At 40.8% G+C, this 72,089-nt stretch overlaps 1 protein-coding gene and 1 long non-coding RNA gene across 3 annotated transcripts; both read left to right on the top strand.

Annotated features, from left to right (window-relative positions):
- Positions 1 to 3,872: 3,872 nt before the first annotated feature.
- On the top strand, positions 3,873 to 8,799 carry LOC137383656 (uncharacterized). The gene is made up of 3 exons (XR_010977430.1): positions 3,873 to 3,947; positions 6,996 to 7,123; positions 8,713 to 8,799. It is a non-coding gene; the product is annotated as an uncharacterized lncRNA (long non-coding RNA).
- Positions 8,800 to 29,371: 20,572 nt separating this feature from the next.
- Positions 29,372 to 62,323, top strand: narfl (nuclear prelamin A recognition factor-like). 2 transcript variants are annotated; one of them, XM_068055761.1, is made up of 11 exons: positions 29,372 to 29,479; positions 34,449 to 34,544; positions 34,990 to 35,133; positions 39,461 to 39,593; positions 42,107 to 42,241; positions 44,377 to 44,495; positions 45,763 to 45,892; positions 46,949 to 47,021; positions 56,383 to 56,520; positions 59,519 to 59,676; positions 60,914 to 62,323. In XM_068055761.1, the coding sequence occupies exons 1-11, from the start codon at positions 29,414 to 29,416 to the stop codon at positions 61,153 to 61,155; spliced, it is 1,434 nt and encodes a 477-aa protein (XP_067911862.1). In that variant the 5' UTR covers positions 29,372 to 29,413; the 3' UTR covers positions 61,156 to 62,323. The 2 variants fall into 2 exon arrangements, with proteins under 2 accessions (XP_067911862.1, XP_067911864.1); XM_068055763.1 differs by lacking the exon at positions 29,372 to 29,479 and adding an exon at positions 33,354 to 33,490.
- The last annotated feature ends 9,766 nt before the right edge of the window (positions 62,324 to 72,089 follow it).

Genomic DNA, 72,089 nt, shown 5'->3' with positions numbered 1-72,089 from the left:
GTGAAAACATCAATCAGTCCACTAAAACACTGTTGCTGGTAGCATTCTTCATTCCAAGAATGGTGGTAGTAATCCAATGAATTTACCTGCAAAGCAAATTTATGTTGCACTGAGCATCATTTTAAGTGAATATATTTTGTACATTTGGGGAACTCAAATTGGAGACAAGAGGGATCTTGCACCCCAAGGCTTTAGTGTACGCTGTTATCTTCTGAGTTATGCTGTCAATTTTGCATCAATGTACACCGAACACCACTTTGAATAAAGCAAAAGTAGTTTAAATGGAGTCTTAGCATTTGAATCCAGTTTATATTATATCTAATGCTTGGTAAAATAATGAGTTTCAGAACCAACACTCTTCATTAAACATTTGCCCAGCTTATAGAGTCTACCATATATAGTGCTTCATAGGCAACTGCTATCTAGATTTTCTGTTCTGTATTGATTTTTTTCTATTTTTCAATTATGAATTTTTATCGTTCAAGGATGAGAAAATATTTCATAGAGGTGTTTAAAATCATGAATGGCTTTAATATACTAAATAGAGAAAGACTATTTCCTCTGGTTGGGGAGTGAATGATGAAAGGTCATCAATCTGAAATTGTCATTGAGAGCAGTTTGGAGAAATTTCTTTATGCAGAAAGTTTGTTAAAGCTTAGAATGGTAGAGTAATTGAGGTTGAAATGCTCTCATTCTTTAGAGAAGAATAGACAAATATTTAAAGCAGAGGATTATATCAAACTAAGGTGAAAAAGCAGAACAATAAGGTTAGTTTTGGATTGCTGTAGCAGAGGGCCGTCCGCTTATGATAGGCCAAATAGCTTGATCCTGTGCTATAAACGTATATAGTTCTAAGACCAGCATAGGCTCCCAGTAGAAATTAACTATTTTTGTATAATTTGATGGTGTTTTGCTATTAACGACATGTCCACAAAAATTAAAATAAATTCATATCGAGTATCAGTAATAGTAACAATTATGCTATTTTATCTTGTTACTTTACCCAGTGGGCATTCCAGATCTAAGTTGGAATCAAAAGAACTGAGAAATGGGGTGAATCTTGGCTCCATCAGGGACAGCGGGTTTGGTAATGAGCTGAATTTTACTGGCCCCGGGTTGCAGCGCAGAGCCGGTAATATTTTGCGGGGAGAGGCCCGCCTCAACCCCCGACGTCGAGAAGAGCCCCCTGCATATTACCAGTGGCAGGGGGACCTCGGTGCAGACCCCCACCCTACCCCTTCATCTGCATAATCAAATGAACCTAAATGAGATGCAAATAAACTTAGTGACAGGCGTCGGACATCCCACACCGATTTTACTTACTCCGAACATAGCTCACGTGCCTTCGGAACTCTGTGTGGAGTTCCGAGGCGGGAACGTGGTGGGGAGGGGGGAGGAATAAAATTTTCAGGGCGGGAGGGGTGGTGGGAGCAGGGAAAACATTTTTCATTGGCTGTGGGGATGGTAGGAAGGGATTGAAGGGCAAAGAGTGCAAAGTTTGGGATTTGAAGGTCGGGACGTCAAGAATGGTTTTTGGGGGTGCAGAGGGAAATAAATTAATTGTGTGATCATGGGGGGGGGGGTGGGAGGGGTGGTGTGGAAGTGGTGTTTTTATGTGAAATGTACTGTCTTTATTAAAAATTAAAGTCCTGGTCCCTTTAAAAATTAAACTTTCTGCTAAAGGCTTAAAGCCCTTTAAAAATGGCACCGACATCTGTGCGTTGGACACCATTGCCGGAGATGCCCCCCCTCTATGTCATCAGGGGCGACCACTCCGCCTCCACTGTTTAAATGATCCCCCGTCGAGTTGAAAGCGCGCCGACGAGGAGCGTGGCGCACGATTAAAATTCAGCCCAGTAAGTGTGGTGCTTTCTACACTGCAGACCAATCTCACTGTGATTTCACCCAAATATAACAGATCTATGTGACCTTGGCTGTAAGAATTGTGTAATATTGAGGGGTGTAATCGAGGAGAAGAGTTGAATTGATACAGCACCTTATCATGTTACTCAGAAACATCCCAGGGAATTTCACAGTTAATGAATTAGGGATCGAGAATGCTTGGCAGTCAAATTACCAATATGCTTTCAATGTTAGTTTATTTTCTGTTTTCCAGAACCTTATACTGCTGGATCCATTGATCATAATTTGTGATATTTAGATCAGTTAAATATATTGAGATGTATTACCCTAATATTTTTCTAAATGGATTCCTTTGCAGAGTAATCTGCTGACAGGTCTAACCAGTGATCACTTAACCTCGATATTTAATTGCTTTACAACGGCAAAGGCTCTGAATAAGCCAGATGAAACTGCACTGGGTGTATTCATTCAGAAGCTTGACAAAATCATCTTGAATGAGGCACTAGACAAATTCAACAACAAGGTAAATAATAATTAAACTTTAAATGAAAAACAACATACAAAAAAGAAATGATAACTTCTCATACAAAATTAGAAATATTTGCATTTATACAGTATATAATTGTTAGACACATATAGTGAATTGTTTTAAGTGCAGTTTGCAGTTACTGTAACCAGAGGCAGCATTTTTATTGACATCCTATGACGAAAGTGTGTTTTATAGTTTGCTGATAGCTTTGTGACTACAGTAGGTAGTTTTACTACTTCAAAGATCACTGTTTTAATATTAATGTTCCCACCAACATACTTACAATCGGGGAAGTGGATAGTACAGATAGAGCTTACAATTCATTATCTCTAAGATCTAAATTCAAATCTAATCCAAGCTGTAAACATTCTTTGTGAAACTGATTTTGGCATTCTTAATCTAATTCTCAGTGGGTACAGATATTCCGCTCAAAGTTGCTATTTATTTGACATAAATTAGTAATATCAGCCAAACAGGCTATTGGGTTTGCTCCTACAAGAAATTGAAATGCTCTTTTAATACAGTAGGGGATGCTGCTTTGAGATTCGTGTTAAGTCACTTCAAGATCAGATGAGAGGGAGCCTTAATTCTGCAACTGATCATAACTGATGTGGTAATGTTAACAGAGTGTCAATATTGAAGTACTTGTAATATAAGGGCCTGAAAAGGTTAATGCTGGAGACAGTGAGAGTAACCGCTGTAGTGATGATATAATAGTCACATGGTAACAGGCTTTGGAAGAAAAGAGTAGCAGCACAAAGGATGCTAGCTAGAGAGGCTTGTGGAGAGTGTAAATAGAGATGTGTAAACAATAATAGGGGCGGCACAGTGGCGCAGTGGTTAGCATCGCAGCCTCACAGCTCCAGCGACCCAGGTTCAATTCTGGATACTGCCTGTGTGGAGTTTGCAAGTTCTCCTTGTGACCGCGTGGGTTTCTGCCGGATGCTCCGGTTTCCTCCCACAGCCAAAGACTTGCAGGTTGATAGGTAAGTTGGCCATTGTAAATTGCCCCTAGTGTAGCTAGGTGGCAGGGGAATTGAGGGGATGTGGTAGGAATATGGGATTAATGTAGGATTAGTGTAAATGGGTGGTTGATGGTCAGCACAGACTCGGTGGGCCGAAGGGCCTGTTTCAGTGCTGTATCTCTAAATAAAATAAATAAAAGAATTATTAGTTGACCTTATCCAGACTGCAAGACTTTATCAACAACGCCCCAGCTATGCTACAACAATAACAGACAGCAGTACTCTCCAGCACCAACAGCCCTAAACTTAGTAAGAAACTAAACACTACAAAAACGTAAATTAAAAGGTGAAAGTTGCTGAAGTTCATGGCACCTGAATTTCACCTTGATGTAAGATGAAAGCTGGCTTACTGCCTCTGTAGCCATTCTCTTAACATTCTGTTCTTCCAACATTCAGAGCAAAGCCATCATCTTGAGATACTTGACCACATCTGGAATGTTAAGTGCCACTGCATTGAATGTTATTGGCGGAAGGGTGTTGTGTCTTCTTGATGAAAGCCAACTCCAGACAATCAGTCCCACTGATATCAGGTAAGTGTTCCTTCTCTGAAGAAAAAAATCCAGGATTCTGAGAGCCAATTACCTGTCCTCTGTGTTTAAAATGATTACATTGTATGTGTGCATCACACTTCAAACAGTATAAAAGAAATCATTTTACATTGGTTTCTTTTAACCTGGGAGCTGGAAATTTGCAAGCACTGCCTAATCTGCAAAGTTCCCTTGGCAACAAAAATTGACCTCGAATTGACATTGGGATCTTCAATTTACTGCAGTTAGACTTTGTTGTCTATTTCAACACAGCTGTGTTGTAGCCACAGAATAATGCAATGGGCGTAATGGCTTAGTAAAAACAAAGTCTCAGATGCAGTCATATATAAATAACGTTATTCTATTAACAGATTCAGCAACTTATTGTAGATTCATCTGCATGCACTTCTGTTCTAAACTTCTAAGTCGACATTTATAATTGTTTCTTCGGAGTTGTCTTACTGTAATTACATCCTCCCGCCACTGGTGATGCTTTACCACCTGATTTTTGCCCCTCTGTCTGCAGAGCGCTGAATCTCCCTTGTTTGAACCAACAACCAGTTCCTCTGCTTCCCAAATTGTCCTTCGTTTTTTTTTCTCTATCTAACAAATAATCGTAGAAAACCAAAGTAATATGTAAAAATAATGGCAGAATGTACAACTTGGAAATAGGAACTAAATTAGCTCTGAGTGCCTTGGTCCAATCTACAGACTGTGGAAAGAGAATTTTTTTCGATGATGATTGCTTTTGATTCAGTTCAAACAAATCTGACCGTTTGGAAGCGTAATGCATGTATTTCATTTAAAAGCTTGATGAACTTTGAACATTTTATGAGGCAATTTCTGTTTCTTTAAGGAAAGTTATGTTTAGTGTTACGAGCAGGTAGTTAATTTTTGAAACTATTTTTAACAACCTGTCCATAAGCAGATTGTGATTTTAATTTTTCCCTTTTTCTCAACAAAAAAAGAGGAAAATTCTGATGGCGTATTTCTCCACTCCCTCAGTTGGTGAGCCCTGACGTTTAAAGGACTGCAACAACATTGTTGTTAAAGTTAAAACAAAGAAGTAGGGTTTATTAACACACACTGTTAAACTCAGGAGGGGGTTAACTTCACAACGCACGCTCACAAACATACAAAGAAAGGTAGAGACACTTAAAGGGCATGGACATTTACCAAGTAGAAAAATGGCTTAATTACAAACTGACAGGGGGGGGTTCCAGTTGAGACTAGAGTCCGTTTTTTAACTAACATAAAGTCCCAAGCTTGAATTAACTGACTGGAAATGATGAGTGCAGTAGGAGTCGTAGGAAATCTCTTCTCTTAAACTTTCCTCTCATGCACTTTCAGAGATGAGCTGAGACAGCTTAGTTTCTGATTTTACCCTTTTTGACGAGAGAAAAACTGGCAGAGAGCAGAGAGATTTTCTTGCAGCTTTGCAGACTGTGGCTTTCCTTCTTCTTGCAGGCAGGCCCCGGAGATAGTGAGATGCAGCTTCAAGGCAGCTGTTTTTTTGTATGAGCTGTTCTCTAACTGAAACTGTTTCAAAAGCAAATAGGCTAAAAAAGGGTGGCTTCTAGGTCATGTGACTAGACCCCTTCAAGTAGCTGTCCCACCTCCTGTTGGTGAAGTGATCTCCCCCCTCCATTTTAAACAAGTTGAACACAGAAGTAAATCAACGTAAACATGCTGGGTATAATGGCAGCTGACAATAACACCCAAGTGCACAAAGATATTATAATTTACAGTTGATTTTCATCCATTCGTGACATTAGTAAAGACTGAATAATTCTACAAACTTGCTAATATTGTATTGTGGGGCATCCGAGGATTCCATAGCGGAAAACTGCGCACCTCCAGCCCATAATTTGATGGGCCATAATTTTAACAAACAGAACATTTGTGCTTAAATACTTGACTTGGGGAGGCAGGGTCATTTGAAACCACAGGAGGTGGTTGTCGTTGCCCTTTTGCGAGTTATCCCAGGCCCAGGTAAGGGTCCCATGCTCAGGGTTACAAGCCATGGCCAGTGGTGGAATCGGTGAATTTTTGGTGCTGATGGCAGAAGAGCTAGAACCATGAGAGACAATGGCTGCTTACAGGCAGAGGATCCTTCCGGAAGAGGATTTGTGTTTCCTTTAAAACACACATGAGGAAGGCAACAGGAAACCACCTCATGTACTTTTCCTTGGTGATATTGCTGATTTCTCATGGAAGTTTAAAAAATGGGAGATTCTTATGAGGAACTGAAGAGGAAAGTGCAGGACCGTGAGGAGTGGAGAAATGAGCAAAGGACCTGCCCTTAGGCAGATTACCACTACTGCTTAACGATAAGAACATAAAGATAGGAACCAATTGACAATGGACAAAGTGACAGTGGGGGTGCATAATATGTGGGAACACGGGATGTGGGGGAGGGGTTGATGGTTTGAAAAAGACTAACGGCAGTTTGGGGCCTATTTTCCTGGCCCCCTCCCCCACAGGAGCGTTAGACCCTGCTGCCTCCAATTGTGCCAAATTCCAGCAACCTCCAGTGCTGCAAAGCTACTGGTCAAGTTTTGTTGGACCTCAGGTTCTCCCTCCTCAAGCTTCTCCTAGCCTGCACCCACAAACCTCTACTCCACATTCCCAGTGTTCCCTCGTCCTATAACTATTAATAGTCTCAGACCTTATGAACTCTCCCCCTAATGCCTCTTGTTCTCAGAATCCCTCTCCTGGTGATCCAAAATCTTAAACCTGTGTTAATCTCCCTCTTCAGTGTTCCTAGAAACCCGAGAGCCCCCTCCCAGTGCTTCCAGGCTGTAGATGCCGACCTCAAGGTATTACTAAATCCTGAGAATCCATCCCAGCACTACGATGGCCATTCCCAATGCTGATAAATTAGTGGGCCAGTAATACTACACAACTGGTACTTATGTTCTCATGAAAACTCTGACGCTGAATAATGCTTTGCGAAATTGACTAGTAGAATGTAATACTGCATTAGTAAAACTTAACATTCTATGAGTAACATAATATAACTCACTGACTATTGTAACCATTTTCCTACAGCAATGCAACCCCGTTGGATATTTCCTCATGCTCTCAATCAAAGAAAAACTTAATATACAACAAAGCAAAAAGTGTAATTGAAAATAGTGATTCAGTCACTTACTACAACCAGATGAAGACATACCTTGGTAAGTAATACTGAGACTGCAGTAAATCACAATAAATTGTTTTAAATTCTGGACTTATTTTCTGCACTAAATTATACAAATTTCAGACACTGATTTAAAAAAATTGGAGAATGTAATTTTTTCCCACAATTAGTAGAAAACTAATAATCTGTCAAGTATTTTTGAAATGTGCAATTAATCTGAAAATACTATGGAGTGAAAGAGACATTCAGCCAGTTTTTATTGAGAAGCTGACCCTCGCACCCAATACTTATCTAATTGTACAGATAGAGTTATTGCAGTGAAGTAAGGAATAATAGTTACTTGATGCTGACTTAATCTTGACACTCTATTGATAATAAACACTAAGAGTGAAACTCAAAAATTCTGATATGAGATTGAACTACTGCTTCCAAATCACTTATAGGCAATTGTTTTTTTTCAATTTTGCACATGGGTTTATTTGAACTTCAGACCTATTTCTTATTAACACTAAATAGGACCTTTCAGCACAAGTGGCAATATGCTTTGTATTAGTGTGAGAAGAGAATCACTCACTGAAGCTTATTGTGTACAGAAAGTTCTGTACATTTTAATGTAATTGTACAGGAGGTACAGTGCCATTACTTTTAAACAAGTGATATGACCGAGGCGGAAGGAGTGCATTTTTTTTTTAGTTCCACTTCTCCCCAGGTCCCAACATGTATTTAAATTTTTTCTCAGTTACCAATATGGTCAATCATAGACTCTATTTTTATCCCAGAATAAAATATACCAACCAGGCTTCTTTAATAAACAACAAAATTATCAGTTTATTATAAACTAAGTCTTAACCAGTAATGATGCAAACATTAACACACTTTTTGCAATATAAAAGTTCTCTTTTTACCTTAGCCCTCACACACGCACAATTACATACACTCGGTTAACCAAAAAAAGATATATTCTTTAGAGTTCTATTACAAAAAAAAGACAAAAAGATGACTTTGGCAAAATACTTGCTAATTCTTGAAGAAAGAAGAGAAGATATGGAAAGATGTTAGATGTCCTTTATTATGGTTTGGCGTCCCAAATATGCGTGGATGGCTGTCACTGGGATCTTCCTAGAACAGTTCTTGTCTGGTGATGTTGAAGATCAGTTTGGGCAGACTTTCCAGGGGAAAATACAGCAGCGATTTCTCTATTTCTTACGCTCACTTCTAACAGCTACTCAAAGAGATGGAAAAGGCTGAGTTGGAGTTTGTCCTTGGCAGGTAGATTCTTTAACTCATTTTTACAACACTGTCCATACCCCAACTGCCTGTTCAAAGCAAAACCAAAAACATCACAGGAGTCAAGCCTCCTGAACCCTATAAATCTTGACCTGTCACTTCTCTGTAAGCATCTTCCCCAAGTCAAAAAAAAAACCCCTGTTGGGTATTTTTCTGAAAACAGGTGCCTTCCAGTAACTGTTGTTTGCAAGTCAAGTCCAAAAGACCATCTGATGACCACTTATTAATAAAACAGAAAGTTCCAACATCTAAGGAATCATTTTTCAGTTTTAAAACACAAATCCTCATAATTTAACAAAAAAAATGGAAGCACTCGTAACACAAGTTCTTTTCATCAAGGTGGTGCAACAATTGCTGATATACGGACTCTTGCTGCCAACAATTTCGACATGGACCCCAATGTATTCCTGGCACGGAATCCTGAAGAATTAAAAGTATGGAGAAATGAAAATTTATGATTAGATTAAGTGTGTGTGTGTGTGGATGTGTGTGTGAGAGAGATCAAAGGATGAAGACAGGATTGAGTTTGTCCTTATACGGTGAGGTCTTCCACAGTCAAATATCCTGCTAATACTCACTGTCTAAGCTCATATGTGAAGAATGGTTGCACAATTCAGGTTATGGAAGTCTGCAACCTCTGGATTCCACACCAAGAGCTAGCATCTTTATAAAAAATGGTGAGGGACGGAATGCAGTGGGGTGGCCTTGACTGAAATTATGACCTCTAAAAGCAGTATCTTCATTAGTTTCATCATGCCATTACTAATCATTCCATATTGGAGCAAATTTTAAAATTAGGTTCAAATTTGAACTTAGGGTTTAATAAATTGACAGCGAATATGTTTGTAGGTTGTATTTCACTGGCTGTGAGGTTGTGAAGGGCACTATATAAATGCAAGTCTTTTTACTTTTAGTTTTAATTCTTCCTTACATTTTTATTATTTTTCAGCACTTTAACTTTATATGCAGCATTAATAAGACAAGTTGCAGGGTACAAAAATTACCTATTTCCTTGAAGGTAATGCACAATTCTTTTTGTTTCAGAAACTCAGTCCAGACGAATTGAAAAATTTGCTTGGAGTCAACCTTCAAACTGTTAAAGATGCTGAAAATTCCGCATTAGTCCGAGCTTGGAATTCGCAACATACAGAAAGTGAAGTGAGGAGCCTGGGAATTGTGCTGACAGGAGGAAATCCAGACCCAGTCCCAATTACTATCTAAGGTAAGTCTATTACAAGTTAATTCTGCTCATTATCATTAGCGACGACAACAATACATTTTGAGACTTTCAAAAGCAGTTGGGTAATTGAAGGGTAAAAATTACTATCTTTTGTTTTTTGTTTTTAGAAATTGATTCATCTTCTATCAACAAGAACTGTCTCCTACGTACAATCCAATCTTTATCTATCAGCGCAATAGTCATTGTAATACGAAGGTGGCTATTGTTAGTACTGTAGTATCTGTAATACCAGTGTCAGTGAGGCATTCAATGATGTCTGTGTACAAATACATTTTACATTCAGCATACGTAAACACAGTCTGAGCATACCAAGAACAGACATTTATTGTATAGTTTAAATTGTGCAGGTAATATTTTAACTTATAAAATATATAGAATTTACTTTCCATCAGCTCTTATTCTAGAAGATGGTTAAGTGGAACCCTATTAATGATAGATTAGATTGCCAGAATATGACTTTGAAGAAAGCCAAGAACGTCATACCAAAGGACATAAATTTAAAGTAGTACAAACTGATATAAGGAAGAAGCTCTTTAATCAGAGTTTTAAATATTTTGGAATGACATACCATTTAGCCTAGTAAAGACAAAAATATTGTTCAAAATATAGCTGTATCTTATAATGGGAGAGATAGACTACTAGAGAAATGAACTACATTGAGTGAAATGCCATTTTTTTCTTGGTTTTTCTCGTTATATTTTAATATAAAAAATAAATATAGATTGAAAGACAAATATACAAAGATATTGATATAAACTGTTTACTTATTTACTGAAAAATATTTGTGACTGGTGAATTAAGTATTTTTTGATCTGGATGGGTGTAATTACTATTTTTATCAAAACAACAATGAAAAAATCTGTGTCGACTCTTACCAGTGATTAAATGGTAATTAGATAATTCAGCACAGCGGTATAAAATTTGCATTTTATTCCCTAAAATAAAATCAAAAAAATATTGAACTCCAGACTTGAACTTGTGTCGTGTTTTCTTTAAAATATTTCTCTAAATGAGTGTCTGGTTGAAAGATTGCTGTCGTGATACAATATGTACCTTGGTTGTTGTCTTGACAACCCTTACATCGCCACTGAAAAAATATATGAAATGCTTTGGAGACATTACGGAAACAAAATACAAGTAAACAGGTTTTAGTTGGTTTGTCTGTGCCTTGTATTGGAGAGAGAGAGTAATGCATTTTAATGCTTTCTACTGCATTCAATTTCATTACAAGTGCTTTGTGGGATTTGTTCATATATATATATATATATCCTGAGTGGCGTGAAACAGGGCTGTGTTCTCGCACCCACACTTTTTGGGATTTTCTTCTCCCTGCTGCTTTCACATGCGTTCAAGTCTTCTGAAGAAGGAATTTTCCTCCACACAAGATCGGGGGCAGGTTGTTCAACCTTGCCCGTCTAAGAGCGAAGTCCAAAGTACGGAAAGTCCTCATCAGGGAACTCCTCTTTGCTGACGATGCTGTTTTAACATCTCACACAGAACAGTGTCTGCAGAGTCTCATCGACAGGTTTGCGGCCGCCTGCAATGAATTTGGCCTAACCATCAGCCTCAAGAAAATGAACATCATGGGGCAGGATGTCAGAAATGCTCCATCCATCAATATTGGCGACCACGCTCTGGAAGTGGTTCAAGAGTTCACCTACCTAGGCTCAACTATCACCAGTAACCTGTCTCTAGATGCAGAAATCAACAGGCGCATGGGAAAGGCTTCCACTGCTATGTCCAGACTGGCCAAGAGAGTGTGGGAAAATGGCTCACTGACACGGAACACAAAAGTCCGAGTGTATCAAGCCTGTGTCCTCAGTACCTTGCTCTATGGCAGCGAGGCCTAGAAAAAGTATGTCAGCCAAGAGCGACGTCTCAATTCATTCCATCTTCGCTGCCTCCGGAGAATCCTTGGCATCAGGTGGCAGGACCGTATCTCCAACACAGAAGTCCTCGAGGCGGCCAACATCCCCAGCTTATACACACTACTGAGTCAGCGGCGCTTGAGATGGCTTGGCCATGTGAGCCACATGGAAGATGGCAGGATCCCCAAAGACACATTGTACAGCGAGCTCGCCACTGGTATCAGACCCACCGGCCGTCCATGTCTCCGCTTTAAAGACGTCTGCAAACGCGACATGAAGTCCTGTGACATTGATCACAAGTCATGGGAGTCAGTTGCCAGCGTTCGCCAGAGTTGGCGGGCAGCCATAAAAGCGGGGCTAAAGTGTGGCGAGTCGAAGAGACTTAGCAGTTGGCGGGAAAAAAGACAAAAGTGCAAGGGGAGAGCCAACTGTGTAACAGCCCCGACAAACAAATTTTTCTGCAGCACCTGTGGAAGTGCCTGTCACTCTAGAATTGGCCTTTATAGCCACTCCAGGCGCTGCTCCACACACCACTGACCACCTCCAGGCGCTTACCCATTGTCTCTCGAGATAAGGAGGCCAAAGATATATATATATATATATATATATATATATATATATATTTGGCAGTTTTTTTGAAGTGAACAGTTATTTAAAACTGCTTGATCACTGTCACTTTTTAAAGGTATTTGTCAACCGGTCTTTCAATCAAAGAGTCTGTCTGAAGGCCTTGAAGAGAGATAAGCCAGACATTTTTAATAGACAGAAAAAGAGTGGATATACTGAGAGGGGAACTGACAGGCAAGTGATCAGGAAGATCTTTCATTCTCATTACATTTCTCTCTGCCTACTCTAAATAGGAATGATTGCTGTAGTGTTGTGATGTTAAGCAAGTCAATGAGTCTTAAGGATAGATGCAGGCTTGATATTCAGGTTTAGCACAACACTCTTTATTACCTTAATTATTTAAACTGTATGAGCTCCACACGTTACTCAGGACCAGGTCTTGTCCATGCTGCTGTGTGTGCTCTGTCTGCAGGCCATGTGCTTAGTGTCTCCTGCATAATAAATATATATACATATATACATTGTCATGCACAGCAGAAGTGCACTGATACAACGATCATGGACTAACTCTGAAGAGTTATGAAAAATGGATTTTGTCTTTAAAAAATGAACCTTTGTTTTAAAAAATTAACAATGGCCCAAAATAGGGACCGAAGAAAAGAGAATTGGCCTTTTGTGTATTCAGACAGTCTGACAAAGACAAACGACAAAACTTCAAATCCCAAAAGGTGTTAATGGAACCCATCGTACAACTATCCTTAAAATATTCCAGAGTTGAATGTCTTCTCCTGAAACAGAGATGTGAAGTAGCCATGTCCTGGACCATTGTGCGATCACTATGGGGAAGATACCAGAGTGTCTCCTAACAGGAGGTGAGAAATAACAGCTTTATCTTTTAAAAAAAAGACATCCAGGGAGAGAGAGATAGACCCACCCAGGATAGAGCAACATCAAACAGCTTGTGTTTCCAGCAAACCAGAAAGAAAAATGCCCTGCTGAAAAAATCTGACATCTACATTATACAGCAGTGAGGGCTAGATGTAACTCACCATCTTCAACAGAACCATCAATCAAGAGAAAAATCTACAATTATCTCAGGCCTGCAGCCGTCTAGAACTTGATTCTCAAGAGCATTCAACAGGTTTATCATAACCTTTCCCCCAGTGAAAGCCACCTTCCTTTTTCTCTTCTCTGTTTCTCGTGTGTGTGTGTGTGCACAAGCAAGCGAATGCGTGAGTGGCCGTGGTTGCGACAATTTCAGAATAAGGCACACTGATCGATAAACCATTGATTTCTGTTTTTTAAAACCTACAAGAAAACCTGTCACTCTCTGTTTATTAAGTACACTTGCTGCAGCCAGGTGGAAAGTTGAACAGTAGGAACCACCCATGTCACACCACTTGGCCATAACAAAGTGGGGCCTCGAATCCAGGATCTGAACTGCCAGTTAAATGAGAGATTTGGAAAATGGGCGGAAAATTGGCCTCTAAAACTGTGGAAAAATAAACAAACAGGTTTTCTTGTACTCTTCTATTTTTTCTCTATGGCGCTAGAAACAAAAGAAATGGCCACATTTAATGCTAAGGAGTTTGTAGAGCAGGGAGAGATATCCCATGCTAAGTTAAACAAATTAAGCGCTGAAGATTTTTTTAAAAACCTAGCTACAAAGGTGGGAATCATTTTCAGACAAAAAGTGAAGAAACCTGAACTAGTGAAAAGTCTAGCCAACCATTTTAAACTTACCCATGAACCAGAAGAAGAAAGCCTAGAATCTGAGTCAGAAAAAAATAACTTTAGCCAGAATCCAGTTGCAGATGGAAAGAGAAAAATACAGTTTCAGCTTCAAAAGGAAAAAGAGGAAAGAGAGTTTCAGAAGGAAAAAAGAGGAAAGAAATAGAGAGAGGCAAAGCGAGGAAGCAGTCAGAAAGTTTGAGTTACAGAAACTGCAAATCTAAAATGAGCATGCTGTCAACCACTCAAACCTTATCTCCAATTCAGAACAAATCTTTGATGTGCTGAGACACTCAAGACGAGTCCCAAAACTTAATGAGGAGGAGGTAGAGTCATATTTTATCTCATTTGTGAAAATAGCTACCAGGATAAAATGGCTGAAAGGATCTTGGACTCTTCTTTTACAAGGCGAGTTTGTGGGCAGGGATCGTGAAGTTTTTTTCCTGTTATCAGAAGAAAGTTCCTCTGATTATGAACAAACTAAAACTGCAATTTTAAATGCATATGAACTGATACTGGAAGCATATAGACAGAAATTCTGACACACCCAGAAAAGATGGACACAGACTTGCATTGAATTCGAAAGAGTCAAATGTATGGCTTTTGATCACTGGATATGATCTCTCAAGCTAGAACCCTCATATGAAAATTTGAGAGCAGTGATGTTGCTGGAAGAGCTTAAAAAATAGCATCCCAAGTAGTATAACAACCCACATCGAAGAACAAAGAGTCACAAGAGTAAGGGAAGCAGCTAAAATGGCTGATGATTAATACACAAATCCTTAACTCTGAATAACTTTGGGTCTAGTAACTCATACAATCTAGGGAGAGATAGCAGAGGTGTAGAGGAAGCAGAAATAGACTCAATAGAAAAGGAAATAGAAAATATAGAAAAACCCAACCAGTCTCTAACTTTTAAAAGAAGAAACCCAGGTAATAAACCAGTAGGGGTCCACCCGACATGTTTCTAGTGTGGCAAATCTGGGCATGTCCAGGCCAATTGTTCGTATGCAAAGAAAATGGCAGGAGGCACTGCAGTCAAACCTGTGTCTGTGGCTTTGAAAGTGAAACGCCTGTGTTCTGATATCACGCAAGAGCACAGCACATATCAGAATTTTTTGCACAAAGGAAAAATGACTCCTCTCATGTCCCAGGTACCTGACAAGGAAATAACCATCCTCAGGGATACCAGTTATTTTCAAACTCTACTGGCAGCCAAACTGACAGAAAAGCCAGCAGTAGCATTTGTAAGATGGAGGAGTAAATGAAATGAATGCGTACAGTGGTGTGACTCTAAACTTTCTTACTGTTTCTCTTTTCCATCTTTCTGAACCCAAAAAAACAAACAACATAAAAATGAAATCCAAAGAATTTCATTGTTTTCCTTTTGGGGGAGGTGCGATGATATAATAATGATCATGGACTAACTCTGGAGAGTTATGAAAAATTGACTTTGTCTTTAAAAAAAATAAACCTATTTTAAAAAAGGAACAACAGCACAAAATGGACACCCAAGAAAACAGGATTGGCCTTTTGTGTATTCAAACTTGTCTTCACCTGAAACAAAAGAGGTCTGAAGCCATTGTGCGATCACCATGGGGAAGAAACCAGAGTGTCTCCTAACAGGAGGTGAGAATTAGCAGCTTTTCCTTAAAAGAAAGACAGCCAGAGAGACAGAGAGAGATAGACTCACCCAGGATAGAGCAACATCGAACAGCATGTGTTTCCAGCAAGCCAGAAAGCACATGCCCTGCTGGAAAAATCTGGCATCTACATTATACAGCAGTGAGAGCTAAAAGTAACCCATCATCTTCAACAGAACCTTCAATCAAGAGAGAAATCTACACTTATCTCAGGCCTGCATCCATCTAGAACTTGATTCTCAAGAGAATTCAACAGGTTTGTCATGACCTTTCCCCCCACTGAAAGCCGCCTTCCTTTTACCCTTCTGTATCTGTTTCTTTGTGTGTGTGTGTGCGTTCGCAAGCTAAAGCATAGCGTATGTGGTTGTGACAATTTCAGGATAAGGCATAGTGATCAATAAACCATTGATTTTCTCTTTTCTAATACCTACAAGAAAACCGTATGTTTAATAAAAAAACACAGAGGGGCTAGACGCTAATTCAAGTATACTTGCTGTGGTCAGGTGGGGAGTTTCAACAGTGGGAACCACCCATGTCACACCACAAGATCGTAACTATATATATATATATATATATATAGTGTATATATATAAATATATATACACACACATATGTGTTGACATCATCAGTTACATCAGTGGCCTGGTCTTTTAAAGGTAAGGGCACCACTACACAACATTACAATTGCCCTTCCTACCACCACCATCCTGGCCCCCACTCATCAAGATGGAAAGAATTTCAACCGGAGCATGAAGTATCATAGCCCAGAAACTGATAGAGCCAACACCTCTGAAACACAATGGAAATATTTATAAAATAATAAATAAAGAACAAAGATTATTTCCTTTCTAACAATCTCCCCTACCCATTTTGGTGAATGGTAAAATGAATCATTCAGTTACTGAGCACTCTCTCTAGATGGCAATCTAAGACTGGCTGGTCTTCTGCATATTCGTGTATATGTTATGATCGGGGTAAGAATGTAGGAGCAGGAGTAGGTCATTCAGCTTCTTCTGCCACACAATTAAATCATGACTAATCTGTATCTCAACTCAATTTACCTGCGCACACCCATCCTTTTCTGGCTGTTTAAAAGCAAGAGACACAAGACAAAGTTAGTTAGGTTCTGAATAAAGAATGCTGTGACCGTCAGGTAGCAGCAAGAAGTTTGGAATGCGGGATGTAATAGTTAGAAATCAAGTCAAGCTAGATGATCCATTGATGTAGGAAGCATAGCGTTATCATTTTTTATATCGCTGATTGAACCAAATGAATATGATCATAAACATAGATCTATATAGTCACTGCGATGTGAAATAAAGGCAGCAGTTTAACAATTAATATATTATTTCAACAAGTGTAAACTCGGTTTACTTTTGAACATATCGAAGAAATACATATTGTTGTGATCTCCGTGGAGACTGTAATATTAATTGTTCCTCTGGTATGTGAACTATTGCAAGACTCACAAGACTACAAGTAATATCCAAAAAAATGTGGGTTTTTATTATAACTTAACTAGAACATATTGTTACAACCGACTGCTCCAGTCAAAGCCCCCAATCAAAAATATATGATTCTGATTGTGGTGGGAGAAACACACCGTTAATTCAATCCTGTCCCTCCACAGATCGCCTAACATATTATTTTAAACTTTCCAAATTAAAGAAAGACCCAGCCAAGTTGTACTATCTATTAACCCCCGAATGAGGCTAACCAAACCAGGTGTCTTTAAATCAACAAATTAACCCTTTAATTAGAAAAACTAAATTCTTAAACACTACCAAGATAGAAACAAAATTTAAAACAGGAAAAATTAGAGTCCTTGCAGATTTACACTCCTGCCGGATGTGGAACAGTCCAAGGTTGCTTGAAGTCCTCATAGCCGTCCGATGGGGAAAAAAGGTTCTTCAACAGTAGAATAGTCCGTAGTCTAATCCAGAAGTCAAAATTGTTGCTTTCCTTCTCCAGTGATGAATTTCTACAATTAACAACTTGCAAACACTTTTTAATGAATCAATTTGGCTTTAGAATTTTTGAGGGATAAAAGATTGTCACAGTCTAACTTTCCTTCCTTCAGTTTAAATTATTAGAAATCTCTGTTTTGGCTTGGCCTTTTAGAATTTTGAGAGAGAATAATAATAACTAAACAGACTAAATTCTCTTCCTTCAGTTTAAATGGTCTGAGAGTTCTCCTTTCAGGTGCTAACACACAGCTGTCTGTCTGTTTCCTCTGAGTTAAAACTGTTTGTTTCCACTATAAGCCAGTTCAAAATTAAATTGCAACAAAGTATCTCTCGATGCTTAGTCCGAGTGGCTGTATCCAAGGCAACCAGGATGCACCCTCTATGTATGGTTGTGTCCGATGGCAACCAAAATGCACCTTCTTGGTAACTCCTGAGGCCTGCTTATTCTTAAAGCAGTACTGATCCTTTGCTGTCTTAAAGACACACCACATATTTCCCAGAGAGAAAAAAAAGACAAGATCATCACTATATATATATATATACACAGCTACTGCACAAGCACATCTACACACATCTCACTTTGTCAGACTGCACCTACAACTCTCCCTGGTCATGTGTGACGTGACATCACTTCCTCTAGTGACTTCACTTACAGCCTCTTAAGGTGGTCTCACAACATTCCCCTTCAATCCAAAGATAAAAATCTGTGTATAATATACAATAATGCAACAGTTTGGACTTACTATACATGATTAAGACAAAATGTAATTTACAAATAAGCAAGTTTAACACTCTATAAAATGTAGAGGAGATTTGCTTATTCATCCCAATCTTGTTGTCGGAAACCTCTTCCCAGATTGAGCACATCTTGATGACTCCTCTGAGGCTTTGGTGACTCAGAACTCAGGTTAAATGTTCTTCCTTTGTGCTCATAATCTCTGTACATTCATCTTCAGACTTTGTCTTTGAATGTGTCCGCAGTGTCACTGGCCTGTCACGTCGTGTTGTTGTACAGCTCTCTGAGTTGACTTCAGATCTGTCTGAGAATTGCACCATTGGGTACCTGGACCTCGTATGATCTGGGCTGGTCGTATATCCTTGCAAACCCTGCAGGATACCAAGTTCCTGATGCATGATTGAGGACTTTGTCCTTATGGCCTGCTAGCAATTGAGCTAATTCTGGTCCAGTTTGCCTGTCATACGATGCCATCATCTTCCCTTGTTTTGAAAGTAGTATATCCTTTACTATGGAAAAGCTAGGGAAATGATGACTGGGCAGGGTAGTTCTTACCTGCCTTCCAAACATCAACTCTGCAGGTGACAGTAAGTCCATGTCCAATGGAGTAGCTCAGAGATGCAGCATTGCAACCTTGAGATCTTGTCCTGGCTGCCTACATTTTAAAATTAGCAATTTGATGGTTCACACCAGGTGTTCAGTCATGCTGTTGGACTTCGGAAAATGCAGCGATGATGTCACATGACGGAGTCCCCACCTTGATACACATGTCTTGGAATGGTCTTCCTGCATATTTCAGTCCATTATCAGAGATAATTTCTTCTGGCATACCAAATAGGCTGAACAGAACACTGACTGTGTCAGCAACCACTGCACTTGACATATCTTGTAGCTGCCTGATGATCAGAAACTTGGTGAAGTAATTCGCAATGAGGAGGAAATCATCACCCTGAATGTGAAATATATCTGTGCTGATCTACGAGTTTTGTTTTTGTTAAAAAAAAATCTAAGGGATCTGTGTGCCTTTAAGATCTGTTGCTACTTTCTGTGAACATTGACTGCAGTGACTTGTGGTATTTGAAGTCCAGGCTGCAGGGAAATTTGTATTCAAGCAACCTGATGGTTTTGTGATTGTCTTGTGACTCTTATTGTTTGTGAAAAATGCTTTCAGTTTCATTTTGGCAGTGAAAGAAGAAACCAGTGGGCTGTGAGCAGCTGAAAGAGTTACTGCTGGAAACTGGCCAGGAATACAGCCCAGAAAACGCTCTCTTGAAAAATAATTTCTGTATCGAAGAGGAAGAGACCTAAAGAAAAGAGGAATTGCTACACTCTGTGGAGAAACATTGCTTTGGAGAAAGAAAGCCTGTGATTCAGGTGGGACAGGTTGCTGTTGTCTCCATTCAAGAATTCCTACACAGAATTGCTGTGTTCTGTGGAGAAGGCTCCTTTGCTAAGAGTAAGCCTTGTTGACTTTTATGTTTTTGGAAGTTCCTGAACTCTGAAGAAAGTTTCTACTGTTAGATGCTACTTTAAAATTTAAATAGCCCTGTTGCTACAATCTGTTGATGAAAGATCTGTGTGACACCTGCTGCAGATGAACTACCAATCATAGACTGTTCATTAATTTCTCCTGGAGAGACATCGAATGGCATCTGACTATTCGAATCTGGGACACCTCACCAATCCAGAAAAATACTACTAAAAGTTACAACCCAGTTATTTTATTATTTTTTTTATTTTTTATTTAGAGATACAGCACTGAAACAGGCCCTTCGGCCCACCGAGTCTGTGCCGACCATCAACCACCCATTGATACTAATCCTACACTAATCCCTTATTCCTACAACATCCCCACCTGTCCCTATATTTCCCTACCACCTACCTCTACTAGGGGCAATTTATAATGGCCAATATACCTATCAACTGCAAGTCTTTTGGTGGTGGGAGGAAACTGGAGCACCCAGCGAAAACCCATGCAGACACAGGGAGAACTTGCAAACTCCACACAGGCAGTACCCAGAATTGAACCCGGGTCACTGGAGCTGTGAGGCTATCCCTAAGAAATTGTTGTAAAAGCAATATAACCATTTCCCCCAATAAACTATTAGTAATTGAATGTATGTGTGTTCATGGGGGTTAGGAAGGATAAGTAGTTATCAAATCTTTTCATACATATAGATTCATCTCATTACTGTATAAAATTTGGTTTATTAATAAACAGTTAATTTTGTTGTTGTTTAAAGAAACCTGGTTTGGCTTTATTTTGGGGATAAATAAAATGACAAATTTGGCTATTTTTCCAGTGGTGGGAAACTTTATTAATGTGCTGTGTGGAGTAGTGGGACTGAATTAACAGTGCATTACTCCCACCTCAGTCGAAACAAGGTGTTTCATACAGAATCAAGGGTTCCTTCTATTCATTTGTCTGTCAACTTTGACATGCCTCACAGGATTTCACCACTGTCTCAACATCATTGTTGATTCCTGGCAGTAGACCGTCTCTCTGACAAGGCATCTGGTATATTCTATTCCTAAATGCTCTTCATACAGTTGGGATAGAATATCAGAATGCCGAGCCATGGGTATCAGGACTTGTTTCCCTTTGAAAATCACCCCTTGTGCTATACTGAGCTCATCTTGATACAGCCAGAAACTGCAATGACGTTCAGTTATTTCCTGTATGGTTTCAGACTTCCTTCCACAATCACCTTCCACAACAACAATAGGGTAGGATCACGCGCTGTCTCATCTCTTAGTTGCTCGTATTTGTGGGGTCCGAAACACATGAGGTCAATCTTCGGACATCTTCAATTTCAGTATTCACTTCATAGACATTTAAATCTAGTGAGACATCTGCATCTTTATTCAGGTTAGGCAATCTTCTCAGGGTGTCCAATGTGACCATTTTGCTGCCTGGTTTATACCAGACATCACAATCAAAGCCCTGAACCTTCACCAAAAGTCTCTGCAACTGCAGAGGAGCACTCGTGAGTGGTTTGTGCCATATGGTTTCAAGTGGCTTGTGGTCAGTCTCCAGGGTAAAATCTTTCTGAGAAAGTAGGTGTGAAACCTAGTGATACCAAAGACCAGAGCTAAGGTTTGATGTTAGAGTAATTGGATTGGCTTTGTGACAATCCCTTCAAAACAAAGGCAATTGACTTCCCTTCCTGCGTGACGCAGGCATGTAATCCCTTCTGGGACATGGTGACCTCAAGTGTGGTCTCTTTGTTTGGGTTGTAATACTGTAGCACATTGTCTTGACTTGACAGAACTAAATTTAAGAACTCGAACACCTGCTGGTGGTCTTCCTGCCACGAGTAAGGGGTATCTTTATGCAGCAGTTCCCGAAGCGGTGATGCTCGCTCGGCAAAATTGTGGATGTACCGGGTCAAAATGTTGAACAGCCCTAGGCGCCATTGTAGGTCTTCCCGGTCCTGAGGTGTTGGTATGGCTCTGACATCTTCGATCTTATCTGATTCTGGATGAATACGTGTGACAGAATATAGCAACCTAAAGAAGTTGATGTGCCGAATATTGACTTGGCACTTCCTGCTATTAAACACAAGGCCCTCACGATGAGCAGCCAGCATTCACAAATGCAAGTTTCAGTCATGCTCTGCCTTGGTCTGCCCCATCACCGTAATATCGTCAGCTATACAGATACAGCCTGGGACATTTTCCATTATCATGTCATGCTTTGTTGGAAAATGTCTTGGCTGAGGCACTGACCAAACGGTAACCATCTGAAACAGTATCTCCCAAATAGCGTTCTAAAAGTTGTGAGTAGCTGGGACTACTCAGCTAAGTGGACAGACCAGTAGTAATGCTTTGTGTTGAGCTTTGAAAAATACTTAGCACCAGTAAACTTTGGATTCAGCTCCTCCAGGGTTGGGATTTTATGCGGGCATCTCTTGATGGATAAATTCAGTCATCACGGGTCTTAGCAAATCCTAAGACTGCCATCTTCAGCAAGCAGGTAATGGAGCTGCACCAGTCGGAATGCTGGTGCACTCGGTGGATGACTCTGTTGCACTCCATCTCATTCAGCTCCACTTTAAGCTTCTCTTGAATGTGCACGCTGCACTTCCTTGGAGCTTTAATAATAGGACTGCATCCTCCCTCATGTGCAATATGGCATCACCCTTTAAATCGCCGATTGCATCAAATCTGTCTGGCTAAAGTAGTTTTAGGTCTCTAACCAACTCAATGCACTCTATGTTGCAACCTCCTGTACCTTTCAGTGTAGTGCTGACTTCATGTATTGTGACGATTCATAAATCTTGGCATACTGGAAGTCCTGTGACAGCTGGTCCAGTTGTGTCTACAATATAAAACATTTGTGGTAACCATTTGGAGCTCTCATTGCTGCACTGTAAGGTTATTGTTCCAATGCATTTTTGTTGTGTTTTGGTAAACCTTTTGATGCATTTTCCATGCAGTATTGCAGACATTCTCTCTGCATGGGATCTGCCACCATTCCTGTGTGCAGTATCTGAGCTCGGCCTTCTGCACTGCCTTATCCAATGCCCTCGCATGCCACAAGCTTTACACTGGTCCTGGTATGCTGGACAATTGCAAATTGGGTTAGTCAGGCCACATTTGCCAAAAGACTTAGCAGACTTCTGAGGCTTGGTTACCATACCAATTGTCGTAGTCACCCCCGAATCTTGTAGCTGTTGGTGCCCAACCATAATGGCAGCAAATTTCCTTCCATCATTGATTAGTGCATCTATGGTGTGCCATTTCTACTTTTCTTGCAGGTCTTTTGGAAAGACCTCTTTTGGGGTAGATGTGATTACGAGCTCTATATCTCATTTCAACAATTCAATATCTGTGAAGTCACATTCTTGAGCTTTGTCTCAGCACCTTGCAAAAAACCTTTTTTTTTGGATACTAGCTCAGTGATATTACCACTATGCCACCATCTCCCCCTGGTCAATGGACTCATCTTGCCTTTGCTGATAGGTCATAAGCTCAAGCCTATGTACTCAAAAATTGACCTGCACTTTGAGTTACTCCTCCAGGAATGTCCATAGTTTACTAGGGTCCTTCTGATCCTTAGCTGACAATCCTGATATATTGATCCTTTGAAGGCCCTCATTGCCCAGTGCGATCTTAAATTTTTATAGCTTGGTTCTCTGGTCTCCCCACTTCTTTATCCAGGAAACACAATTCCATCCACTGTTGAAACAGTTTAAATTCAAATGCTATGTCCAAAGGCCTCCAATCCGTAATTGGATACCTGAAAGGCATTTTCTGGATGATCCTGCTGTTTCACAAATATAGACTTTTACACAGGTTTTCTTTTTCACAGGAATACTTCTTTTACAGGCTCTCTGTTTTACAAGTCTTCTGTCTCACAGGTACAACTTTCTGTTTCCTTTTTTAGACAGGTGCATTTTTGCAGTCCTGCCCCACTTAAGAGTGAGATGACAGCTGCTTTCTTCATTCACACAGCTTGTTGATTTTTTTTTAATGGGGAGAGAAATTGTTTTCTCTCAGGCTTCTCTCTCTGCAGAGAGCTGCAGTTTGCAATACTGGCAGCTGCCACAACCAGCCTTTTACCATGTGATGAACCTCCAGTGGCACTGTTGAGTTATTCCTGCTCTTTTTGGCTCAGGCCCTACCCACAAAGCAAAAAAAAAGGAAAACTATAGCAGTTATGGCTAAAACTACTTCTTTTCAAATTTTTCAACCTACTGCCAGATTAGTTGAAAGCTTTGATCTCCTGGCAAATTGGCTGCCTTACTCAGAGTTTCAACACCTCCCGGTGTATGTAATCCTGGCTCGGTGCACTGTTGCAGGGTCTCCTGCCAACTGTTCTCCGCCTGAATTTTTAGCCACTCCAGGTAAGCAATTGGCTGTTCTTTTTTCTTTTTTGGTGTATTCTTCAGAAAAAAAATCAAACGATGTAATATCTGGTGGTCTTCAGAAAAATAAATCCAAAGCGTTGCCATGATGTAATATTACTTGTCCCTTTGGTATGTGAACTATTGTATGACTCACAGGACTACAAGTAATATCCAAAGAAAATATGGGTTTTTATTATAACAACTAGGACATAAATATATCTATATATATATATATATACACACACAGCTACTGCACGAGCAATCTCTAAACATCTCACTCTGTCGGGCTGCACACACAACTGCCTGGTCATGTGTGATGTGACCTCACTTCCAGCTTCTTAAGGTGATTCCACAACTGAGACCAAAAAACCAAAAGAATCGAATTTACCAAATAACCCCAATAGAAGAATTGAATGGACAAGGTTTCACTTCTATAAATTTTACTTTAACAATCAAACAGAAAATTAGCATAAATTAAACATGAATTATCTGACAAATCACGGTAAATGTAAATATTACAATTATACATTAACTATCAGATACAACAAAGATATATCTCTCAGATTTACTAATCAGTCCACTCAGCATATAGAGTACCCATTACTGCCACACAATCCTTCAAAATCTAAATTTTCTCTGATAGATTTTCAGCTCCTTTCTTTAATGATTAACAGTTTCCTTTCAACACAAACCCCCACAGTTAAGGTCTTCTGACAGCAGTTCACTTTTCCAGAACTTTCTCTGTTCAAAAACAACGGCGTACTTCTCCAGAACCTTCTCAATTCTCCTCTCACGACTGGCTTGATGGCATGGATCCAATATTATCCTTTAGACCACCCTGTGCCCAGTATGATCAGGTCTGGCTAATCAGTTACTCTAAGTAACAGCAATAGCCCTTGGATCTAGCTTTTAGTTTTCTCAACCTGCCTGCAATGGTCATCTGCTCTGATGACTTTTCTATCTTCTATCTGACTTCAACCAGCTTTTTTAGTTACCCCAGCAACCCGAAGCTTTGTTTCAGACTGCTGGTACAAGCTGTTCCAAAAAAAAGAAACAAACGTTGCAAACAAGAGTCAGTGTCCCTGCCAGAACATTCAACAGGTTATCTGTATGGCCCACAACTCACACGTTCCTCCATGGGTCCCGCAAACTGCAAATTTCATCACAATATGCAAAACCCCCCCCCCAATTCAGGTCACAGAAGGGTAACTATTGTTCCACGTCCAGGTTATGTTACTATGCAAATCGAAGTAGGGCAGTGTGAGCCAAGCCCTATAAAATACTTATGGGAGCAACTAATGCCACAGACCCAAATATGTAACAAGTATCTTTTTGTATCCATCAAAAGACTTAAAACTATCTGTTTAAAGTAAATTCATTCTAATCAGCTCTTAGCAACAATATTAAACTAAGCATATAAGTCTAAAATGATCATATGCAAATCATGTTTATGAATGAATTTTGTCAACACTACCTATGATCACACAGAACAGCATATTAGCATCTGATAGTGAAAAAAGAGCACATTCCAGGAAATGAAGAATGAATGATGACAAAAATCATAAAAATAAACTCTTAACGTCTTGTCCTCACAAAATATTTTCTTACTCCCGTCCTGAAAAATTCCACTAAGAAGCTTTGAACAGCTACCATTCTGAGCAGTGCCCACAATATGTTCTATAAACATGCACGGGAAAATCAACACATTAATCAAAGTGCAATTAAACATAGGGCCTTAAAAAAGCTTGTGCATAGCAACTAAATAATGGACTGCATTTTTCATGAAAAAATGGAATACGAACCCTCAAACATCAGTAATAATCCTTGAATTCCATGTATTAAAAATGAAATTGGATTTAATCAGTCATTACAAACCAGCAGGCATGGCTTTGGATACAACAAAGTCTTCATCATAAAGTTCTTGAGAACCTCCATGGACACACAGAGTTCATGTCTAATTCCCCATTTTAAAGGTAATTTTCTGTTTTTAACTACATTGATAGTTTGATTACATTTATCATAGCATGATACAGCACAAAGGAAGCCATTTGGCCCATCGTTGGCTGCTCATTGATAGAGATCTTTGCAATTATGAATCGGTTGGATAGGGCAGATGTAACCATTTTATGATTCCATGATTATAGAGTCATTACAGCACAGATGGAGGCCATCGGGGCCACCAGTCCATGCCTGCTGTTTGTAGAGCATTCCAGTCAGTCCCGTTTTTGCCCCCCACCCCCCCACCCTCCACCCCCATCCCCATAGCCCTGCAAGTTTATTTCCCTCAAGTGCCCATTGTTATGATCCCTGTGGAGATCAACAAAGCAAAAGAACTGAATTTACCGAACGGCCCCAATAAATAACACAAATGACAACATTTCACTTTTATAACTTGCTTGAACAATCAAACCAAAATCAACATAAATCAAACATGAGCTAACAGACAAATCACGGTCTATATATACTATCAGATACAGCAAAGATAGATTTCACAGATTTACTGGGCAGTCCACTCAGCATATATGACTCCAATTACAGCCACAAAGTTCTTCAAAGCTCTGAACTTCCTCAGGTAGATCTCCAGCTCTTGTCTTCCAAGATCCAACCATCGATTCTCGTCCAACAGCAGCTCCCCTTCAATCCAAACTCCACGGGTACAGTCTTCACCCAAGATGGCACACATCTCCAGAACCTCCTCAGCTCTGCTGACGACAGTCTTGATGGCATGGTTCCACCAGTATTACCTTTACTCAAGCCCTTTAGTGCCAACCCAATGCATTATATGGCTGAGTCTGGTTAATCAGTTACTTTAAATAACAGAAACAGCTCCTGGATTCAGCCTTCACTTTCTTCAGCCTGTCAGCACTCCACTCCTGTTGTCTCTGTGTCCTTTTATCTAGTTCCAACTAGTTTTAGTTTCCCCAGAAACCTGAGGTTTTACTTTCAGTTTCAGTTCTGTTTCAGTTTTAGTTTCTCTTTCAGTTAGGGTTGGTCTCAGAAAAAAAACTTTGAAACCAGGGTCAGTGCAGGTAACAGAACAAGTTATCTGTTGAAGAAACAGCTCGCACACGCTCCCCCATTGATCCAACAGACCGCAGACTCCAACACACCACCCAATTTCCTATTCTTTGTGGAGAGAATGTTTCCACTGTAAGGACTACCTAAAACTTGGGGCCATAGATATATGATTGTTACTAATAAATCTAATAGGTAAATAGTGAAAAATCTCTTTACTCAGAGATCGGTTAGAATATGGAACTTGCTTCCATGGGCAGTGGTTGAGACAAATAACTTACTTGCTTTCAAAAGGAAAGTAGATAAGTACACAAGAGAAAAAGAAATAGAAAGATATGCTGAAAGGCTGAGATGAAGTAGGTGTAATAGCATGTGACGGAGTATAAACAGAAAGTAGTTGGGGCAAATGCCTGTTTCTGTGCTATATATTCTATGTAATTTCATGTAATAAATCAACTGAGGCCTAACCAGTGTTTTCTAAAGATTGTTTTAGTCATTCATGGGATGTGAGAGTCACTGGCAAGGCTAGCATTTGTTGCCCATTCCTAACTGCCCTTGAGAAGGTGGTGGTGAGCCACCTTCTTGAACTGTAGCAGTCCATCTAGTGTGTGTGCACCCACAGTACTTTTAGGGAGGGAATTCCAGATTTTTAAATCCCGTTACAGTGAAGGAACGGCGATATAGTTCCAAGTCAGGATGGTGTGTGGCTTGGAGGGGAACTTGCAGGTGGTGGTGTTCCCATTCGTCTGCTGCCCTTGTCCTTCTAGGTGGTAGAGGTCGCAGGTTTGGAAGGTGCTGTCGAAGGAGGCTTGGCGAGTTGCTGCAGTGCATCTTGTAGATGGTGCACACTGCTGCCACCGTGTGTTGGTGATGGAGGGAATGAATGTTTAAGGTGGTGGGTGAGATGCCGATTAAGAGGCTGCTATGTTTAGCATAACTTCCTTACATTTGTATTCTATGCCTCTATTAATAAAGCCAAGGGTCCAATATGATTTTTACCAGCCCTTTCAACCTATCCTGCCACCTTCAAAGACTTGTGTATATAAACCACAGGTATACCATTTAGTTTATATTGCCTTTCCCCATTCTTCCGACCAAAATATATCACTTCACACTTGTCTGTGTTAAATTTCATCTGCCGTATGTCTCCCTATTTCACCAGTCTATGCCCTCCACATGGCTACTTTTCTCAATTTCATGTCATCTGCAAACTTTGAAATTATGCCCTGTATACTCAAGTCCAGGTTATTAACATACATCAAAAACAGTAGTGGTCCTAATACTGATCCCAGGGAAACACCATTTTATACTTCCCTCTAGTCTGGTATCAGACATACCGGCCGTCCATGTCTCCGCTTTAAAGACGTCTGCAAACGAAACATGAAGTCCTGTAACATTGATCACAAGTCGTGGGAGTCAGTTGCCAGCGATCACCAGAGCTGGCGGGCAGCCATAAAGGCAGGGCTAAAGTGTGGCGAGTCGAAGAGAAAGTTGGCAGGAAAAAAGACAGAAGCGCAAGGGGAGAGCCAACTGTGTAACAGCCCCGACAACCAATTTTATCTGCAGCACCTGTGGAACAGTCTGTCACTCTAGTATTGGCCTTTATAGCCACTCCAGGCGCTGCTCCACAAATCATTGACCACCTCCAGGCGCTTACCCATTGTCTCCCGAGACAAGGAGGCCAAAGAAGAAAAGTCTCAAAAATAACTATTCAGCACAACTGTTTCTGTCCCTTCGCCTATTTTGTATCCATGCATTCACTGTCCCTTTAAGGCTTTAATTTTGTTAGTCTATTATGCTGAACTTTATCAAATGCCTTTTCAAAGTCTATATACACATCATCAAAGATCTCAATCAAGTTAAACATGACTTTCCTTTAACAAATCCATGCAGACTTTTGTTTTACTTTTTCAAGTGCCAATTAATTTTGTCCCAGAGCTTTATCCCTAGGAATTTCCCCACCACAGACGTTAGGCTGAGTGGCCTGTAACTACCGGGTTTATATCTTTCCCCTTTTAGCAACAGGGGCGTAGTAACATTTGCAATTCTGCAGTCCTCTGGCACCACTCCCATATCTAAAGAAGATTGTGGCCAGAGTCTCTGGAATTTCCATCCTGATTTCCCTCAGTAGCCACGGATATATCCCATCTGGACTGCATGACTTTCCTACTTTGAGAACTGCCAACTTTCTCAGTACATCATCTTTATTTTTATCTGATTTAATATTGCTGCTACCTCCTGTTTTACTGTTACATTGGAGTTAGATACAGCATCAAAGCATAGATCAATCAGCAGCCCCACCCCATAGTGAGGGTAAGCGGGCCTGAGGGAGGTTCTGACCTCAATTGCCTCACTGACGTACAGCAGGTCCCCGCGCACACTTTACGGCAGCGAGTTTACGGCGGTGTCGGCGATGGTAAAATGGTGTCGCAGTTCAGTGGGGTGCTGCAGCTGACGGATTTGGATGATTTTATAACACCGTCCCAGGTAGGGAAGCGGCCGGGCCGGCTTGGTTTAGAGCCCCGATTTAGGGGCAGCCTCCAGCCCCAGTCTCCTGGATGATGGACCTGTTGTAAAAATTATTCAATTGACTTCCAGAAGAGTTGAAGCGAAAAGCTGGAATCATTTAAACACATACAACCTGATGCAGTATTATGGCAGGAATTGACGGGTGTTTCTGACGAGATGGGCTGAATTCCTTCCTCAGCTGTAAATACCTGGTTTGTATGGAGGAGTGGTGATCTGTTATAATACAAATGTTGTCCCAGTCAGATCCCAGCACTGCGGATTCTGAACCGCTTCGTTCTGGGCCTGTGAATCACATGAGATTCATCCAGACGGGGAGAGTTACACAGAGCTAAAACTGGAATCTCCGAAATAGTTCACTCTAAAACCCCAGACTGTCTGGAACAACTTAATGACCTTGAACCTTTTTATCTTCTTCTTTGGGCCTCCTTATCTCGAGAGACAATGGATACACGCCTGGAGGTGGTCAGTGGTTTGTGAAGCAGCGCCTGGAGTGGCTATAAAGGCCAATTCTAGAGTGACAGGCTTTTCCACAGGTGCTGCAGAGAAATTTGTTTGTCGGGGCTGTTGCACAGTTGGCTCTCCCCTTGCGCCTCTGTCTTTTTTCCTGCCAACTACTAAGTCTCTTCGACTCGGCACATTTTAGCCCTGTCTTTAAAAGAGAAACATGTAAGAGAATGTGCCTGGAAAATACAGTTAAAGTTTCTGCTAAAACTAACATTTTAAAACGAAATAAAAACAGGAAATGCTGGAAATACTCAGCAGGTCTGGCAGCATCTGTGGAGAGAGAAGCAGAGTTAATGTTTTGAGTCGGATATGACCTCAACTTTAACTCTTGTTTCTCTCTCCACAGATGCTGCCAGACCTGCTCAGTATTTCCAGCACTTTGTTTTTATTTCAGATTTCCAGCATCTGTAGTATGTTGCTTTTATCTTAAAAATGAAAACAGCCATATCATTTGGGCTAGCACTTGTTCATGAGTGACTGTTTTCACACTAAAATAAAAGCAAAATACTGCGGATGCTGGAAATCTGAAATAAAAACAAGAAATGCTGGAACCGCTCAGCAGGTCTGGCAGCATCTGTGAAAAGAGAAGCAGAGTTAACATTTCGGGACAGTGACCCTTCTTCGGAACTGACAAATATAAGAAAAGTCACAGATTATAAGCAAGTGAGGTGGGGGTGGGGCAAGAGATAACAAAGGAGAAGGTGTAGATTGGACAAGGCCACATAGCTGACCAAAAAGTCATGGAGCAAAGGCAAACTATATGTTAATGGTGTGTTGAAAGACAAAGCATTAGTACAGATTAGGTGTTAACGGACTGAATATTGAACAGCAGCAAGTGCAAACCTGAAAAAAAAACAGTGGGTAAGCAAACTGAACAAACTAAGATGAAATAAATGCAAAAAAAAAGGATTGTAAAAAATGAAAAAAGAAAAAATAACTAAAAATGAAAGTAAAATGGAGGGCTGTCATGCTCTGAAATTATTGAACTTAATGTTCAGTCCGGCAGGCTGTAGTGTGCCTAATCGGTAGATGAGATGCTGTTCCTCGAGCTTGCGTTGATGTTCACTGGAACACTGCAGCAATCCCAGGACAGAGTTGTGAGCATGAGAGCAGGGGGGAGTGTTGAAATGGCAAGCAACTGGAAGCTCGGGGTCCTGCTTGTGGACTGAGTGGAGATGTTCCGCAAAGCGGTCACCCAGTCTGTGCTTGGTCTCCCCAATGTAGAGGAGACCACATTGTGAGCAGCGAATACAGTCTACTACTACATTGAAAGAAGTACAAGTACAAGAAAGAAGCTGCTTCACCTGAAAGGAGTGTTTGGGGCCTGGGATAGTGAGGAGAGAGGAGGTAAATGGGCAGGTATTACACCTCCTGCGATTGCAGGGGAAGGTGCCATGGGACGGGGATGAGGTGGTGGGGGTAATGGAGGAGTGGACCAGGGTGTCGCGGAGGGAACACGGTCGGGTACTGAAAACAGAGTTCAGTATTTAGTTCTGTTTCAGTTGCAAGATGTGCACTCAGGTATTCTTTGATATACTTATTTATTACACTGGTTATTTATAAAAGGTTCATTGTTTTTTAATCTTCACCCTGCTGGAAAAAGTAACCCATGTTACAGCAAGTGTAGTAGATTCTTTACTTCTACTTAGTGGTACAGTAAAGGTAGAAAGTCACTTAGCTTTCAGTTCCTTTTCTTTTAAACTTACAAAAAAAAATCCTAATCCCAGCTACCTAATGCAGGGAAATATGACATCAGAAAAAAAAAATACCAAAAATTGCCACAAAACACCAGAAATGTATGCATAAAATTTTGGGCATACACTTGAGCTTGTTCAGAACTGACATAAATGCAGGAAACTCTTATTCTCTGGTCTTTTGTATGGGGGCACAGCTATTTCAGGGAGTTAGGTTGGCATCAGAAGGTGCATAAATCAGCACAAGAGATTGAAGAAATTCAGGTGTAGCATAAAAACAGGCGTAAGTAACTTGTATCTAAATTTTCTCTGTCTTTTGCACTGAAAATCGGCAGTTGTTTCACCAAAACTTTTACCAGGATGTTTCGGGCCAGAATCTTTGTACCATTTGTGTCTCAGACACATGTACAAATTCCCAGCTCCCAAGATTTCCCCTGCTGCAGCAGTTCCTTCCCTACCATCTTGATGTCTTGCCTACATGACTCAAGGCTTCCTCACACAACTGCACTTCTGGGTTCTTACGACTAAATTTCCTTCTGTGCCACAGCCTACTTGCAAGCAATACTGGGAAGTGATCTAAATCGGCAGTAGAATTGAGGTTTATATTCCTGACTGCATTATGTGAAGCCCCGGGTGAAATTTCTACCTTGCAGTCACTCCAGGATAACCACAATTCAGCAATGTTTTACATAGTGCCATTTCTCATTAATATGCTTGTTGACACACCAACTAATTGAGCATTTAATATATATGAAGTTTCTCACATTAACTTAAATTTTGCTGAGAAACCAGAGCTTTCTTTGCCATGTTAGGCCACTGATATGTGCTCATATGTTTTACATTTGTTTAGCAGAAGGATCTGTGTACTCCTTTTTGTTTCAAACTGAAATCCAGAGCAAGGGAGGCTGTCTAGCATCTCTGCTGTGTTTGTACAGTTCTACCAGCCACACCCCCTGGGTTGATCAGTACCACAATTCTACTAGCCACACCCCCTGGGTTGATCAGTCCCACAGTTCTACCAGCCACACCCCCTGGGTTGATCAGTACCACAGTTCTACTAGCCACACCCCTTGGGTTGATCAGTACCACAGTTCTACTAGCCAGACCCCCTGGGTTGATCAGTACCACAGTTCTACTAGCCACACCCCCTGGGTTGATCAGTACCACAGTTCTACTAGCCACACCCCCTGGGTTGATCAGTACCACAGTTCTACCAGCCACACCCCCTGGGTTGATCAGTACCACAGTTCTACCAGCCACACCCCCTGGGTTGATCAGTACCACAGTTCTACCAGCCACACCCCCTGGGTTGATCAGTACCACAGTTCTACCAGCCACACCCCCTGGGTTGATCAGTACCACAGTTCTACCAGCCACACCCCCTGGGTTGATCAGTACCACAGTTCTACTAGCCACACCCCCTGGGTTGATCAGTACCACAGTTCTACTAGCCACACCCCCTGGGTTGATCAGTACCACAGTTCTACTAGCCACACCCCCTGGGTTGATCAGTACCACAGTTCTACTAGCCACACCCCCTGGGTTGATCAGTACCACAGTTCTACTAGCCACACCCCCTGGGTTGATCAGTACCATACTCCAGCTGCAGGCGTCCTCGAAACTTGGTTACAGGGCAGATGATAACACCAAAAAAAGCTGAGCAGCTGAAGGGGTTGTTTTATTTGCTTTGCCTGCTTCACAGAAGAGTATTTTTATTCAAAGTACTTATTTTGCCATGAAGCTGGAAAAGTGTGCCAACTGCCTCAGTCGGGTGAGAGCGAGTCATTGTGAACCGCATGGAGGAATGTTATTTGCTATTGGAAGTAACAATACAGTATCAAATAATGGAGAGAAGATTGATTTTCAGCGATCTTGAATGTATCTTGCATTCTTTTTGAGAGGATATTGATCTGTAAATATTGTATGTTGTTCCCAATGTGGATGTAATGTGAAAGCGACAGTGCAGCTTTTTGAGTAATTGTATTCCGCAGCACTGCTTTTCCTTCTGTTAAAAAATTAACACATTAGTTGGAGAGGCACTTTGAGAGAATGTTCTGTGATGGTGTTTATTTCTATGAGTGAGCGGGACCATTCTGAGCTAGTAATCTCACTCGTTGAAGGAGCTTTACTGCTGTTTCAAAAACTAAAGGAGGTTTTTTCAAACAGGGCATTTGTAAACTGCCTTTCAAAGTATGGATGAGATGCGGTAAAACTGCCCCATATACAAACTTCTGCATGTCATGATTCCTTTATTATAATGTGCCAGCAACCCTATTATATGCAACTCTGCTATAAAGAACCTGTTTTTGTGTGTGTGTTGGGACTGATTAGAAATTACAGGCTCCACAATAAATTCTGCCAAATCTCTATTAACCCTTTCAATACTGCAGGGCTATTGATTCCTAAGTTTTGCGTAGCTGATGTGACTCTGCTGTTACAATCGGCTGATGTTGATTTTATCAGTTGACATTCATCCTAACTTCCCATGGTTACCAATTTACAAACTTTGCGGCTAGTGTTAAAAGAAATTGCTTGTGAGACTGCTTGTTGCTTTGGTCAAGACGAGGCTTCCTGCAAGGGGCATTTTTGCTGTCCTCATGCGCTGCCATTGCTACTCAGCAGAACAGTATCAATGCATTTGTTATAAAGCATCTTTGAACTAGTTTGAGGGGACAGGGTGTCCCATTTATAATTAGAATTCAAAGTTAAAATACACTTTATTTTTGCAGGAATGTGTGAAGCCAGTGAAAGTGGAAAAGAAGCCAGGGAAAACATCTGGTATAATCAGAATTGAAAATGATGGTAGTTATACTCAGCTGAACGAGGTAAAACCTAAAAGTTCCTTTGGCTGCTGTTGGGGCATACTTGTGATGCAGTGGAAATAGAGTTAAACTTTTCTGTGTCCAAATATTATAGTTCTTCCCTTTTTTCTTTTGTGCAACTATTGCCGTTAAAATTAGGTTAGTGAAGGAAGAGCAACAGCACCTAAAATAAGGTCTGAAGCATGTTTTTGAAAAGTAATGAGCAATTATAAAAAACATTTTTTTTTAAGCGGAGATGATTTTCTTTTTATTTAAAACTAACACGCCTATAGAGCATCTTCTGCTTTTTACTGTGGAAAGAATACCATTGGGAGGAGGTTTCTAATTGTCATCTCCTGTATCAGGATACAGGTGTAAATTATCCCTCCCTTAAATGAAATGTAGCATGGGAAGAAGGTGTCAGCTGTCTGTGTGTTTGTTCCTTTATCTTACTTGCTTTCATTTTCAGGATGGAAGGATCCAGAAACTTGAAAAAGCAAAAATAACCTTGAATGACTGCTTAGCCTGCAGTGGCTGCATCACATCAGCAGAAAGTGTATTAATCACACAACAAAGCCACGAGGAACTATATAAAGTTCTGAACCAAAACAAAGTAAGACACCACAGTATTGTGGCAGGTGTACATAATATTTCAAAGCCAATTTTCTTTTGTTTTCATGTGCATTTTGATTGCAAAGATGCTTCATCTTGGATGATAAATTTGAGACCATGCTAAGGAAACTAGATATCTTTTTAAGGGAAGGGTAGTGTACCAATTTTTAATTAATGGGAATTTGAAAAGATGGACGTTAGAGATTCGTTTTTGTAAAGCTAGTATAAGGGGAGCAAAGAACAAGATTATGAATTGAGAAAACCACAGGCCAAGTATAATTGGAATGGTAATTTTCCAGGCATAGTCATTAAACTAAATCACCACTTAATGTTGTCCATAATGACTTGATTTAGCAGGGAGGAGAGGGGGGATGAATTTGGTGTAGGATTTCTTTCAGCTGAGATCAGATGGGGTCATGCAACAGGATCTGGATGGCACACTGTGTTTAGTGGTAACTTCTTTCTTTGTTCTAACATGTGTAAGGTAACTGTTCCAATATCACAATTTGAATGCTGACGCCTGAAAATGAGTGTTGTTCAAAATGGTCCAAAAAAATGTGGGTTTCATGGAGATTGGGGGGTAATGCTTCCAGTTTCTTCTATTGTGTTTTGTTTTGACTAATTGAAGATTGCGCTGAACTCCGACATTTTTTGTTTCAGATATGGTTCAAAATATGTGAAAAAAGATGTAAATTGCATTTTTAATGTCAACCCAAAGATTTATGATACGCTATGCTGTTTTAAATTATCTACTGCCAGCTCGAGCTCAAATACTGCACAGCGTCCCTTGTGTTTTATTCAACATACGCTTCTTACAGTCTTTCATAGCCTGGACTCTTTGGATATCGTAAGGGTTTTTAAAATTTGAGTCATATGTAGAAAAGAAACTGAACAAAATATCCATGCGTCTCACTTATGTCACAGCTCAGTTTAAATATAGGAACACTGACCTCCACATCCGAATTATCACCTGTCTCTGCCCCTGCCTCAGCTCAGCTGCTGAAACCCTCAGCCATGCCTTGGTAACCTCCAGAGTCCACTATCCTAATAATCCCCTGGCCAACCTCCCACCTTCCTCCCTTCATAAACATGCACTCATTTAAAACTCCGCTGCTTGTGCCCTAATTTGCACCAAGCCCTGTTCACCCATCACACTTATGCTTGCTGACCTGCTTTGGCTTTTAGTTTTAAAATTCTTATCCTTGTGTTTAAATCTCTCCAAGACCTCACCCCTTGCTTTCTCTGTAACCGCCTCCAGCACTATATCTCTCCCAAGATCTCTGTGTTCCTTCAATGCTGGCCTCTTGCACATCCCCAACTTTTAATTGCTGCACGATTGATAGCCATGCTTTCAGCTGCCAAGGCCCGAAGCTCTGGAATTTGCTCTCTATGCCTCTCCGCCTTTCCTCCTTTATGATGCCATTAAAACTTACCTCTGACTAAGCTTTTGGTTGCTTATCTTAATATCTCTTTGTGGCTTGGTGTTAAGTTTTGTCTGATAACACTCCTCTGAAGCACTTTGGGATGTTTTTACAATTTTAAATGCACTATATAAATGCAATTTGTTGTGAAAATGGTCTGCCAGTAGCACAAAACGGACTCATTGAATTGGATGTCAGTTTTACACTGCACACATTGTGAAATGAAAATCGGTATAATTCAAATCAGGCTGCAAGTTTGAGCTTGTCTCAAGCTACTGGCAAAGACTGATTTCATCTCCCATCATTTTTTTTTTCCACTTTCATCCCATTCTTGCTAGGTTATGTTTCTAGGAGAGAGGACATCCCTGGTACAGTGCCCAAAGTATCATTCAGCTGCAATCCTACACAATGGGTTCCTCCTTATAGTTCCAGTTTATACCAAAGGGAATCCAAAAAATTAAATAGTAAGAGGAGCGGTGTGGCCGATTAGGGACCAAAAAGGGGATCTATGCATTGAGGCAGAGGGCATGGCTGAAGTAATAAATGAGCACTTTGCATCTATCTTTATCAAAGAAGATGATGCTGCCGAAATCATAATGAAGGAGGAGGTAATTGAGATACTGGATGGACTGAAAATTGATAGAGGTGTGAGAAAGGCTGGCTGTACTTAAAGTTGATAGGTCACCAGGACCAGATGGGATGCATCCAAGGATACTGAAGGAAGTAAGGGTGGAAATTGTTGAGGTACTGGCTGTAATTTTCCAATCCTTAGATGCAGGAGTGGTGTCAGAGGACTGGAGAATTGCAAATGTTACAGCCTTTTACAGGTCAGTCAGTTTAATTTCCGTGATGGGGAAAGCTTTTGGAACTGATAATCAGTGACACACATTAGTCACTTGGACAAATGTCGATTAATTAAGGAAAGCCAGCACAGATTTGCTAAAGACAAATGTTTAGTTAACTTAATTGCGTTTTTTGATGTAACAAAGAGGGTTGACATTGTGTACATGGACTTCCAAAAGGCATTTGATAAAGTGCCACATAATCGGCTTGCCAGCAAAGTTGAAGCCCATTGAATAAAAGGGCCAGTGGCAGCATGGATACAAAGTTGACTGAGTGATAGTAAGTAGAGAATAGTGGTGAACGGTTGTTTATCAGACTGGAGAAGGTTCCCCAGGGGTCGGTCATAGGACCACTGCTTGACCTATATTAATGTAAACTTGGGTGTGCTGGGCAAAATATCCAAATGACAGCAAACTTGGAAGTATTGTAAACTGTGAGGAGGACAGTGATAAACTTTGAGGACATAGGCAGGCTGATGGAATGGGTGGGCACATGGCGGATGGAACTTGATGCAGAGAAGTGTGAGGTGATTCATTTTTGTAGGAAGAAGGATACAATTCTAAAGGAGTGCAGGAACAGAGACCTGTGGTTACATGTGCACAAGTTGTTGAAGGTGGCAGGGCAGGTTGAGAGAGTGGTTAATAAGGTATATGTGATCCTGGACTTTATAAATGGAGGCATAGAGTACAAAAGTAAGGAAGTTATGGTGAACCTTTATAAAACACTGGTTCAGCCTTAACTGGAGTATTGTGTCCGCTGCACTTTAGGAAGGATGTAAAAGCATTGGATAGGGTGAAGAAAAGATTTGCGAGAATGGTTCCAAGGATGAGGAACTTCAGTTACATGGGCAGCTTGGAGAAACTGGGGCTGTTCTCCTTAGAGAAGAAAAGGTTGAGAGGAGATTTGATAGAAGTGCTCAAAATCATGAGGGTAGATAGGGTGAAACTGTTCCCATTGAGGGAAGGGCCAAGAACCAGAGGAAGTAAAAGAAGCAACAGTGACGTGAGGAAGAACCTGTTCACGCAGTGAGTGGTGAGGATCTGGAATGCACTGCTTGAGAGTGTGGTGGAGGCAGATTCAATCGTGCCTTTCAAAAGACAATTGGATAAGCACCTGGGGAAAATAATTGCAGAGCTAGGGGGAAGGAGACTAGCCGTGTTGCTCTGCAGAGAGCTGGCACAGACACGGCTGGCTGAATGGCCTCTTTCTGTGTTATAATCATTCTGTGATTTGAAATCTTTTTGCAATGTTGCAGTGCCAGTATTGTCACTGTTTTGAACTGATAGCATTTAATGTGAAGTGTTTGTCTTGGAAAAAATGTCCTCTTTGGATTGTGCAAATGGTACGGTGATGGAAATTGCAAGCGATAGAATGATTTAATTTAGCTAAAACCTCACACTTATTCATGGTGATGGAGAGGATGTTGCTGACTAGCTTTATTCTGCACCTAGTGACAGCACAACCCTGTCTTCGTTTCTGCATATGAAATTGTAAACATGTTGCTAAATCTGGCGTAAGGCAGATAGAAAATTGACCTTAAAACTGAAACTTGTGACTCTTTATCACTGTGACTCTGCTATTTTCCACACTCCATGTATTGACTATCTGAATTAGATGTGTGATTTGTATTTGTACAGTTTTTTTTTTGTCTCTTTTCTGCGCCCACCCACATAGGGTTCCTCAGCTGCTAGCAGCTTCCACTGCCTTGCTCAATTATTTCATTCTGAGAGTCAGGCTGTCCTTTCATGAGAGGCATCACAACTGAGCCAGCCCCATTCTGACCTGACCCTTCACACCTTTCTACTTTACAACAGCCATCACGGGACAGCAAACATGAGTAGAAAATCTGGTGGGGTTTTGTTTGTTCTCTCTTGGGACACTGAGATCAATTGTCATACTCTTTGAACTTCTGAATAACTCTCTGCTTAGCTGTTTAACAAAGGAAAAAAATGCAAATAATCAATAACACTGTTTCTTTGAATCCATTTGGTTGTGGTCACTGTTTGAGTAGGCCACAGTATTGCATTGAGTATACTTCCTGACCGCTGCTGTTTCATTGATTAGGTGTCTGGTTCCGAGAATCAGAAGCTGGTGGTGGTTTCAGTTTCACCACAATCCAGGGCATCATTAGCTGCAAGATTTAAACTTCAGGTTTCAGACACAGCACGACGGCTGACAGCATTCTTCAAGAATCTAGGTGAGTGGATTCACAGCGTGGCAAGGTAGAATAAGGTTCTTTACTTGCACAGCTACAGTGGAATTTAGTGAGTAAAACCTATACAATCAACCCAACCTGATATATGGTGTAGGTGGGTTCAATATACATAGCAGAGCAGTTGAGGGTGATACCATGTGGTATCACCTTGGATCATTATTCCACACCAGAATGGGACCTGAGATTTCACCCACATATATTGAATTCTTGGTTTTCACTGATCTGAGGGAACATTGAGCAGAAATTAGATTCTCCACACAGGAAAGGAAACAAGATTAAAAGGTGAGCCATCCTGTATAACAACAATGCATCTCATTGTGGCTGATTTTGATGCAGCATTGTTGGAATTGTGTGAAAAAGTCATCCACCTGCACACACACCAGGATAATGAGATACCAGAGGGAGAAAAGTAAATTAAAGTGGAAGGGTCTTTCTCAGTGGTTTATATATAAGGTTGTTGTATCTGAGTCATACACACCAGGAAGTTCCCAGATTCAATCTGCATTCTTTGCTGAATTTGTTCATTTGATCCAGGGGAGCGGTATGCATGCTGCAGTCTGTGAAACCGTACCCAGCAATCAGATTCCGCAGCCTATGAAACCATTCCCAACAAGAGAGCCAATGTATATTATTCTTTGTAATGTGTACAGTTAATTTGTGGATCTTTATCCAATTAGAGCAGCATGCTTTTTGGCAGTGCCAGTTGTTTTGGCAGTTAGAAATAAATACAGCCTCCAGAGACTAGACGATTTGAAATCATGATACTGGACTTTTTCACTACATGCTACAAAGGAATAGCATGCTCCCTCTATATATTGGTGAGAAATGGCATTCAAACAATTTATTTCTCAAGTGTGCTCAGTCTGAAACACATGTATAATGTCAGACTAGCCACCCTGGCTTTTACAATAAAGAATGATTTTGCTTTTTATTTTTTGTGGGATGTGGGTGTCTCTGGCTAGGACATCATTTATTGCCCATCCCGAATTGCCCTTGAACTGAGAGGCTCGCTAGGCCATTTCAGAGGGCGTTTAAGAGTCAGCCACATTGCTGTGGGTCTGGAGTCACATGTGGGCCAGACCAGGTAAGGACAGCAGATTTCCTTTCCTAAAGGACATTAGTGAACCAGATGGGCTTTTACAACAATTGACAATGGTTTCATGGCTATCATTAGACTAGCTTTTTTTTAAAATTCCAGATTTATTAATCAAAATTCACCATCTGTCGTGGGGGGATTCGAACCCCATGTCCCCAAGCATTAGTCTGGGCTGGTTTACCAGTCTAATGAAATTAACACTACATCACCTGCTCTTCATGATATCTGTGATATGCAGGTTACTGTAATGATGGCTTATCTAAAGGCTGGGAAAGAAAATGGGAAAAACTATGCAAAAATCAAAAGCGTCGATTTTCTGTAGTCAGGCTTAGTGACATTAATTTGTCAAGGTTTTTGCCTGTGCTGGGGTGGGGTTCTGCCTCAGGCAAGGGGACAATGGAGAAAATGCCTTGAGGGTGGAGGAAATGGCAGCTAAAAGGTCTTGGCTGGCTGCAGGATGGCACAAGGCATCCTAACTCTGCATGGCTAAAACTTAAATTTACCATGGGCTACAGGGCAATTTTTTATTGATTCAGTCCGTTGTGGCGATTGGGGATACATTTATACTTTAAAGGGACTTCCAGTGGCCTAGCGGAACCATAGACACCAGTAACATGGCCCTGTTAATAAGTCTTGATGACTTAAAATATGACATGGGGGTGGGGGGGGTGGTGGGTGGTGGTATCCGTGTGGTAATCTGGTGGAGTTGATCATCAGCCATTATAGAACCCGTCTAATTTCAGTTCCACAATAATTTATCCAAAGATATTGTCCTACCATTAACACCTACTTTGAGTACAGCTGTAGAAGCCTGCAGCGTGGTGCACCTTGAGGGCAAAATTGGAATGAAAATTGATTTGCGCAGCAGTTTTATAAATGTGATGATAATTCTCTTCATGGGCAAATGAATTAGAAGTTTAAGCAGTTCATTTTTCTGCACAGTAAAGTGGAAAACAGCTGAGACTGAGGGGTTTAATTCCTCAGACACAAAATTTAGAAAATTATTTTTCTCAATTAATGACCCATCAAAGAAATTGTGTGACTGCCCTGCTTTGAAATGTGTGGTTTTTGAGAATCAGATTTTGTTGGTTTTGTGTAAGTAATGACCAACTATAAGGCATTCTCCTGTTTTCCATTAAAGGAATTGCATTCCATTTGGTGTGTTCACATATAGGTGTACGTGAGTTAGTTGGAGAGTACAGGCAATTACACACATGTAGGAAGCGAACATGTTAAAACGATGTGAAATGTATTTAAGAAACAAAACTAAAATATTTTGTTACAATTTTGAGTTAAGTTGATTCAGATAAATGCATAGATGAAAATATCTAAGTTGTGGAGTATAGTCCTAAAATTTTAATTTCTCAACTTCTTTTCTACCTCTTCAAAATATCCTCAGGCATTCACTATGTGTTCGACACAACCTTCTCGAGAAACTTCAGCTTGCTGGAGAGTCAGCACGAGTTTGTGCAGCGTTTCCATAGGCATAAGGAGGATAGCAAAGCCCTGCCAATGCTGGCCTCTGCCTGTCCAGGTATTTGAAATAGAAAGAAAGAACTTGTATTTATATAGCACCTCGGGATAGCCATGAAATGTACTTGCTGTTTTAATGTAGGAAATGTGGTAACCAAAATTTTGCACAGCAAGGTCCAACAGATAGCAATGTGATAATGACTAAGTAATCTGATTTTGGTTTTAATTAAGAGATAAATATTGACCAGCGCACTGGGGAGAACTCCCCTGCTCTTCTTTAAAATAGTGCCATGGGATCTTTTACATCCACGTGAGGGCAGTTAGGGACTCGGTTTAGAGTCTCATTTGAAAGACAGCACCTCCACCTGAGTGTTTCCTCAGTACTGATCAGATGTGTCAGCCTTGATTAGGTGCTCAAGTTTCTGGACTGTGGCTTGAACCCACTTAAAATGAAACTGGCAAAGTAAGCTCTGAGAAGAGTGCAAAGGGATATACAGATCAGTTAAGTGATTGAGCAAGAAGGTAGCAGATGGAGTATAATGTGGGGAAGTGTGAAATTATCCACTTTGGTCAGAAGAATGGAAAAACAGAATATTTATTAAAAGGTGAAAAACTAGTAAATAGTAAACTGGTTATTCAGAGGGATTTGGGGAGGTCCTTGTACATGAATTGCTAAAAGTTAACATGCAGGTACAGCAAGTAGTTGGGAAGGCAAATTGTATGTTATCCTAATTGCAATGGGGTTGGGGTAAGAGAGTAATGAAGTCCTAGCTGCAGTTATGTAGGGCTTTGGTAAGATCACACCTGGAGTACTGTGTGCAGTTTTGGTCTCCTTACCTAGGAAGGATATACTTGCCTTCGAAGGGGTGCAATGAAGATTCACTAGATTAATTCCTGGGTTGAGAGAGCTGTCCTATGAGGAGAGATTGAGTAGAATGGGTCTCTATTCTGTGGAGTTTAGAAGAATGAGAGGTGATCTCACTAACATAAATATCTGGAGGGCTTGACTGTAAATCTTTGGAATTCTGTACTCCAATCAATGAGTATATTTAAGACTGAAATGGGTTTAGGCTTTGGGACACTAAGGGAATCAAGGGATATGGGATAAATAAAAGCAAAATACTACAGATGCTGGAAATCTGAAATAAAAACAAGAAATGCTGGAAATACTCAGGTCTGGCAGCATCTGTGGAGAGAAGCGTGTCTCTGAAATTATTGAATTCAGTGTTCAGTCTGGCAGTGCCTACCCACTGTTACTGTTTTAAAATTTTTTTTTAATGTTTGTGCTTGGAGTGCTTTGTGCTTTACAGTCAATTCACACCCTCTCTGCACTAACAATTTGTCTTTCAGCACACCATTAACATACTGTTGACCTTTGTTCCATGACCTTCTGGTCAGTTATTCTGTGTGACCATGTTCTATCAACGCCTTATCTCTTGCCCCACCCCCTGCTTTACTTGCTTAAAACCTTTTACATTTCTAATATTCTTCAGTTCTGAAGAAGGGTCACTGACCTGAAACGTTAACTCTGCTTCTCTCTCCACAGATGCTGCCAGACCTGCTGAGTATTTCCCGCATTTCTTGTTTTTATATACAAGGGATATGGGAATTGGGCAGGAAAGTGGAGTTGAAGTTAAGCCATGTGCTTAGTGATTGGTGGAGCAAGCTCAATGGACCGTATGGCCTCCTCTACTGTTTCTTTTGTTAGGCTGGCACCTGATTCTATTCTCATGACCTACAGTCCTATTCCCAACCTGCTATTTAGTTAAAAATAGAAACATCAACTGTTGGAAACCGGAAACCTGAAATAAAAACAATTCCACAGCAAGTAAGTCAGCATCTGCAGCAGCTGCTTTAGATGGCTACTTTTTGAAGTAATTAATTGCTACTGCATCAAATGATTTCACAGGAAATTGGTTCCATTTCTATTCCACAACAACTTCTTTCAGTCTCAAGTTTGCTCACTTTTGATTACTGAGCTGTTTTACTCTGACTGAGTTATAAGCCGGTTTACTGTCTGTATAAAATTGTTTTTAAAATAATACTTGCAGCTGTACAGTGCCTTATTCCACTAAAACCTCTAAATACTCTTTGCATAAAATTGCTTTTGCCAAGTGCGGTGACTTTTTAAACATGACCTAGCAAAACTTAACCTGAATATTTAGTTCTTGTTACACGTCACCATTTCTCTTTCAGGTTGGATCTGTTATGCAGAGAAAACCCATGGTAGTTACATTATACCCTATATCAGCACAACAAAATCTCCACAGCAGGTGATGGGCTCATTAGTCAAGGACTACTTTGCAAAACAGCAGGTAAATGACTATCAATATTTTCAAATCCACAAAACCTTGTATTGTTACAGCAGAGCATTAGAGTCTCAAAAGCTGACATAACTAACTGCAGGTTCTCCTGATCGAGGCCGGGGTAGACTGAGGAAAAAGCAAATTTCCCAAAACCATTGTAGTTTTTGTACTCATTGGTGTGGGTGAATCATTGCCATAACTTGAGCTGAAATCTCATTCATGTGCACAGATAGGCGGACATCGTGTGCAGCATAGACTTCAATCCAAAAGATCTGCTGGCAAAGATAGTCATGTCAGTGAGCTTTTTTTTAAAAAAAAAAGTGCTATCTTAGATGCTCAGTGAGCTTTAGATGACAACTTTTTCTACAGGCTAGTAAATATTCCTTGTGCAATTCTTGCATGACTGTATTGTGTGCTGTGATGTTTTATCACATAATGCTGTGCATTATGCAGAAAGAGGTGATGTACTTTTGAAGAGTTGAAATGGGATGATCTGGCTGAGATTTGATAGTTATCGCATGAAGTCTCCTTCTGTACTATGAATCAAATCTGAAAATAGAAGCTTTGAAGTTAGCACTTTTAAAAAAAATTTAGCTTGAGATTAGAAGATTGAGGGATGGTCTAATTGAGGGCTTTAAAATGATAAAGGGTTTCATAGATATGGAGAAATCATTTTCTCTGGTGGGGTATCCAGAGCAAGAGGGCATATCCTTGAGTTAGGCTATGAAGGACTGAAATCAGGAAGCATTTTTTTCCCACACAGTCTGGTGGAAATCTGAACTCTCCCTAAATGCTGTGGATGCTGAATCAGTTGAAATTTTTAAGACTGAGAGATTTATATTTTTGTTGGGTAAGGGCAGTGTTCCTTCTAAGCTTAACATTCCTGCACAGGCCATTGCGTTTAAGTTATCGCAAGTGTGCAGTCATGCAAAAACATTTAATGGGTTCATGCACTTAAATTGCTTGTATGTTCCAAAAAAAGTCAGAGGGTACATTGAGTAATGGTATAAAAGTATATGGAATTGAAGTATAGATTAGCCATAATCTAATTAGATAGCAGAACAGGCTTGAGGAGCTGATTGGCCTACTGTTCTAGATTCCTTTTGAAATATGTTCCTTCAAAGTTGGGATTTTCTTTGTTGTCTGGGTGTTGAAAATTTCTCATTTGAAGCTAGTATGGAATGTGAATTAGGTGGAGAATATAGGTATTTACACGCATGAAGCAGGAGGCCAGTAGAAAAACAACAGAGTGTGATGTATTCTGTTTTCCCCATAGAATATGACACCCGATCAAATATACCATGTAACAGTGATGCCATGTTATGATAAAAAATTAGAGGCTTCAAGGGAAGATTTCTTCAGCAAGGAATACCAGACAAGGGATGTGGACTGTGTAATTACTTCTGGTGAGAAAAGCTTGAAGCAGGCTTACCTGTTATGCTTAGTGACATTGATGCTTCTGTCATGCTTTGCCTGCCTTTGTTATCTTGTTATTCCTTTCCTCTATTTTCACTCGGGGTTGTGCTCCCTCTGTAATACTATTCCATGGGTCAAACCAAAAGGTTTTTAAATCAGCTGAATTGCCAGTTTAATGCCCCAGTAGTCTGTCAAAAAGTCAAACATATATACAAGTCTCCGCCTACTTTGTGAACTTTCAGCAAATCTTTCTGGTATTCAATTCTATGGGTTTATGTTGTTTTCCATGGTTCCTAGTGGTGAAATTTTAGTACATAACGTTCATGGAGAAATCAGTGGAAGTAAACGCAAGTTACACAGATACGGTTTCAGCAGTGGCCAAAATAGCATTGGATGGCAGCTGCAACTTATTTTCCTTGAAACCTTTAACACACTCATCTGTGTCATAACCAGTCATGGTGTGATTGGTATCTTCGCAAGGCCATCTTTCACTTGCTTATGAGTTATCGATTCCGGGTACTGCCTGTGTGGAGTTTGCAAGTTCTCCCTGTGTCTGCGTGGGTTTTCTCCGGGTGCTCCGGTTTCCTCCCACAAGCCAAAAGACTTGCAGGTTGATGGGTAAATTGGCCATTATAAATTGTCACTAGTATAGGTAGGTGGTAGGGAAATATAGGGACAGGTGGGGATGTTTGGTAGGAATATGGGATTAGTGTAGGATTAGTATAAATGGGTGGTTGATGTTCGGCACAGACTCGGTGGGCCGAAGGGCCTGTTTAAGTGCTGTATCTCTAATCTATCTGATTGGAGTTGCTTCTGGAGGTATTTGTCATGTTCTGACGGTGATGTGACTCAAACAAGTTTGCACTACAGAAAGCATCATAAAGGCACCTTTCACCTGGAAGGAATCTTAGTTATTCCTTATATTGAAATAATTCAGATTGGAGATTGGTTTCCTCTGTGAGGGCTTCATCCCTGTACAGGCTGTCATTTACTCATTTTGAAGTTGTGCTCAGTGATATACTAATGATGGAATCTCTGTTTTGAAGGTGAAGTGTTGAAAATGTTAGAACAGGAAGGGCTTTCCTTGATAAACGTGGAGCCGATGCCACTGGATACAATGTAAGTCAGTTTCTTTAGTAGCTTTATAGGTTAGGTTCTGATCAATGGCTCACTTAAACAAAACATTTATTTTTAAAAAGAAAAATCTCCACTCAAGGTTTAAAGTTATTTTTCTTTTCTATTTAATTTTGCCTTGACATCCATCTGCTGAGGGTGCAGGTAAGCAATGTGACATGTACTTACCTGATCTCCACTATCACTATCCTGGAACTGGTGGCTAGTGCTTTCCTCCTTCCCATTATAGAAACATAGAATGATTACTGCACAGAAGGAGGTCTTTTGTATCCTTGCCGACTCTCTGCAAGAGCAGCTCAGCTCGTCCCACTCCCCTGCCCTTTCCCTGTAGCCCTGCAAATAACTTCCTGTTCAGATAACTATCCAATTCCCTTTTGAAAGCCCTGATTGAATTTGCCTCCACCACACTGTCAAGCAGTGCATTCCAGATCCCAACCTCTTGCTGCATAAAGTTTTTTTCACATATTGCCTTTGGTTCTTTTGCTAGTCACCTTTAAATCAGTGCCCTCTCATTCTCAGCCCTTCCACCAATAGAACAGTTTTTCTGTGTCTATTTTGCCAAAACCCCTCATGATTCTGAACACATCTGTCAAATCTCCTCTCAGCCTTCTCTTAAGCAGAAAAGCCTCAACTTCTCCAGTTTATCCATGTAACTGAAATCCCTCATCCCTGGAATCACACTCGTAATTTTTTTTTCTGCACCATCTCCAGTGCCTTCACATCCATCCTAAATTGTGGCACAATTGGATACAGTACTCTAGTTGAGGCCGAACCAGTGTTTTATAAAGGTTCACCTTAACTTCCTTGTTTTTGTACTCTGCCTCTATTTATAAAGCCCAGGATTCCATGTGCCATATTAACCACTTTCTCAACCTAACCTGCCCTGCCACCTTCAGTGATTTGTGCTCATATACCCCAGGGTCTGTCTGCTCCTGCACCCCCTTTAGAATTGTACCCTTTATTTTATCATGTCCTCGTTATTCCTATCAAAATATATCACTTCACACTTCTAGCCATTAAATTTTATCTGCCACATGTCCTCCCACACGATCAGCCTGTCTATATCCCCTTGAAGTCTGTCACTATCCTCTCAATTCACAATACTTCCAAGTTTGGTGTCATCAGCAAGTTTTGAAATTGTGTCCTGCACACCCAAGTCTAGATTGTTATAGATCAAGAAAAGCAGTGGTCCTACTACTGACCCTTGTGGAACCCCACTGTATACGGTCATCCAGTCTGAAAAACAACCGTTCGCTACTATTACTCTGTTTTCTGTCACTCAGTCAACTTTGGCTCTGTGCTGTCACTGTCCCTTTTGTTCTGTTGCTGACAACCCTGTTGTGTGGCACTTTATCAAATGCCTTTTGGAAGTCCATGTACACCACCCCCCCCTCTCTCACCTTGTCAAGAATGCTACCTGTCTTGTCTGTAACCCACATCAAGAGCTCTCTGCTGAGGGAGGAGGTATTTGGATTGTGAGATTCAACTCATTTTTTATCACTATATAATAGCATTTATTAGTGTACCAAAACACTCCTTCCTCAGTTAAAGGTGAAAACAAAACTATTAACCTATATTGCTGGGTGTACAATTCAGTCTTCTGTGGCATTGCAGATTGTGCATCAACACTAAGTGGAATTAGAGGGTGGGGGGAAGTTTGAAGGATCTTGACACTGGAGGGCAGAAGAGGCTAGAGGGGGGTTTGAAGCCAAGAGGAAAGTAGAGGAGCTTTCGAGATAGGAAAAGGTACAGCAAGTTAGAGGTTGAGAGAAGATGATATGGCAGGATTAGAGGCTGTGGAGGTGAGTAGAGCAGGAAGGGTAAGGAAGAACAGGCTTGGAAGCTGCAGGAATAGGAGAGAGCCTCATGTTACTAGATGGCATAGGAAAGGGATTGCAGCTCAGGGAACTGGATACATTGTTAGAATCAGTTTGGTAAGTCCAGACAAAAGATAGCTAGGGGGCCAAAGTGGAGGGGGGTGGGGGTGCGGGGGAGTGGAGGAGGAGAAAAAGAGGAGGAGAGGCGAAGGGCAGGAGAGAAATAAGGGTTAGGGGAGCTGTGAACTCTCCCTATAAAGAGAAAAGTGCTCCCCACAAAATAAGACTACTGCTTTACTTAAAATACACGTAATGCTAAATAAATTAGTAAATAAAACCTCGGGATCAGGGAAAGTTATTGTTGCTAAGCCATTTGTGCAGCACTTTGTAAATCAAATTCAAAGAAATGGATATTATAGATTTGCAATTGCAAATCCTTTGTGATTTTTGACATTTTAATAAAAAGGTTTTTTTGCTATCCTGTGATCCCTCACCACCTGCTAGTGATATCTTTGTAGGTTGGGAATTTCTTTTGTTGGGTGGGGGGGAGGAGGTTACTCATTGCCAGCCCATCGTCCTCTATTTAAAAAAAACTTGCATTTTTATAGCACCTTTCACGACCTCAGGACATCCCAAAGTACTTTTGAAGTGTAGTCACTGTTTTAATATAGGAAACATGGGCAGCCAGTTTGTGCACAGCAAGCTCCCACAGACAGCAATTTGATAATGACCAGATACTCTATTATTGTGATGTTGATTGAGAGATAAATATTGGCCAGGACATCAGTGATGACTTCTGAGAGGACAGACAGGGCTTCGATTTAACCTCTCATCCGAAAGGCAGTACCTCCAATAGTGCAGCACTCAGTACTACGCTGGAGTGTCAGCCTTGATTTTTATACTGAAGTCCTCGAGTGGGCCTTGAACCCACAACCTTCTGACTCTGGCAAGGGTGCTACCAGCTGAGCCACGACTGACTACTTACTTGTGATCTCCTGCATTCACTGGTAGCTGAATTCTCAGAGCAGCAGGGTCTGGCTTTGGGGAATGTAGCTCATGTGACTAGGATGGCAATGGGAATTCTCGGTAATGGGGTGGCTGCAACTTGGCAGTAGGATGGATGGTGACAGGCATCATGGGAGACTTGTCAGCGGAGTAGATTACAGCACATGGAGAGGGGGGGAGGTGGGATCAGGACAGCCTAGGTACTGAAACCAGTGATTATAAAATTAGAATTTATTTATATTATCTATAAGCAGGAGCCACAGAAATTCTGAAGTCAGAACAAATTCTGAATGGGAGCCTCACTACTTGATTAAAACAGTGAAGGGCGGCTGTAGAAGCATGTCGAGTTCCGAAGGTGAAGATGAAAAGAGAGTGGGGAAGACTGTCAGAACAAAGATTAAAAAAGGGAGCAAGCACAAAATTAAAAATCAAATTCTTTCTGAGGAAACCATAAAAGCAATATGGTGCTGGAGTCGAGGAATTTTCAGAAATTTGATTGTGTCTCCTGTTGGCTAGAGCCTGCAATTGCAGGCAGATTGGAAACAAATTTTGATGGTACATATTCTCACAGTAAGAAAACAGTTATGAGGAGAGCCTGTCAATAACTTTAGATCAAAAGCAGAACACCTAATTTACCTGTTACAGCAATACCTACAGGTGTAATAGATAATGTAGGTAAATTCTGACAACAGCTTGTATTTATATAGCACCTTTAACTCAGTTATTTTTCTTCTTTCCAGTGTCATCAGTTTGAAATATTTTTAACTTTGTTCTGCTCATATCCTTGAAGCACAGTATTTGGAGGAGTGGCAAGATTTTTATGGCATCTCTTTAACTGGTTATGACTAGGCTACTGAAAATTCCACTAAAAATAAGACTAATTTTTTTTTTTAGAAATTCTGGATGAACTGAATTGTCCACTAATTTGTAGCAGAACATCATCTTAATACTTTTAAGACAAATTCACTAATCCAATACTATGCTGAACTGTGCAGAGTTGAGAAAACCTGATGCTATAATACCATTGGAGGGCAATTTATTCTAATGATTTGTCCATTTTTAAAGGTTAATTAAAGACATAATATTGGCCATGCCCAAAGTTAAATCACCAACCTTGCACGTTTCACCAGGCTTTGAGAGGAAACCATATTTCCATTCAATTTCCAGCTTTCGTTTCTCTGAGCCATGCACCGATTGTGGCCCAGAGGGTGGCTCCCAGAAATCTGCCAGAAGTGCTGTAAATCAGATGCCAGAAAATATGACAACACAGCACGGGAGTAATTCTCATTGACTATACTGCCTGCATTTGGGAAAGTACTTTGCCACCTATCATAGAGTCATAGAATCTGCCTGACTATTGTAACACAGCTGACCAAAGAATTCAGGAATCCATGGTGCCATATGCTGGAAATTCCGTGCACGTGCTATCATACCTTTCAATAGGACTATCCAAATTAGGAAATAGTTTCCTTAATTCTAAGAATAAAAGCAGCAACTTCGGAAGAATGAGTTCTATATAAATTACATTTAAAATTTTATAGTAGCTGTTTTTGTTCTCGTACTTTACTTGAAAGATTACTGAATACATTCTCATGAGCAAATTCGTTGGTGATCTAGAATTTATTCAAAGTGTTGTATAATTTGGCTGTTCTGTATTTTGAAAGCACACTCCCTTTCCTTTAGTATCCACCTCACCATCTGGGCGCTTCACTATAATAATGGCAATGCAAGAGTTCAGGCGTCATTAATTCCAGGAAGCTTGCAGTTTCCTCCACCGTATTCTGTAAACAATCACGATGCAGCTTTGAAAAGCTTCCATGCTGATAACATGGTAATGCATCCATATTCTTAGACTAAAGTTGTAACTTTTAAATGCATTTTATACAGAACTCATTCTTGCAAAGGTTGCTGCTCTGCTCCTTTTTGTTCTTACAATTAAATAGTCTGTTTCCAAATATGGGGAGCCCTGAATTCTTCTGCCCTGTCTTCAGAGCAGTTGGTGTGCCAGATAACAGTAGCTCAACCCTGTTCTTGCATCAGTGCTGTCTAGGAAATGGAGTCTGCACACAAGTGGGTGGAATCTCATTGTCTGCTCAACCTTCTATCAGCACAACAGCAGATCCAGCCAAGCAACTGAATTTTTCAAAAATTATATTTTTATCTTTATTTTTGGTAAGAAAATTGTGAAACCTTTCCCACAGCTAAAATATTCAATTCATGATCCTTAATAGAATATATATTTATGGTTGTGCAAGTCTAAATATACCACCTGTGCAGAAGTGCACTCATAATTTTTGCAAAGTGATTCCTGACAACACAGCCGGCAACTGACGTCATCAGGCTGCGCCAAGCTGCGCACATGCGCAGACGGCCTCCTGCTCTCTGCGCGTGCACTGCGATCCCACTTGCCAGGACTGGTTAGCGCATGCGCCGATGACATCGTGTGACATGGTCATCATCGTGTGACATGGTCATCATTGTGTGACATGGTCATCTTCGGGCAACGCGCCTGGTCGGCCTCTGCTCATGTGCTTTACATGTACAGCAATGCAACTCCAATGGGTATTCACCCATGCGTCAAGCTCCACTGCCCCCTCCCTCCGACCGCTCCGCTCCGCTCCTCCCATCCCCGGCCCACTCACGCTCTCCCTCCCGCTATTGTGTGCTGCCATTTGTTTAGGTTAGGTTGCCTTCGTGTAATTATTTGAGCGACGCCATCTTTAGTCCTGGCAGCTGCCTGAAGTCGCAGACTGTGACGTTTTAGTGGCACATGCTGCATTTGTGCATGTGCAACTGCAGCGCAACCTAGTGGTAGCATTGTCAGCAAACGCAGCCTAATTTTTATTCTATTGATGAAATTATTGTTGTCTTGAAATAATTAGATTATTCCACATGAGGGGTGTAACCATGAAATAATTAATTGTACTCCAGAAACGATGAATAACAAATCAAAAACTACCATTTGACCAGGATTAAATTGCTGAATTCAGGTCAGACAAGTTCCTTTTGAGCTACACGTGCCTCTAAGCGATCATTCATCCCTAGTATTCTGTACAGTCTCTTTTCTGACTGTGACCTATATAATGCAGTTTCCAGCATAGCATTCCTTCATACGCACCACTTGCAGTGGAAAAAAAAGAAACAAATTATATCTTGAGAGACTGCACCCATAGCCCAGAATTTCCCCGACAAGAAATGAGCTGGAAAAGCATACTGGTGGCATCTTGTCTGTCACACATCATTAACTTCAGGAAGCTGCAAACAGCCTCTCTACAGATATCAAAATCTCTAGGCAATCTAACAGAAGCCAAGATTGTTTTGTCTTTGTCCTGCAAACACCAAAATGCAATGTATTTTTTTACTTCAGATAGTCAAATCGACTTGGTATCGAACATGACGGGACACATCTATTGTATGTTAGAAAATGTTGAATGGTTCACAACATTCCATTTCTACATGCATTTAAAAACTAGTGTCTGGTTATATCTACAGCATAGCCATTATAAAAGTTCTCTCTTGACCCCTTCACTATCTCTAAATTGGCACACTGCTGGTCCGACATCCAGTGTTGGGTGAGTAGGAATTTTCTCCAACTAAATATTGGGAAGGCCGAAGCTATTGCCTTCAGTCCCTGCCACAAACTCTGTTCCCTAGCCACCAACCCCTTCCCTCTCCACAGAAACTGTCTGATTCTGAACTAGACTGTTCACAACCTTGGTGCCGTACTTGATCCTGAGATGAGCATCTGACCACATAGCCACGTTGTCACCTAAGACTGTCTGTTTCCATGTTCACAACATCACCCGACTCCGCCTCTGCTTCAGCTCATCTGCTAAAACCCTCATTCATGCTTTCATTAGCTCTAGATTTGACTATTCGTACCCCCTCATAGCTGGACTCCCACTTTCTACTCTCTCTAAATTTGAGGCCATCCAAAGTTCTGATGCTCATGTCCTGACTCGCACCCATCACCCCAGTGTTCGCTGACTGACACTGGCTCCCAGTAAAGAAATGCCTTAATTTTAAAATTCTCATCCTTATTTTCAAATCCCTCCATGGCTCTCCCAATCTCTGTAACCTCTTTGAGCCCCAAAACCTTCAGATATCTCTGCTCCTCCAATTCAGGCTCCTTGCACATCCTTGATTTTAATTGCTGCACCATTGACTCTGGCACCACCTCCATAAATAACTCTGCCTCTCTACCTAGCTTCCTTTGTTCAAGAAGCGCTTTAAAACCTACTGCTTTGTCCAAGCTTTTACTCACCTGTTCTAATATCATCTCCTTTGACTCGTCAATATTTGTCTGAGTATGTTCCTGTGAAAGTCCTTGGGCTGTTTTACGAAAGGTTCTATGTCAATGCAAGTTGTTCCCAATATTGGTCTGTTACTGAGCACTGAAAAATCTTGCAGGTTCACTAGGCTTTTGCAGTTGCTGATATTGGGAGATTGCTTTGCTACATCATATGTGCCTGTCGATCTTTGCCCCACTGTGCTGAAATGTTCATGTATGATATTTTAAAAATGTTTGGTCAATCTTATTTGGGACTTTTGTGAGGATCTTCAGCTTTACTGATCTGTTTTGATCATAGTTATTTACTTGTAGCTTAAAATCTCTTGGCTGTTGGGGAGAGCCCTTTATTGGCTGTTGCAGTTGATTTAAATCAGTAGAGATTACTTGATCTATCCGAGGCTGAGGAATTCTGTACATTTTAAGAGGGGTTTTTTTTTTTGGCGTAGTCTACGAGTCAAAAGGCAGTGTTTCCACTCTGTCCGTTACTGTTGCTATCTTAATTAGTTTGTAGGAAGGTAAGCAAAAGTCACTGAACTTGGCTGGGACAGCAGAGCGTAAATGCCAAACTCCACTTTTATCAGAGCGGACCTGTCTGATGCTTTTATTGATGAGAACAATTTCCGCACAGCTACGTGATGGGAGCCACACTTGGCTATTAGCATTACGGGCTTCCTGTAAACAAGCCAGTTGCAGCTAAAAATAAACCTGGAAAAGATATTCTCTACAGAAGGTAATTGAATTTTCGAGCAGTAATAATTCTTTGAAATGGCTGCAGGCTTTTTGTTTGCTTTTTATGCAATTCAGATGTGTGATTGTAATAGTCAAGATGATTCATAACACTTCAGCTACCTGGGTGGAGTTCAAACTCTTGCAGAAATTAACTTTATTAAATTCCAGGTTTTTCCGATGTTTAGGACATGACCCAAACATTTTATTGTTGTCCTTTGAAGTACAGTTACACAACTGGCTGAAATCAATGCACCTACTTCCACATTCAAATAAAAGAAAGTGGGATCTGATAGGTAACAAGACATTTTAAGTCACTTTACTATGAATTATCCATCTAATTCAGTACATAAGCGTTCAAGATGGTCACAGGATTTGAGGACGGATAAAATGAAATACTGGACTTCCATCACAACATATCTGTACACAGTATGCAGTAATGCTTATAACACAGAATTTCAGTTGCTTGTAGCTCAACGCTAATATGGTACCTGGGGCGATAAAGATTGTTAGCCACATGTATCTAACTGCTGTAGTTTATATAGATCTATAATTTGACTTTATCGTTTGTGTCCTCAACAATTAAATATATCAAACTACGTACCAGAACCAGGCTTTCTTGCATCTGAGTGTCCTAATGGTTTATATAGCTCTTCCTTCCGATTCTAGACGAGCTTCATTACAATAATGATGCACTTCAACTGTGTTTACACAATAAATGTTTCAGAGGCTTTTATGGACTGTTTTTGGATACATTTGAGTAATTTTAGAATGTTGATAAAGGTTACTCAAGTTCAATTAAAAATCTGTTTACAACTGTACTTGCCATTTTATGGATGAGAAATTTTTGCGCACAGCAAGTCAGGAATTTCAGTGCTAAGAAACAAAATATTTTACTATTATTAGCACCCATGCCTTACCCCAAACTCAACTCCCTTCCTCCCAACCTTACCCCCGCCCCCCCACCCCCAACCCCACCAAAGTCAGGTTAATGTGTTGCTTTTGTGAGTGACCACGCATACTAATAGTTCAAGTTAAATGCTGACACTACCCTTGGAACAGCATGTTATACTGCACCAATGTCACCTTTTCATTGACTTTGTGGCACATTAATGTTAACTTGAAAGCAAGTACAGCACCTGGAGTGTTGAGAATTTAGTCTAACCTGCAGTTCACTACCACTGGTAACTGTTTCAACAGGAACAAGACCACACATCCACCAGGTTTAAAAAAAAAAGGAGAAACTGATCATTGATTAACACGAAGATTTATCTCAGAGCAGTAATATAATTTTCAGAAACTTTTGAATAAATTCTGGGGAGCAATTTTTTAAAATTTCAAAAATGGCTTTGCTGAGGTTGCCCTTTGAGTATATTACAATCTCCATGTCTGAAACATTTCCTTCACATTTGAACTATTTGTTTGAACCACTTATAATGCTGTATCTTTGGGTTTGACTCAACATCAAGGAATTTGGGAATTCATGTAAATACAACTTGTCTTTTAGGTTCAATAGTGGGGCCGAAGCTGAAGTTATTGGTCATTCTGGCGGAGGTTCTGGTGGATATCTGGAACATGTTTTCAAGCATGCTGCTAAGGAGCTCTTTGGAATTGAAGTACATGAGATTACCTATAAAACACTCAGGTAGGTGGTTTTACCTCTACTAAAATTTATTTCTCTTGTATGTTCGACTAAACTACAAAGATTTGATTTTCCTTATCACTCAGTGAGTATGATTAATGAGTCATACAGACAGAAGGTTCCCTGGTTCATTGGTCAGTTTATACTGAGTTAACATCTTAGTCAGGATATGGGCTAGGGCTGTTACAATTGCTTTAGTGTCTCTTAACTAGTAGGGAGAATATTGGCCAGGGTTCCCACTCCTGGCTGCCATCTGGTGTCCTCCGCCATTAATGTGCATGTCCGATGAGGGCAGCATTGGACTCAGCTGTGATGCATCTGACCACATATCCAGGTGATATTGGGCCGAGCCACCCAGGGTCAGGCAAACAGAAGTCCTGTAGATCAGAGAGCATTTGCTGCCCCCAATTCAGTACCCGTTCTTCTATAACAGGTAAGTATTAATAATTTTGTGAAGATTAACTATTTAAAAAAGAGTCGAATTAAATGGATAGTCTTTCATTGATCACATTACCAAATTGATCAAATTATTACCAGAACCATTATTTGGCAAGAAAGGAACAGTTGCTATTATGATTCATTCATTCATTCTGCTTTTGTTTGATTATGGTGTTCTGGTTTGACACAGCAACAACCTGTTTTTATATAGCGTCTTTAACATCATAAAACTGGAGCATTATAAAGACACGAAGCCACAAAAGGAGATACTGGGTCAGATGACTAAAAGCTTTGTCAAAGAGCTAGGTTTCAAGGAGTGTCTTAAAGGAGGAAAGCGAGGTGGAGAGATGGGCAAGTGAAGGGAGAGAATTACGGAGCTTGGGGCCTAGGCAGCTGAAGGTGCGGCCACCAATGGTGGTGCGATTTTAAAATTGGGGATGTTCGAGGTCAGAATTAGTGGAGCACACCTGTCTAGGAGGCTTGTGGTGCTGGAGGAGATTAGAGATCGGGAGGGGTGAGACCATGGAGGGATTTGAAAACAAGGATGAGAATTTTAAAATCAAGACGTTGCTTCACTGGAAGCCTGTCTAGATCAGCGAGCACAGGGAATGGGACTTTGTGCAAGTTAAGAGACAGGCAGCAGGGTTTTGAATGACCTTAAGCTTACAGACAGTAAAATGTGAGACCAGCCAGGTAATTAAGGCATGAATGAGGGTTTCAGCAGTGGATGAGCTGAGACAGGGACAAAATCTGGCGATATTACAGCGGTATAACTAGGCGGTCTCAATGACGGCAGGAATATGAGATCGGAAGCTCATCTTGGGGTCAAATGCGAACAGAGTGGCTTAATCTCAGACTATTGCCAGGGAGAGGGATGGAGTTGGTAGCTAGGGAACGGAGTTTGGAGCTTTCTCCTCATCCAGTACTGGATGTTGGATAAGCCGTCTGATAATTTAGCAATAGTGGATGAGCTGAGAGAAGTGGTGATGAGGTAGAGCTGAGTATTGTCAGTGTTCATGTGAAATATAATGCTATGCTTTCAGTTGATGTTGCTGAGGGACAGCATGTAGACAGGAAATAGGATGGGGCCAAGGAAAGATCCTTTGGGGATACCAGAGGTAAAGGCCTGCTCGGGTCTGCAAAAAAAAAAAAACCCGACCCGAGCCTGACAGAACCACATCCGACCCAGCCCGAGTCCTTCTATTTTTTTCCCATGCCCGAACCGACCATCAGTTAACGTGCCTTCCATTTTTCACTTTGCTGATCTGCACAAGCTTAAAATAACTGTAATAAAACCACCTTTCTAGTCCAAAAATTAAATTAACATTGGAGTCACTTACCTGTGATGGAGCTTGTCCGACCCAACCCGAGCCCGAATGCCGGATCCGGAAGTGCAACCCGACCCCAACACGACACATGTCGTTGGGTCCCGTCGGGGTCGGGTAGCCACCCTTTAACCAGAGGTAACGGTGCAGGAGCAGGAAGAGAATCCATTGCAAGCGATTCTCTGGCTACAATTAGATAATGGAACCAGGTGAGAGCAGTCCTACCCAGCTGGGCGACAGTGGGGAGTCAATGGAGGAGGATAGTGTGGTCAACCATGTCAAAGGCTGCAGACAGGGCAAGGAGGGAAACTTCACCTTTGTCACAGTCATATAGGATGTCATTTGTGACTCAAAGGAAGTTACCTTTACTTAATATAAGGGGCTTTAAATGTCCAGTACGAAAGACCTGCCTCTCTTAAATGTCCCTTGAGACTAACTTCTGTTGACCTAATTGCATTTGTTCTTTAGGTTGATCAGTAGTCAGCCACACAAATTTGAAAGGAGAAATCACGATGACCGCAACACTGAACCAAAGAATCTCAATGGTTAATTTTACCATGCTGATGTGTTGTCCCTGTTCCATCTTGTGTTGTATTAGTTCCCCTTGTCCAAAAACCCACAGCATACAAGGTTTTAAAGGTAACTTAGATATCCAATATCCTACAGAAATATCCTGAATTTTTTTTTAATTTTACTGACTGTAGCTGGTTAATAGGAACAGCATTTTATTAACTTTGTAGCTGTCTTAAATTTGTCTGTTTGGACTCATTGCTAGCCAATCTAAGAGGCAAGGCAAAAGGTTTACAGGAATCTCTTCAGCTGCAGTTCTTTAACTGGTTGTGGATGTTGCTGCTGGAATGATTGTCAGGCAACAGTGAAGGCTAAGATGTGAGCAGTGAAAATAAAAGATTGGAGGAACTTTGTGTTGTAAAGAAAACTATATTGCATTCAGAAGTACCCTACCTACCTGACCCTTAAATGTTGAGGAAAACGTGTATTTGAGCACATTTAATACTGCAACCCACAATTGCTGTACCAGTCACATGACAGCTGGTAATTTTGCAGTAAACTGCCCTAATCTACCTGTTCCCTTCCCTTCAGATCACCTGCAAATGCAGCGAGCATTTGAAGTGGCAGAGTACTTTCCAAAACAGCTTTAGTAGCCACCTTGACATTGCATTTTTTTTATATAAGTATTGGACAATAATACTTCTAGCTGTAATCTTTCTTTTCTGTAGGAATAAAGATTTCCAGGAGGTGACACTGGAACAGGATGGGAGTGTTCTACTCCGCTTTGCACTAGCTTATGGGTTCCGAAATATTCAGAACCTGGTGCAGAAGTTGAAACGTGGAAAGTCCACCTATCATTATGTGGAAGTGATGGCTTGTCCTTCAGGTAAGATTTCAGGGAAACTTCTTTTTGTGGGGAAGAGATGCAAAGAAGGGAATAGGTGTGAGAAATGTTTGCTGCATCTTGTGTGGCAGAATAAATAAATGGTCTCATCACTCAAGTCTATGGGAGTTTTGTTTTGAAACGCAATGTGCAATTCAGGTTGATGTCTTGCACTCTTCCAAGATTTTTTCCAGTGCATTTTCTTGTGCCTTAAAGTTTTTGATATTCTTTGAGTTTTTACAAACCTCCAGTCATTTTTTTCCATGCCATTGCAGACAGGGAGTCAGGACCAAGTATACTCTTCAGGTGCAGCGGGTTTAGAAAGTGGGCACTAATTGGATATAAATCAATCCTCATTTTAAAGTCATACATTCTGTCTCTGCTTTCATCTTTGTTAATTCCGAATGCCCACATTATAATGGAAACTGTCTACGTAAATGTATTGTGCTGTAATTAAAGACACCTATCAGTGGCAGTACTGCAGTGCTTCTTCTGAGACTTTGGAGTGTAATTACAAGGATAATTTGCAATGGCCAGTTTCTATTCTAAATGTGGACATGTAAAAGTTGACAGGAAGTGAACATTTTTAATATTTTATTATTCTGTGGCATTGCACATGGCAGGGGATTAAGACCAAACATAGACTTCAGGTGAAGAAGGATTAAAGGGCAGATTAATGTACCCTGGGTGCGCAGACATAACTGTGTCCATTTTAAACTACATTCTGTCCTTTTTATTATTATAGTTGCTTTTAAATATTCCTATTTATAATGGAAGCCAATTGTGTAGACTTGTTACTCTGTAATTACATGCTCCTGGATATGTGGTACTACATAATCTCCAGTGCAAAAGGTTGTATCTACAACACAAGTTCATGTTGACCGTTTCCATTATAAATATGAAAATGGGAAGTTGCAATGGACAGGAAATGTGCACACAAGATTTTTAATTATAGATAGATTGCTAATTTTAGTATTTCTGAATAAGTTAGCACTTGCAGCAGATTCCTATTGGCAATGCCATTTTCAGTTGAAGGTGCATGGTATTTAATTGGCTTATTACAGCTATACAACGATTGACATTTAAACTTGAATGTAATTATCTCAAACCAATTTAAAGGTTGAAACAAAATGCTCGAGCGTGTAATTCTGCTTCCTTAAAATATAATTTAAAGCTTTTTTAATGTATTAATTTCTCCTGGAAAAAATTACTAATTAATCAGATCTGCTGCTGCCTGCAGGTTGTCTCAATGGTGGTGGCCAAATACGAACAGAGGGATCTGAGTCCAGTAAGGATTTGTTGCAGCAAGTTGAAGAACTTTACACAAGTGTAAAGGTCCAGGCGCCTGAAGCAAACAACTCCATTAAGAAGCTCTATGAACAGTGGTTTGGGGGTGCTGATTGCAGCAAAACCTTGAAAATGCTGCACACACAGTACCATACTGTGGAGAAAATGAACAATGCCTTGAACATTAAATGGTAGCCGTACCTAACACGTCAAAGTCTGTATTGAAAACACATGGTGGGCATCAACAAGATCCGCTGTCATACCTTTTATGTGAAAGACACATATTTGGAGAATTGTTTTTGTGTTTAAATCTTCATGTTCTTAAGGCACAGATTTACAATTTAGAAATGGATGTTCAACTTGCAGTCTGATTTGACTTTCTGCCAGTCTTAAGTGGAAGGAAAATGAGAGGTGTTCCTCAATGGCTCACAATAAGCAGTCACGTTCAGTGGCTCAGAACAGGGTAATTGTACAAGAGTAACTCTGCAAAGACATTCAGCTGAGTATTTTTTTACTTTGCCAGGTGAGAACAAGCCGATACCATGATAAATTTTGCTGCAGCACTTAACTGCTGTGTGGCTGCTGCTGCTTTGGTTACTGCCATTTTGGTGGAGACCTTGAAAGGGGAAAGAGGTGACCTCCAGAAACTGGCAGGAGCCTAATTAGCCCATGTGAATGTTCCATCATGTTACAAGGACCCTGATGCAATTTTGAAGTACGTTAAAGGCCACTCAAAGAAAGATTAGTTTAAGGTTTATAATTGTTTTTTGTTGGTCAGGAGGAAAGTTAGCGTTCCTGATACCACAAATGTGCAATGTCTAATTTTCTGCTTCAAACCTACCTGCACCAACTAGGCTCTGGTGCCCTATTTTTCAACCCTCTGATGGGTGAACTGTTCACCATGTGCAACTTACTGACACACCACTGTCTGCTGGTCACCTGAAAATCAATGGCAGTTTTTATTTTCCTTCCCCATTGAGACATGCAGGCAGAAAGTATCAGGGACAATATCCACAGGCAAGCAGCTCCATAGGGATTCTGCATGCATTCTGGTCCTGAATAGCAGTTGGATGAGTCCAAGTTGGGAAAATGCAGTACCAGCTACTGCCACTTAGAAGTTTCCCAGCGCCCATTTTGGGAGCAAGTCCTTATGTTGATCAGAGTTGATAAATGGAGCACATTCTTTAAAATAATACAGTAAATAATACTGGAAAACATTTCTTCATGTTGATCATTTACAAAATTGGTAGTGATTAAGATTCGACTAATGTATTGTATGCAGTTAACCTACTTCAGTATCATGTCTAATAAGATAAGGCAAGGGTTCAGATTCTCAGAAATATTGACTGCAGCCTTGGATAAATTATTGTTCCTGGAATTTATTCCCTACTTTCACTCTTGCCTGCAAGAGTGAACAAACTACATTTTTAAAAGCACTGTCGTTAGAGGCGAGAAAGGAAAATATAACCACAAAGGGAAATTTAAAGTGAGAAAATGCAAGCATTTGATTCTTTTACAAACTGTATATTTAAGTACAAAACCTGATAAAGGTGGTCATCCAGTGTGCCAGCCAGCAGTATACCATATGTAATTCTGTAAATGGTAAATAATTATTTTTCAACATTCAAAACAAAGTGTAACACGTCTTTATTCTGTGTGGCTAAAAAGTATACCATACTTATTTTTTTTAAATACATGAAAAAATTACACTAGTAATAGCCTAAATTTAACATTGCAACAAAAAAGGCCAAATTTTACATTGTGAAATATCTGATTTTTATATTACAGAAGCCATTTTAAAGAATTAATTTGCTGTGCCACAGCCAAAAGTAAACGGCCTTACATACAGTTCCCCTTTAGAGTCAGAGTTGTACAGCACAGAATTGTATCTCCTTGAATCATAACATTAATTCTTTTGGTAACTGTATACCATAGGCAGAGTTCTGTGGAGTAGCTCATCAGAATCCATATAATTTTTAAACTTATGATCTTTAAAACTGATGACCATGATTCTATTCTATGATGCTGTTTTTATCTACAGGTCTAAGTTCTAGATGGTTAAAAAATCCTACCTGAAAAGTTAAGTACTGTTCTCTGGTGTGCACTCATTTGCAAAATTAGTCACAACATTAAGTACAGATTTGGGTCAAGGAAGAGACGAGTGGTGGGAGAGGAAAATTGCAAGAAGTCAGATTTAAAGCAGTGGGGCCAACTGAACTGCAACAAGAAGCTGCATTTATATAGCGCCTTAAGTAGTAAACATCCCAAAGTGATGTACAGGACTGATTAGTAAACAAAATTTGACAGCCACATGAGCTATTAGGACACATCAAAAGCTTGGTCAAAGAGGTAGCTTTGAACGAGCATCTTAAAGAAGGAAATGGTAGCGAAGTGGAGATTTTTTTTTAGGGATGGCGTTCCAGGACTTAAGGCCAAGGCAGCTGAAGGTAAGGCCACCAACGTTGAAGCAATTAAAACCAGTGATGCACAAGATACCAGAATTGGAGGAGTGCCATGATCTCTGAGGGTCATGGGGCTAGAGGAAGTTAGATAAGGGGACGGCTGAGGCCAGGGAGGGATTTGAAAATGAGGGTAAAAATTTTTAAATGGAGGGGTTGCTTACCCTGTGTTATGGCCAGGTGAGGAGGGGGTCACAGTTTCCCCTCTTGCTCTTCCTCTTATTTGACTGCAACGTGTTATTCCTTTTTAAACAGTGGTTGTGCTTACCACCTCTTGAGTGTTTTACCTTTAATGTGATTGGTTCTTTCACAATCGGACAAGTTTGCTTGAGTTTAAACAAGATGCAAGTTTATTATACTCAACAAGCTAAAGCCAGTGTAAAAATTTGTAAAAAAAAAAAGCCTTCCACAGGAGTTGTATTGAAATCTTTGGTCAAAGTGCACTTTGTGGCTGGCCCGCTTTGCTCAGGGTTTTCTTGGAGACAGACTTGTAGGTGTGCTCTCTTCCCCTGGTCTCTGGCTGTAGCAGTCTGTCGGCTTGGAGGGTCCACAATCACAGACAGTTTTCAAACTTGATGTTTTCTGGAGAGAAAGGGGGAGACACAGCCTTCTCTGCTCCTGCACATTCAGTTACTGCTTGTTTCTTGTCTGTAATAAAACTCAGTTTTTTCAGAGATGGACAGAAGGTCACATGTCTGCCTCAGTTTATTCTTTGGAACCTTCTAATTAGATGCAAGGTCCAGAATTGGCTCCACAGGCCCCAGGATACCAATATTTACACTGAGAGGGGGTTTGCTCTTTCAAAGTCAATGTGTCAGGATTACCTTGACTGCCATGCTAATCCTAGGTAATTCAATTACTTAGAGCAAGCCATTGTTCTGGGTCCGGGGCTTCTTAGACCTCTGGCTCCGGTTGGGCCTTGGAATGTGCAAAGGTATTTCAGATGCAAATTGCAGTGACCATCTTGGCTGACAGTTTTTTAAAAGTTAACTGTAGGATTTTCTCTGTTAAAAGTCAAATGTAAGTTTCCAACCAATTAATTAATATTTCTAATTTGGCATATAGTGTTTTCTTGACACTAGGAACCAATGTAGATCAGTGAACACAGGGGTTGATAGGTGAAGGGGACAAGGTGCAAGTTTGTATATGGACAGCAGAGTTTTGAATGAACACAAGTTTACGGAGGGTGGGAGGACTTGTTAACATTACATTAGGATAAAAGCAAAATACTGCAGATGCTGGAAATCAGGAATAAAAACAAGAAATACTGGAAATACTCAGCAGGTCTGGCAGCATCTGTGGCGAGAGAAGCAGAGTTGACGTTTCAGGTCAGTGACCCTTCGTAACATTAGGAGTCATGAGTCATAAGCTCTCTATACAAGTTGACGGTGTTTGCTACTGCACAGAGTGTGGAATACAGTGATCCGGCAACAAAGTGCTTTGTAAACTGAGTGCTAAAGTCAGGAATTTAGTGTCGAGGGGGAAGGAGATGCTTTTATTATTATTTTACTTCCAGTAGCCGGTGAGTGTTCTTCTGTTGTCTCCAAGCTAGGAGACTGTAATTTTACTTTTAGTTCACTAGTAACTAGTAAAACTAATCATATAAACAAGATGGACAGACATGGCCGGGCAGGTGGTGTGCCGTGACTGCAATGTGTGGGAGTTTGTGGAATGCATTGCAGTCTGGGTAATCATATCTGAAGTAAGTGGCTGTAGCTTGAATTGCTGATCTGGAGTCTGATCTGCAGACATTGCAGGGCATCAGGAGGTGAGGGGAGTTACTTGGACACTTTGTTCCCGCAGGCAGTCACACCGCTTAGGCTAAGTAGAACTTTAGAGTTGGTCAATGGTTGGGGACAGGAGGTTGTGACTGCAAGTCAGGCAGTTTTGGGGATCCACGTAGTGAGTGGAGCAGCCTCGGCCCTCAACTTTGACCAACATGTATGAGGTATTTGCTACTTATGTGAATGAGAACAGGGACTGCAGGGTAGACTAACAAACTGACCATGGCACCATGGTGCAGGACGCCATTCAAGTGGAGGGAGTGAAAAGGAATGGGGTAGTGATAGGGGACCGTATACTCAAGGATAGATACTGTTCACTGCAGCTGCAACTGGAAGTTCTGAAGATGGTGTTGCCTGCCCGGTGCCAGGGTTAAAGGGCATCTCGTGGCTGGAGACTAACTTAGAGAGGGAGGATCCAGTTGTTGTGATCCAGGTAGGAACCAACGACATAGGTTGAAGTAGAAAGATCTGAGAGTTTGAGGAATTAGGGTCCAAATTAAAAAGCAGAACATCAAAGGTAATCTATTGTTACCTGAGTCATGTGCCAATTGGCATTGGGTCAAGCTTATTAGAAAATTAAATGCATGGCTCATAGAGTGATATGGGAAAGGGGGTGGGGAGAGAGTTTTGATTCATGGGGCACTGGCACCAGTACTCAGAGTAGCCCTTATAGTAAAGAAAGACATGAGAGTAGTGAGAAAGGATCTCGGCTCAGAAGATCGAGAAGCAGAAGCCGTACGGGTGGAAAGTAGAAATAACAAGGGTCAGAAAATGCTAGTCGGAGTAGTTTATAGGCTACCTAACAGTAGTTCTGCCTTTGAACAGAACATTAAGCAAGGAATAATTGGAGCTTGTAACAAGCAATGTAATAATTGTGGGGCACTTGAATCTTATAAACTAGACAAAACAAATTGTCAAAAGCAGTCTGGAGGATGAGCTTGTAGAATGCTTTTGCAACAGTTTCTTGCAATAATATGTTGTGAAACCAACTAGAGATAAAGCTATTTTAGATCTAGTATTGTGCAATGAGGCAGGTTTAGTTAGTAACCTCATAGTAAAAGACCCTCTGGGAGAAAAACTGATCATAGTACAATTGAATTCCATGTTAAGTTTGAAAGTGCCATACTCCAGTCTCAACAAGCATCTTAAAGTCAATTACATAGGTATGTGGGGAGAGCTGGCTAAGGTTTATTGGGTAATATGGTGGTAAAATACAGTAGAAAACATTTAAAGAAGCCATTAAAGTGTTCAACAAAAATACATGCCATTAAAAAAACAAAAACTCTGAGAATGATCCATCTGTGGCTTATTAGGAAAGCTAATTTAATACTATTCTTAAAAGAATAGGCTCATAATGTTGCAAAGCACACAGTAATCCTGAGAATTGGGAGTGTTTTAGAAACCAGCAAAGGGTGATCAAAAATTTGATAAAATGGGGAAAAATAATGAGAATAAACTAGCCAGGAATATGAAAACAGATTGTAAGAGCTTTTACAAGTATCTTAAAAAGGAGAGGAGCTAAAGTAAATGTTGGTGCCTAAGAGGCAGAGACAGGAGAAATTATCATGGGGAATGAGGAAATGGCAGAGACATTGAACAAATAATTTGTGCCTGACTTCACAGTAGAAGACACAAATTACATAACAAATAGAGGCAAATAAGAGTGAGGAGCTTAAGGTAATTAATATCGGCAGAGAAAAAGAATTGGAGAAACTTAAGGGACTAAAGGTCGACAAATCCCCAGGACCTGATGGCCTACATCCTAGGGTTCTAAAAGAGGTCGCTGCAGAGATGGTGGATGCACTGGGTTATGATTTTCCAAAATTCCTTAGATTCAAAAACCGTCTGTGGATTGGAAATTAGCAAATATAACACTGCTATTCAAGAAAGGAGGGAGAGAGAAAACAGAACTACAGTCCAGCTAGCCTGATATCAGTTGTTGGGAATATGCTGAAGTCTATTATTAAGGAAGTCTTAACAATACACTTAGGAAATCATAGTATGATTAAAGTCAATATGCTTTTATAAAAGAAAATGGTGTTTTGACAAATTTGTTAGTCTATTGAGTGTAACTAGTAGTGTAGATAAAGGGGAACCAGTAGATGTTGTATACTTGGATTTCCAAAAGGCATTCGATAAGGTGCCCCACAAAAGGTTAACATGCAACATAAGGGAGCATGGAGTTGGGATAATATATTAGCATGGATAGAGAATTGGTTAACGGACAGGAAGCAAAGTATAAGGATATACGGGGCATTTTCAAGTTGGCAGACTGTGACTAGTGCCGTTCTTCTTAGATCAGTGCTGGGATCTCTGCTGTTTACAGTCTGTTAATGACTTAGGCGAAGAAACAGAGCAATGTATCTAGGTTTGCTGATACTAAGCTAGGTGGGAATGCAGCTGTGAGGAGGTCTTAAAGAGGCTGCAGAGATATAGATAGGTTGTGAGTGGGCCACAAGGTGGCAGATGGAGTATAATGGGAAGTTTGAAGTTATTCACTTTGGTAATAATAGAAAAACAGAATATTTTTTATAAGGTGTGAAACTTCTAACTTTTTTTATTCATTTGTGGGATGTAGGCGTTGCTGGCAAGGCGAGCATTTATTGCTTACCCCTAATTGTCATTGCGAAGGTGGTGGTGAGCTGCCTTCTGCAACTGCTGCAGTCCATTTGGGGTAGGTACACAGTGCTATTAGGAAGGGAGTTCCAGACTTTTGACCCAGCAACAGTGAAGGAACAGTGATCTACTTCCTCGTCAGGATGGTGTGTGGCTTGGAGGGGAACTTCCAGTTGATCCCGTACATCTGTTGCCATTGTCCTTCTAGATGGCAGAAGTCACCGGTTTGGAAGGTGTTGTCTAAGGAGCCTTGGTGCGTTGCTGCAGTGCATCTAGTAGATGGTACACACTGCTGCCACTGTGCGTTGGTGATGGAGGGGGTGAATGTTTGTAGATGGGGTGCCAATCAAGCGGGTTGCTTTGTCCTGGATGGTGTTGAGCTTCTTGAATGTTGTTGGAGCTGCACCCATCCAGGCAAGTGGAGAGTATTCCATCACACTCCTGAATTGTCCCTTGTAGATAGTGGACAGTCTTTGGGGAATTAGGAGGTGAGTTCCTAGCCTCTGAGCTGCTCTTCTAGCCACAGTATTTACATGGCTACTCCAGTTTCTAGTCAATGGTAACCCCAGGATGTTGATAGTGGGGGATTCAGTGATGGTAATGCCATTGAATGTCAAGGGGAAATGGTTAGGTTCTCTCTTGTTGGCGATGGTCCTTGCCCAGCACGTGTGGTGCATATGCTACTTGCCACTTATCAGCCCAAGCCTGGATATTGTCCAGGTCTTGCTACATTTCTACATGGACTGCCTCAGTATCTGAGGAGTTGTGAATGGTGCTGAACGTTGTGCAATCATCTGCAAACCTCGCCACGTCTGATCTTGTGACTGAAGGAAGGTCATTGAAGCAGCTAAAGATGGTTGGGCCTAGGATGTTATCCTGAGGAGCTCCTGCAGTGATGTCCTGGAGCTGAGATGATTGACCTCCAACAACCACAACCATCTTCCTTTGTGCTAGGTATGATTCCAACCAGTGGAGAGTTTACCCTGATTCTCATTGACTCCAGTTTTGCGAGGACTTCTGGATGCCATACTTGGTCAAATGCTGCCTTGATGTCATGGGCAGTCACTCTCAACTTACCTCTTGAGTTCAGCTCTTTTGTCGATGTTTGAACCAAGGCTGTAATGAGGTCAGGAGCTGAGTGGCCCTGGTGGAACCCAAACTGAGTATCACTGAGCAGGTTATTGCTAAGCAAGTGTCACTTGATAACAATGTTGACCACATCTTCCATCACTTTACTGATGATTGGGAGTAGACCGATGGGGCGGTAATTAGCCAGTTTGGATTTGTCCTGCTTTTTGTATACAGGACGTACCTGGGCAATTTTGCCAGGTAGATGCCAGTGTTGTCACTACTGGAACAGCTTGGCTAGGGGCGCAGCAAGTTCTGGAGCACAGGTCTTCGGTACTATTGCTGGAATGTTGTCTGGGCCCCTAGCCTTTGCAGTATCCAGTGCCTTCAGTCATTTATTGATATCACATGGAGTGAATTGAATTGGTTGAAGACTGGCATCTGTGATACTGTGGACTTCAGGAGGAGGCTGAGATGGATCATCAACTCGGCATTTCTGGCCAAAGATTGTTGCCAATGTTTAGACTTATTTTTTGCACTGATGTGCTGGGCTCCCCCATCATTGAGGATGAGGATATTTGTGGAGCCTCCTCCTCCAGTTAGTTGCTTGAATTGTCCTTGGTGGAGAATTAGAGGGACTTGGGTGTACTCATGCAAAGAGCACAGGTTGCAAGCAGGTACAGCAAGCAATTTGGAAGGGAAACGGCATGTTGGCCTTTGTTGTAAAGGGATTGGAGTACAAGAATATGGAAGTCTTGTTACAGTTGTATAGGGCTTTGCTGAGGCCACACCTGGAGTACTGTGCACAGTTTTGGTCTCCATATCAAAGAAGGATATTCTTGCCTTGGAGGCGATACACCAAAGGTTCACTGGATTGGTTCCTGGAATGAAAGGGTTGTCCTATCGTGAGAAGCTGAGTAAATTGGGCCTATGCTATCTGGGCTTTAGAAAAATGAGAGGTGATCTCATTGAAACATTCAAGATTCTGAAGATGCTTGACAGGGTAGACACTGAGAGATTGTTTCCCCTGGCTAGGGTACGTGGAACACAGGGCACAGCCTTGGGATAAGGGGCTGATCATTTTGGACTGTGATGAGAAATTTCTTCACTCAAAGGGTTGTGAATCTTTGGAATACTCTACCCCGGAGGGTAGTGGATGCCCATCATTGAATATATTTAAGGCTGAGATAAATAGATTTTTGTTCCCTCGGAATCAAGGGATATGGGGAGTGGGCGGCAGAGTGGATTGAGGCAGAAGATCAGCCATGATCGTTTTGGATGGTGGAGCAGGCTCGACGGGCTATATGGTCTACTCCTCCCATTTCTTATATTTTTATGATAAAAATTCTGAAAGCTTTGGTGAGCTATCTTAACATCAGCAGGGTTTGCTGAAATGGTAGAGAAAAATGAAGTGGCAGGTATGAGACTGCAGTCCAATGTAGAGTCCAGCACTTGACCTCTGCCTTCCCTGTTAATTACCTTTGCTGGAGCAATAAACTGTTCCTTTTCAATTCTTCAAGGATTGTTGGAAATTTTTACCTTGAATGCAAGAAGTATAACTCTGGAGCCTTTAAACAATATTGGTTCTGATGTCAATTGAAACTCCATTAGATCCTATCTCCTGTATTCAAAATTCCTGTTTCATCTGGCCTCGTAACCTCTTTGGATCATTTCACTGAGTACGGTCAATGTAACATCAACCATTTCAGGTTCTCTACTTCCATCACGCCAGTCTATATAACAGCATAAGAAATAGGAACAGGAGTAGGCCATTCAGCCCCTCGAGTCTGCTCCGCCATTCAATAAGATCATGGCTGATTTGATCATGTCCTTCACTCCACTTTCCTGCCTGCCCTCCATAACCCTTGACTCCCTTGTCAATCAAAAATCTGCCTCAACTCAACCTTGCATTATCAATGACTCAGTCTCCTCACTGGGGAAGAGAATTCCAAATACTGATGACCCTCAGAAGAAATTTCTCCTCATCTCTATCTTAAATGGGAGGTCCCTTAATTTGAAGCTGTGGCCCCTAGTTCCAGATTCCCTCTGATCTTCCAGTACTCCATTCTCTCAGATCCAGCTCTGACAAAATTATCAAACCTGCTGACAAGGGATGCAGTGTTGTCCTCTACTTTGTGGTGTCTGAACTCTTCCTAAACCCGTCACCCAATACTGACCATCAAGCCATTCCAGACTCTCACTGACCTCATCTCATTTGATGGTCTCTCCCCACCTAATCCTCAATAACCTTAGTTCCCAACACAGCCCATTTCTACCTCCTCCAGATAAAACAGAGTTCGAATGAAAGGTTAACCCACCCTCTTCTTTCCAAAGATGCTGCCTGACCTGCTATGTTCTGTTTTATCCCAGTGCCTCTTCCATTGTTAAGACTGCCTCCAAGAGGCTCTGCTTCTTTTGTGCCAAATACTTCCTCATAATTTTTAACTCTCTATTCTTCCAATACTTGATTACTGAGACCATTTTGGGGGAGACTGTTCCAATACTACTGTACAAAATATGATTAGCAAACCATAGCAAGTGTATCTTTTCCCTCCCAGGGGTGTACTCTTTCTCTCCATTCTGTAAATGGGCTTTGCACAGACCATGTATTTAAAAACACACCAACTTCCTCCAACACCTGGATAATGCACCTTCCCTCTTAGCTTTCTGTAAAGACTGAATCACTTTCAGTTCTTCTGCCTTTATCACATATGGTCCGAAACTATATTTTTTACACCAGAGATTTTGAATTATCCTTCTCCCTCAGCTGAGTTTCCTCTTTACAGGACCCTTGACCACACCTGCCCCATTTCTAAGGCTTCTTCCCTCATGACAGGAAATCATTGTTTTACCAGCCTAAATCCATATGTAACACTTGATCATTCATGTCTTTCTATGGCGTTGTCTAAGGCCTCAAATATTCCTTTTGTGAGGCAGCAATTTCCAAATTATTACACAATTCCTCATTGCCTCTCTTTCATTGTCTACAAGATTGCCCTTAAACTGTTTCATTCCTATTTGTCCAAATTTCGCCAGCACTTCTCTTCCTGCCTTTCATAATCACTTCCAAAATTTCCCCAAGGATCTATCTATGGCCCCCCTCCTGATCTTCCATTATAAATAAAGCCAAGTAAGTTAATAAAGTAAAGTTAGTTTCTTCCAGCCTTAGGCAGGGATTAACCAGCTCTACTGCAGAGCAAGC

The sequence above is a fragment of the Heterodontus francisci genome, chromosome 24 (genome assembly GCF_036365525.1).
Source record: "Heterodontus francisci isolate sHetFra1 chromosome 24, sHetFra1.hap1, whole genome shotgun sequence".
NCBI classification, from domain to species: domain Eukaryota; kingdom Metazoa; phylum Chordata; class Chondrichthyes; order Heterodontiformes; family Heterodontidae; genus Heterodontus; species Heterodontus francisci.
This window is presented reverse-complemented; position numbering and strand designations above follow the sequence as displayed.

What these genes read in the sequence shown, in the direction of transcription:
- narfl (XM_068055761.1), top strand. Translation starts at nt 29,414, where the DNA reads ATGGTGTCGCAGTTCAGTGGGGTGCTGCAGCTGACGGATTTGGATGAT. An exon ending in AGCATTCTTCAAGAATCTAG is followed by an intron (nt 39,594 to 42,106) that starts GTGAGTGGATTC and finishes AAATATCCTCAG; the next exon opens with GCATTCACTATGTGTTCGAC. An exon ending in CCGATGCCACTGGATACAAT is followed by an intron (nt 47,022 to 56,382) that starts GTAAGTCAGTTT and finishes CTTGTCTTTTAG; the next exon opens with GTTCAATAGTGGGGCCGAAG.